This window comes from Sardina pilchardus, chromosome 19 (assembly GCF_963854185.1).
Source record: "Sardina pilchardus chromosome 19, fSarPil1.1, whole genome shotgun sequence".
Taxonomy (NCBI): domain Eukaryota; kingdom Metazoa; phylum Chordata; class Actinopteri; order Clupeiformes; family Clupeidae; genus Sardina; species Sardina pilchardus.
Genome location: NC_085012.1, coordinates 28,523,759 through 28,595,590, shown reverse-complemented (window position 1 = coordinate 28,595,590; position 71,832 = coordinate 28,523,759). Strand labels below are relative to the sequence as shown.

Here is a 71,832-nt window from a genome sequence, read left to right as displayed (position 1 = left end):
TTGACGCTGTGTGGGGTTATGGACTTGACAGTTTTGCATGGAATTGCTCATACAGTATATACATATGTGTGTGTGTGTGTGTATGTGTGTGTATGTGTGTGTGTGTGTGTGTGTGTGTGTGTGCCTTGTTGCCGGTGTACAGTATTTCTGAATATGAATGCTGTCTGGACAGGAAATGGCATAGCTTTTATCACATGCAACCAATCCAAAATCGATTTCATATTAGGGATGTTAACCGGTGACTGTTTGACCGATGGTTGACCGTATCCACGTTAACCGACCAAAGTTGTCGCTAGTCGGTTAACAAAAAAAAAAAGAGGCATCTTTAAATTAGCCTAAAGACAGTGGACTAAACGTTACTACAGCTAGCCATCTCATTCCAAGAAGATCTTTTTTTCGTGAAGTTAACAAATTATCCCTCACACTCAATTTTTCATAACTCGCCTGCTTGTAGGCTAGGCTACGTAATAAACCAATAAAAACATTTGGTACGAGGTCACAGCGGTGGCCGGTGCGTCTTTTGCAATCTGGAAGTGAGCTGTTTTATCCATTGGTTTTATCGTGTTGCAGTCTAGGCAACTTTCCGCATAAGATGGGCTTAGATTTGGAAAGACATTACATCTACATTTCAGGAAGGGTCATCAATGGTAACAGATAAGGTAATGATCATCTTTCGTTATTATTGTTAGCACTTCCTCAAACTAAGCTGCGTCTCTTCTGAGCTGTCATTTTCATAAGTGAGCCGCGGCCATTTCAGCTTCAAATGAGCTTCCAACGCTAGACAAACGCCTTTATTTGCAACGCGATCACCTTGTACCCAAACCATTTTCGGAGCGAAGGAACCATTTGTCCTCCACTTACAAGCTCCTTGGTTTGCAGGACTCATGTTTGGCGCTGTAGGGGATTTAAAAAAGTGACGTGAGTGAAAGGGCGGCGCCGGGGCTGTGTGTAGCCTATGAGCGGGGGACAGAGAGATGAGAGTTGGGAAATTGCGTGGCTGTTATTTCAAATAGCATAATTTATTTTAAACAAATCGGTTAACCGGTTTCAACCGGCTAATGAGCCTCGGTGGTTGGTCAAGAAAATTTGTAGTTTTCGCCATCCCTATTTCATATTCAGACACGTTAACCAGTAACAGCGAGGGGCCTATTGCACAAAACTAGGATAAGGGATTAACCCGGGATATCTTGGTTATCCTGGCTCAATTTATCCGTGATCCAGTTGCACAAAAGCGGGATAGGGGGCAGCAGGATATGTTATGGTATAAGTTACCATGGCGATTTATTCTGTGGAGCTAGCCTGCTCCTGACCAGGCTCACAGCCAAGATAAGTTGATTCTAATGGTAATTACATAATCTGATTGGTTCAGCTAGCTGTCATTCAAATGAGACCTCCACGTGATTTTTTTTTTAATGAGCTGTAGATTCCATTTAAATATTATTTGCAACATGCATTTACTTGCAAAACACAGCAGAATGTCTGCCTAATACCACATGGATGTAATTTAAATTATGGTGGCCTTATGATTAATAACATAGCCTACTCGTTGTTTGCTTCTTTTTTGACAGATGTTTGATGAATAGGCTGCTGTAGTAGTTGATTGGAAGTGGAGGGGACATTTTTCGAAGGTGTTTTGAACTAATTCGGCTTTTAAGACAAATTAAGATACTTTGTGCATCTTTGCGGTGGCAAAGCGCTTCCTAATGACGTTGCGTGCCGAGACAAGGAAGCTCTCACACACGTGGGTGCATACGTAAATTTGCATTCAGTTGATCTGCCACACCTACTCCCGCTATGTAACAGAAATAATCATGATCCCCCATCCAAAAAAGTACAACTTTACCTCGTTGTTAGTCTATATCAAAAGCGGTTATTCACTTCGTGTGCAAGACGCTATTTTTCGCGTCTTTTTTATTCCAACCGTGAGTTATTTGGGGGAGAAACGAGAACGCGCACACATACCGGATAACTTACACCTGGCTTGATGAATCCGTGTCTGCTTATCCTGGATTGGTCTCTGTGCAACCAATTAAGCCGGTATGCTCATGTTTTGGATTCAGTGATCGCAGCTCAGTAACTTATCCCGGATATCTTAATTCTGCTATTGTGCAACGGGCCCCTGGTTGCTTTGACATATCAACACCAAATTTGATCTTATTACACCATTTGAACAGGTGAGTCGTCCTATTTATTCTACCATCAATTTGAGGCTATAACACATTGCAACTTACTCAACAGTGAGTAAACAGCAGATGTTCCCGCAATACTCCTAACATTACTCGTATTTGTTCTAGAAACATGCCTAGTTCCTTAGGCTCCTTCCTTCTTTCACTGGTTACGTGTTTCATGCTGGCTACACATGAACAACTCATACATAATTCAACACAAGGTCTACAGACCTTAGAGGTGTACATTTCATTTCCATACATCAAAGCATTCGCCCATGGCAGCCAATCAAATTCGATGGCGAAGCCTCCAAACAGGAAGTGAGGTAAAATCTCGGAAACGCTTTGAGGTGTCAAGACCATATTTGGTGGGATGATTTTGGACACAATCCAAAGTAGCCTTAGTAAATTTGGTGTAATTTGGCCACTAGGGGGCGTCGCAATTAGCAAAAATGCATTTTATCGCATATCTCTTTACATCTTTGGGATGACATCCACATTTTTACATTGGGAGGTGCTCTGGGACATACCACTGATGAACCTAGGCAACCCGTCACGTCAGTGTAAGAATTCGGCAATCGAGGGTAACGCCGCCAAACTCGAAGCAGCTTTGCGTCTTGGCCAAACTTTAGCGTTTTGACCTGAGGGCGAGCGGTCGCGTCTCCTGCCGGAGCGCTTTCGCGGCGCGTCGGAGCAAGCACACTTCGCACTTTCCCACCGGGAAATGCATTCTAGTTTATCTTAACGCCAACTTTTGTCTCCCTAACTTGTCCTAGGGATTTGGAGCTAAAGACACCGTTCCACCTCTCACGCGTGCGTCCTGATGCGACGATGGTGGCTTGTATACAGCTTTTTGATACGCCTTGTCGTTCTCCCGTTATTCCAGTTTTTCCGGTCGATTTTTTCCCATAGGAATGAATGGAAAAGCGACTTTTGAGCGCTGATGCCCACACATTTTTCCACCTGTAGCCCAAACCGTAAGACATAAAGTCATGAAATTTGGTACACTGATAGAGGAGACTACCCTGATTGACACCACCAGGTTTCATGCTCGCCACTCTCACGCCCTAGCGCCACCAACTGGTCAAAGTTGGAAAACACGTTAATGCCTGTAACGTTTGATCCGTATGGCCGATTTTGATAAAACGTATACCATTGGAATCATCTGACTCAGCTGATTCCAACGCACCATGTGATGTAATTTTCCGCCATGATGGATTTTCCACCATTTTGAATTTTGTCCAAAGTCAAAGTAAAGCGACTCTGGCCGCATAGTTCCTCCGATCGTCATGAAATTTGGTACGCGTGATCTACAGACCAAGGCGGATCAACCGCCTTGATTTCGCCTTCATACGTCCAAGCGTTCGCCTGTGATAAGCAATTAAATTCAGCGAGGGAAGCCGCCAAACAGGAAGTGTGCCTATCTTGGAAATACTGTGACGTATGAAAGCCATATTTGGTGGGATGACTTGAGACCCCATCCAAAGCACCCTCAATAAATTTGGTGTTATTCGGTCTGTCGATGGCTCTATAATTAGCAAAAACGTGTGTGTTGACGAATGTATACTATTAAGCAGAATAGCTCATCTTAAATTGCTTAAAGGGATATTCCGCCATTTTTGGAAATACGCTCATTTTCCACCTTCCCTCGAGCAAAACAATCGATATTTACCTTGTTCCCGTTCATCCAGCCATTCTGTGAGTCTGGCGATACAACTTTTAGCTTCAGCCTAGCATAGATCATTGAATCGGATTAGACCATTAGCTTCTCGCCTGCTAGCTTCATGTTTAAAAGTGACTAAGATTTTTGGTAATTTTCCCATTTAAAACGTGTCTCCTCTCAAGTTAGAAAGTGCAATAAGACCAACTGAAAATGAAACCTGCCGTTTTTCTAGGCTGATTTGACATGGAACTACACTCTCATCTGGCGGAATAATCAAGGCAACTTGCAGCTACTGGCACTACTACTGCTTGTTGTCTATGGGGACTATTTTCAGATGCTGCGTAAGATATCACTGCGCCTATGGTACGTTTGCAAGTTGCCTTGATTATTACGCCAGATGAGAGTGTAGTTCCATGTCAAATCAGCCTAGAAAAACGGCAGGTTTCATTTTCAGTTGGTCTTATTGCACTTTCTAACTTGAGAGGAGACACGTTTTAAATGGGAAAATTACCAGAAATCTTAGTCACTTTTAAACATGAAGCTAGCAGGCGAGAAGCTAATGGTCTAATCCGATTCAATGATCTATGCTAGGCTGAAGCTAAAACTTGTATCGCCAGACTCACAGAATGGCTGGATGAACGGGAACAAGGTAAATATCGATTGTTTTGCTCGAGGGGAGGTGGAAAATGAGCGTATTTCCAAAAATGGCGGAATATCCCTTTAAATAATGCCAAAAGGACATTCCAGAGTGATTTAAGATACAATGTTGATATTTTTAAAAAAAAAAATCAAAGTATGCCAATTCTTGCAAAAGTAACTGGGACAGGATCCATCATCTCGTTAGTATCATGACAGCTTAGTTGTATCGCAGCATTGTGCCAACATCTTTGTCAGACAAGCCTGAGATAATCCGCAACGGTGCACTGTAGGTTGTCGGCAGCGTTGTCTCATCCCGAGACTGTGTATATCTTAACGACGCCATGGCCTCGAGAGGCAAGTACGGACTTACTCGTTGTTAATTTCAATCAATGTCCAGGTGGTATATAAGGTTGCAATCACACGAGTTTTCACTGTGACGGTGTTTCGTTTTTGACAATTTGTAATAGTTTCTCTTCGTAATGAATTGCTATTTAGGAGATTGTAATGATTACAGGATATCGTTTGATATATTTGTGATGTTTTGAGAGTAATTCGATTTTATTTCTTGTTATTTACCATAAATGACCGGAGCATTCTGGGTAAATCACTTCCTGTAATGCACCAGTCATTATGTTCGTGCACTTTCTGAGCGAGAGAGACATTGTGCTATCTTTGGCGTGCGTGTGATGATAATTGACCATAAAGTGAGTTTGACACCTCATTCCTACATGTTTATTGTTTAGTCAATAATATTGTCACGGTCTGAGCCGACCAAGATTTCGTTTATGTTATTGCACTAGTATTTACCAGTCATTTGTTATGTTAGAGCGCCATCTACTGGCCTTATCAGAATCTACTTTGGAGTGTAGTAGGCTAGTTAATACTTCCTGCTTAGCGTTAAAACGAGAGAAGTCACTGAGATGATTCACACTGGTTGCTGTCTGGACAATTTATGTTTTTCACCTGCTATAGTTATTTCTTACCCATACGAAGGCAATGCCTGTAAGTATACATTGTTCTGGTGAAATATGTGTTTAGACATAAGTACAGAAAATAAGATATGTTTAAGAGAAAGATTTATTTGTTTTTTGATATAGTGGCAATTCGCTATATGCGTGGTTAGACAAGACAAATGGACTGAAAATAGTTTATTTTTGTATCCACAGTTTTACAGCATAAATGAAGGAGAAAAAAGTGAAGATTTCCTGCATTCTTTGTTCGTCCTAGCCTAGTGATTGTAAACTTGCTGGATAGCTGAGCTAGCTCAGAACTTATGGCTATGGCTATGGCTATGGCTATGGCTATGGCTATGGCTATGGTTATTTAGCAGACGCCTTTGTCCAAAGCGACATACAAATAAATAACAATACAAATTAAATTAACAGTGAACAATTACAAACTAGGGAGAATAGTAATATTATCAGTAAAACAATAATTTTAAGCACTAACCTAATGAGAAATAAAACAGTGAAATGAGAATAGCAATCAAATAAGTCACTCAGTTAATTATATATAATAATAATAACTAAAGCATGGTATTGCTAAATTTAAGGACAATAGCAAAATAAATTTCAAATTCTATCAATAGACAAATTATAACAAAACAATACTATTATACAAACCATAACACATCACAAACTCAAAGGACTTATGAGGCCAGTAGCCTAGCCTACAATATTTACTGTTCAGCATATGTTGTAACGTGCCTGAAACATGTTGTTTAACGTCTTTAGAAGATGTAACGGAGATTAGGCCTATTGTTTACTGTCGCTTTGCATTTTTTTATGTAGGCTACTGCTTTTGTATTCGTTGTGTATCCTTTGAATGTGCACAAGTTTACATATGTAAGGTATTAGCGTGTAGAATTCATTATAGTTTGAGTGATTATGTAGAAAAGGCCGGGACTTTTGTGTGTTCGCTGTGATTTAGCATTTGTCGCGATATTTCATGTGGTAAACTCGTGTGCCTTCCTGTTAAGTTTCTTATTTTTGTTAGCAGGCCTACCTGCAGAGACGTGCAAGTTCGTTGTGCACTAAAACAGAGATAATTAATTTACCTTTTGACAATTCCTGCAGTTATCCTGAGTAATCCAGTCTTTGACATTCAGAGTTGCGAGTCATTGATGAAAAGTAAGTTTGTATGATGTTTACATCGAGTTAATTCACACTGGTATGCAAGAGGTTTGCTTGTTAAACTTGCTCTTGACATTATTTCCATGAAGTAATATAGTGTAAGTGTTCTTTGAAATTATAATACTTCATGTGTTTCGCTTAGGAATCTACCGTTTAGCGTGTTGTAAGGATGTTGCATTTCCAAATAGAGGAAGTTTTTAACGCTATTACACCGTACCATTTTACGCCGCTAGATGGCGTAATTGACCACATAATAACTGTAGTCACGAACAAAAAGGTTCCCTTTCTATCTTGAAGGGGTTAGCGTTGCTGTATGTGTGTCCTGGCTTACAATTCAGTTTATTGAGCTTAGTGTTGATGCATTTCTGTATGCTGCAGATATATTATTTGTAAGACTAGAACCTAAATTGTATTTGTCTTTTTCTTATTTCAGACTATCTATATATATATATATATATATAAATAGCCACACCCATATTTCTCTGTATGGAAATCCTGAATGTCTCTGCTGGAACAATACAAAGTTAAACCCCATCTCTTCTCCGTCCTATATTCTAACCGATATACCATCCAGTATATTGCCACTACCCTACCCGAATCAGTGCAAACCTATAACCTCCCCAGTAATAATAGTAATTATAATTAGGTAAAAATAATAGTTTCCGCTTTAGGGAGAAATCCCAGAATTCCACTACAGCTAAGGAAAGTGGGAGCTACGTTTTTCGACTCGGTAGGCAAGCTTATGTGTGGAGACTTAAACTGGGAAGTTTGGCCCACTTATAGCAGTTAACAATTCTAGGTCCAATTAATTACATCCAACACAAAGTGTTATAGAAAGTATTACTGTGTGTTTCATTTAACTATTGTTCATGGTAAACATTTGATTAATTTAGGCTATGGGTGGTATAGGTGAATTATTACCACACAGTTACTATTTAGAACTACGTAATCCTTAATTGAGATTTAATTGAAAGTGATAGGTTGAACTTTTAAAAAGGGGTTTAAAAACTATTTTTGTACTTTCATTTTATTATGTCATACTGAACTGAATTCTAAGAGTTGAAAACAAAGGATGCAATAAATGTTTTGTGATGGTTGCATTATGCATAGTATTTCATTTAGGATAAGCTATATCAAAGCAGGTAGAAGTAACTGTAGTCACTTGACATTTCTGAGGATTTACATATTTCCACCAGGGCAGTGGTAAAGACATTCTTCAGTGGAGGCACCACACTAGTTAATCACGCTATCAACATCTTCTTTCCTTTTCTTCTGTTATTACTATTCTTTAACTTTATGGTAGACAGCGAGTCCAGCAAATTGAGAACCTAGGATCCTGTTTATGTTTATGAATGTGACTCCAGTATATGTTGAGACATAAGGGTGGAAAAATAGGTTACATTTATATAATGCAAATGATTAAGTTAACAATATCATTGAATATGTTGTACAAACAAGAAGAGCGAAAGGGTAAACTTTTAAGAAATCATCATCCACATCATACTGTAGTTTGACGCTGTGTGGGGTTATGGACTTGACAGTTTTGCATGAAATTGCCCATACAGTATATACATATATATATATTAAGATTTGACACATTGCAGTTTTTTAATGCAGGGATTATTAATAAATCAAAGAATTGTGGGTAGATGTGGGTGAACTGTGCAACATGCAGTTTGTGGACAAGAGGCAGACGTAACAGACAGATATTTGGGTTTGAAAGGGGTGTGTGTGTGTGTGTGTGTGTGTGTGTGTGTGTGTGTGTGTGTGTGTGTGTGTGTGTGTGTGTGTGTGTGTGTGTGTGTGTGTGTGTGTGTGTGTGTGTGTGTGTGTGTGCGCCTTGTTGCCGGTGTACAGTATTTCTGAATATGAATGCTGTCTGGACAGGAAATGGCATAGCTTTTATCACATGCAACCAATCCAAAATCGATTTCATATTCAGAAACGTTAACCAGTAACAGCCTGGTTGCTTTGACATATCAACACCAAATTTGATCCTATTACACCATTTGAACAGGTGAGTCGTCCTGTTTATTCTACCATCAATTTGAGGCTATAACACATTGCAACTTACTCAACAGTGAGTAAACAGTAGATGTTCCCGCAATTCTCCTAACATTACTCGTATTTGTTCTAGAAACATGCCTAGTTCCTTAGGCTCCTTCCTTCTTTCAGTGGTTACGTGTTTCATGCTGGCTACACGTGAACAACTCATACATAATTCAACACAAGGTCTACAGACCTTAGAGGTGTACATTTCATTTCCATACATCAAAGCGTTCGCCCATGGCAGCCAATCAAATTCGATGGCGAAGCCTCCAAACAGGAAGTGAGGTCAAATCTCGGAAACGCTTTGAGGTGTCAAGACCATATTTGGTGGGATGATTTTGGACACCATCCAAAGTAGCCTCAGTAAATTTGGTGTAATTTGGCCACTAGGGGGCGTCGCAATTAGCAAACATGCATTTTGTCTCATATCTCTTTACGTCCTTGGGATGACATCCACATTTTTACATTGAGGTGCTCTGGGACATACCACTGATGAACCTAGGCAACCCTTCACGTCAGTTTAAGAATTCGGCAATCGAGGGCAACGCCGCCAAACTCAAAGCAGCTTCGCGTCTTGGCCAAACTTTGGCGCTTTGACCTGAGGACGAGCGGTCGCGTCTCCTGCCGGGAAGCTGTCGCGGCGCGTCGGAGCAAGCACACTTCGCACTTTCCCATCGGGGAAATGCATTCTAGTTTTATTATGTCATACTGAACTGAATTCTAAGAGTTAAAAACAAAGGATACAATAAATGTTTTGTGATGCTTGCATTGCATAGTATTTCATTTAGGATAAGCTATATCAAAGCAGGTAGAAGTAACTGTAGTCACTTGACATTTCTGAGGATTTACATATTTCCACCAGGGCAGTGGTAAAGACATTCTTCAGTGCTGGCACCACACTAGTTAATCACGCTATCAACATCTTCTTACCTTTTCTTCTGTTATTACTATTCTTTAACTTTATGGTAGACAGTAAGTCCAGCCAATTTAGAACCTAGGATCCTGTTTATGTTTATGAATGTGACTCCAGTATATGTTGAGACATACTGTAAGGGTGGAAAAAGGGGTTACATTTATATAATGCAAATGATTATGTTAACAATGTCATCGAATATGTTGTACAAACAAGAAGAGCGAAATGGTAAACTTTAACGAAATCATCATCCACATCATAGTTTGATGCTGTGTGGGGTTATGGACTTGACCGTTTTGCATGGAATTGCCCATACAGTATATATATATTAATATTTAACACATTGCAGTTTTTTAATGCTCGGGTTATTTATAAATCAAATAATTGTGTGTAGATGCGGGTGGACTGTGCAACATGCAGTTTGTGGACAAGAGGCAGACGTAACAGACAGATATTTGTGTTTGAGGGGGTGGTGTACATGTGTGTGTGTGTGTGTGTGTTTGTGTGAAAGTCTTTGTTGCTAGTGCCGTTGTGGGTCAACTCAGCAACATGCAGTTCGTGGACAAGAGGCAGATGTAACGGACTGACGTTTCTGTTTGAAAGAGGTGTGTGTGTGTGTGTGTGTGTGTGTGTGTGTGTGTGTGTGTGTGTGTGTGTGTGTGTGTGTGTGTGTGTGTGTGTGTGTGTGTCTTCGTTGCCGGTGTACAGTATTTCTGAATATGAATGCTGTCTGGACAGGAAATGGCATAGCTTTTATCACATGCAACCTATCCAAAATCAATTTCATATTCAGACACGCTAACCAGTAACAGCCTGGTTGCTTTGACATATCAAAACCAAATTGTATCCTATTACATCATTTGAACAGGTGAGTCGTCCTTAGGGATGGGCATAAACAATCGACGATCGAGGATTGATCATTAAGAATTTCGTTGATTGCATGCATTTGTAATCGATTAAACTATTGCAGGTAGTGTGAGTCTTGAAACAATTAAATTAATTTCACTGCGTGGCAACAATGAAACATTTTACTAGCCGGGGGAAATGTTTTACGCCATTCTCAGTTACCTGTGACTTTCCATTTTGATTTCATTAGTAATCATGAAGAGGTCACGGTGAAGTGTGGCGTGGGACCATTTTCATTTTAATTTTGCTATGTAGTGACTTAGTTCGCTGCAAACACTAGCCTACAATAACATGTATGGTTATGGTTATGCTATTTAGCAGATGCCTTTGTCCAAAGCGAAGTGCAACACGGCCATAACTCAAACTATGCAGCCTACCACTTGAATAAATATAGCGGTGCAACCTGTATCGTTATTTACTTAACTGGTAGAATGTCACTACGAAGAAAAGAAGCAGGAGCTGTCGGTGAGATTTTACCAGTCTGGTGATACTAGATTATGTCGTGACAGAATGTGATGCTGGTTTCAATAAATGTATAAGGGCAGCCTATCATCTTAATGAACTTGTAGATCCATTGGGTAATTTTCTCAGCTCGTTGAGCATCGCATATCCTCCATGTTAAATTCGAGTTGATGCTAGGTTGAAACTGAGTGAGCGCAATCAAAACGGAAAGTCGCAGGTAACTGAGAATGTCGTAAAATATTGCCCCTGCTTGGCAAAATGTTTATTTGTTGCCACACAGTGAAATTGATTTCATTGCTTCAAGACTCACACTACGCAACAAACACGTTGTAGTTTTGTATTTTCATTGCATTTTAAATGTGATAAACAATAAATTATAATATAAAAATATTAATGATTAATCGATAGTTGATCGTTAATTCTCCCGACGATCGACGAAGAAAATCGAATGCCCATCCCTAGTCGTCCTGTTTATTTTACCATCAATTTGAGGCTATAACACATTGCAACACATTCAACAGTGAGTAAACTGCGGATGTTCCCGCAAAACAGGATAGCTATACTCCTAGCATTACTCGTATTTGTTCTAGAAACATGCCTAGTTCCTTAGGCTCCTTCCTTCCTTCAGTGGTTACGTGTTTCATGCTGGCTACACATGAACAACTCATACATAATTCAACACAAGGTCTACAGACGTTAGAGGTGTACATTTCATTTCCATGCATCAAAGCGTTCGCCTGTGGCAGCCAATCAAATTTGATGGCGAAGCCTCCAAACAGGAAGTGAGGTCAAATCTCAAACACTTTGAGGTGTCAAGACCATATTTGGCGGGATAATTTTGGACACCATTCAAAGTAGCCTCGGTAAATTTGGTGTAATTTGGCCACTAGGGGGTGTCGCAATTAGCAAAAATGCATTTTGGCTCATATCTCTTTACGTGTTTGGGATGACATCTACATTTTAGCATTGGAGGTGCTCTGGGACATACCACTGATGAACCTAGGCAACCTGTCACGTCAGTGTAAGAATTCGGCAATCGAGGGCAACGCCGCTAAACTCAAAGCAGCTTCGCATCTTGGCCAAACTTTGGCGCTTTGACCTGAGGGCGAGTGGTCGCGTCTCCTGCCGGGGCGCTGTCGCGACGCGTCGGAGCAAGCACACTTCGCACTTTCCCGCCGGGGAAATGCGTTCTAGTTTATCTTGCGGAACATTTTTGTCTCCCTATCTTGTCCTAGGGATTTGGAGCTAGAGACGCCGTTCCACTTCTCACGCGTGCGTCCTGATGCGAGGATGGTGGCTTGTATAAAGCTTTTCGATACGCCTTGTCGTTCTCCCGTTATTCCAGTTTTTCCGGTCGATTTTTCCCCATAGGAATGAATGGAAAAGCGACTTTTGAGCGCTGATGCCCACACATTTTTCCACCTGTAGCCCAAACCGTAAGACATAAAGTCATGAAATTTGGTATGCTGATCGAGGAGACTACCCTGATTGACACCACCAGGTTTCATGCTCGCCACTCTCACGCTCTAGCGCCACCAACTGGTCAAAGATGGAAAACACGTTCATGCCTGTAACTTTTGATCCGTATGGCCGATTTTGATAAAACTTATACCATTGGAATCCTCTGACTCAGCCGATTCCAACGCACCATATGACGTCATTTTCCGCCATGATGGATTTTCCGCCATTTTGAATTTTGTCCAAAGTCAAAGTAAAGCTACCCTGGCCGCGTAGTTTATCCGATCGTCATGAATCTTGGCACGCGTGATCTACAGACCAAGGCGGATCAACCGCCTTGATTTCGCCTTCATACGTCCAAGCGTTCGCCTGTGATAACCAATTAAATTCAGCGAGCGAAGCCGCCAAACAGGAAGTGGGCCTATCTTGGAAATGCTGTGACGTATGAAAGCCATATTTGGTGGGATGACTTGAGACCCCATCCAAAGCACCCTCAATAAATTTGGTGTTATTTGGTCTGTCGATGGCTCTATAATTAGCAAAAACGTGTGTGTTGGTGAATGTATACTATTATTCGGAATAGCTCATCTTAAATTGCTTAGGTCATGCAGAAATGACATTTCAGAGTGATTTAAGATACAATGTTGATATTTAAAAAAAAAAATCAAATCAAGGCCATTCTTGTCAAAGATTTTGGTGTAATTATCACAGCTGGAGTAATGCTTTTTCATACTTTCATTGTAGTATGATAGTAGACTTCTACTGTTCAGTCTTTCATTGGATGACAGAGATGTTCCGCAACGGTACAATGTGGGTGTGGTTCTAAGATGGTCCGCATCGGGATGTCTCATCCTGAGACTGGTTATATCTGAGCAATGCCATGGCCCCGAGGGGCAAGTATGGACTTATGCGCTGTTGGATGTTGAATGTGTTCATTTGGTATATACTCGACAATCACACGATGTTTCATACTGACGGTGTGTTTTGGATGATTTGTATTGACCTGAGCATTCTGGGTAAACTTCACTCTCAAAGTGCAAGTGCAAAGCCCTGTCTGCGGTGTGCGTGAGGCAACGAGGATTTTAAGTTTAGTTTTCTGTTGTGATGATGAGCAGACGGCTGTGCACAAAAAAAATAGATAATTAATTTACCCTTAGACAATTCCTGCAGTTATCCTGAGTAATCCAGCCCTTGACATTCAGAGATGCGATCATTGACAAAAAGTAAGTTTGATGTTTACATCGTTAATTCACACTGTTATGCAAGTTTGCTAATACACTTAAACTTGCTCTTGACATGATTTCCATGAAGTAATATACTGTAAGTGTTCTCTGAAATTATAATACTTCATGTGTTTAGCTTAAGAATCTACTGTTTAGCGTTTCTACTATAAGGACGTAGACTAGTCTTGCATCTCTGTACTCTTCTTTTGTTGAGGTGTTGTTTGTTGCCTAGTGACGCCCTCTCGTGCAGCCTCATGTTAGTTCATTAGAGACGTTAGATCTAGTAGTATTACACCACAGTGTTGGTGAAGTTCATGACGTTAGTTTTGAGTGAGTTTGCTGCCAATTACCTTAAGTTGAAGTTGTGTGCGTGTATGACAACAAAAGTAAGTGAACGTAACCTTCGGTCATGTGTATTGGGAGTGGGATGCATCTTTCACGTTGATATGCAAGGACTTAGCATGCTAAGCGGAGCATTAGCATTGAATGAAGGAAGCCTGTGTTACTTGTGTGAGAACGAAGTTGTGCTCATAGAATGAGAGATAGCGATACAGTTTATTTAGTGACCATATTAATGACAGTTTATTTGGTTCTTTACAGACCACTATACATTAAGTTTATTCATGCTGTTGTATGGTGGAAGAAAACTCAATAAAGAAACTAAGGAGAAACTACTGTTTCACAACCAGTGTTCTAACCAAAGATTCTTGCGCTCTATGATCTTTGGTTCTAACTGACGCCACCCAAGCAACACAATCAATCAATCCATACAGTCCTTTAGCCCCATAGACAGTAAAAGATAGCCCTCAAACAATCTCCGACTGGAGGAAGTTTGTACCTGTGCGAGTTAACGCTATTACACAGTACCGTTTACGCCGCTAGATGGCGTAATTGACCACATAATAACTGTTGTCACGAACAAAAAGGTTTCTTTTCTTTCTTGAAGGGGTTAGCGTTGCCGTTGCTGTATGTGTGTCCTGGCTTACAATTCAGTTTAATGAGCTTAGTATTCAATGCATTTCTGTATGCTGCAGATATATTATCTATATAAATAGCCATCTACCTATATTTCTCTGTATGTATGGAATCCTGAATGTCTCTGCTGGAACAATACAAAGTTAAACCCCATCTCTTCTCCGTCCTATATTTTAACCGATATACCATCCAGTATAGTGCCACTACCCTACCCGAATCAGTGCAAACCTATAACCTCCCCAATAATAATAGTAATAATAATTAGGTAAAAATAATAGTTTCTGCTTTAGGGAGAAATCTCAGAATTCCCCTCCAGCTAAGGAAAGTGGGAGCTATGTTTTTAGACTCAGTAGGCAAGCTTATGTGTGGAGACTTAAACTGTGAAGTTTGGCCCACTTATTGTATAGCAGTTAACAATTCTAGGTTCAATTAATTACATCCGACACAAAGTGTTACAGAACGTATTACTGTGTGTTTCATTTAACTATTGTTCATGGTAAACATTTAATTAATTTAGGCTATGGGTGGTATAGGTGAATTATTACCACACAGTTACTATTTAAAACTACGTAATCCTTAATTGAGATTTCATTGAAAGTGATAGGTTGAACTTTTAAAAAGGGGTTTTAAAAACTGTTTTTGTACTTTCATTTTATTATGTCATACTGAACTGAATTCTAAGAGTTAAAAACAAAGGATACAATAAATGTTTTGTGATGCTTGCATTGCATAGTATTTCATTTAGGATAAGCTATACCAAAGCAGGTAGAAGTAACTGTAGTCACTTGACATTTCTGAGGATTTGCATATTTCCATCAGGGCAGTGGTAAAGACATTCTTCAGTGGAGGCACCACACTAGTTAATCACGCTATCAACATCTTCTTACCTTTTCTTCTGTTATTACTATTCTTCAATTTTATGGTAGACAGTCCAGCAAATTGAGAACCTAGGATCCTGTTTATGTATGAATGTGACTCCAGTATATTTTGAGACATAAGGGTGGAAAAAGGGGTTACATTTATATAATGCAAATGATTATGTTAACAATGTCATTGAATATGTTGTACAAACAAGAAGAGTGAAATGGTAAACTTGAATGAAATCATCATCCACATCATAGTTTGATGCTGTGTGGGGTTATGGACTTGACAGTTTTGCATGGAATTGGTATATCCATATATATATGCCGTTTGTGGACAAGAGGCAGATGTAACGGGCTGATGTTTCTGTTTGAAAGAGTTAACACATTGCAACTTCTTCAACAGTGAGTAAACTGCGGATGTTCCCGCACAGCAGAATAGCTATACTCCTCACATTACTCGTATTTGTTCTAGAAACATGTCTAGTTCCTTAGGCTCCCTCCTTCCTTCAGTGGTTATGTGTTTCATGCTGGCTACACGTGAACAACTCATACTTAATTCAACACAAGGTCTACAGACCTTAGAGGTGTACATTTCATTTCCATACATCAAAACGTTCGCCCGTGGCAGCCAATCAAATTCGATGACGAAGCCTCCAAACAGGAAGTGAGGTCAGATCTCGGAAACGCTTTGAGGTACCAAGACCATATTTGGCGGGATGATTTTGGACACCATCCAAAGTAGCCTCAGTAAATTTGTTGTAATTTGGCCACTAGGGGGCGCTGCAATTAGCAAAAATGCATTTTGGCGCATATCTCTTTATGTCTTTGGGATGACATCTACATTTTTACATTGGAGGTGCTCTGGGCCATACCACTGATGAACCTAGGCAACCCGTCAGGTCAGTGTAAGAATTCGGCAATCGAGGGCAACGCCGCCAAACTCAAAGCAGCTTCGCGTCTTGGCCAAACTTTGGCGCTTTGACCTGAGGGCCAGCGGTTGCGTCTCCTGCCGGGTCGCTGTCGCGGCGCGTCGGAGCAAGCACACTTCGCTCTTCCCACCGGGAAAAGCATTCTAGTTGCTAACTAACATAGCAACTAACATAGTTGAAACTATGTAAGTACGACACAACTGTTTCCCAAAACGTTAGTCTGAACTATGGTGGTGGAACATACATAGTACGATGCATCGTTGACCTTCGTGGGTGTTTCCCAAAAGCATAGTAGCAACGAACGTTCGTGACCACCATCGTAAAGTTGTGTAGTTCCAACTACACCTCTCGACCTGTGGTAAGTCGGCCCTTGAGGTTAGTAAGTACATGACATGCAGCGGACAGATGGACATGTAGCCATCATGGTAGCCAACGATCCCACTAATATTTACTGTTGTAGGTTATATTGCCGGAGGCTATACGCACACAACATTACTGGAGGACATTATGGGGTACAGTGGAAAGTGAAATGTTATGGAGTTAGCCTAGGCCTACTACACGACAACAGTGCGTGGTGAGGTACTGCGACCGCAGTTAACTGTGTTGTTATTATTCGTGAATTTGTAGCCTAATGCTAATGTGTTAGCGTGGTTTCTTTCGAACACCTTACGTTATATTTACTGGTGATAGACCTTTTGAATGCTAACGTAAATGTCATGTGAGCCTGTAATTGTTATGAAAAGTTAACGTTACATTGTAATCGTATGTTAACGTTACATTGTAGTCGTGGTATGTTAAGAGTCTTTGGATGGAGCATGACTGTGTAATCTATGGGTGCCTCTCATGCAGCATTTATACGTTGTCCTCCCTCGCTCCCCTGGCCTCTATCCTCACTGATCTACAGAAAGAAAGATAGAAGAAGGGCTAGACTATCCCATTGTTGCCGCTCCATCATTCTTTATGTAGATCAGTGAGGATCGAGGCCCTAGGCCCGAGGAGCGAGGGAGGACGTATAAACGCGGCATGAGAGGCACCTTATGTAATCTATCTCGTTGAGTGAACACCGTGCAGTGGCGTAATGAATAGAGAGTGAGCTTTCACGTTGTCGAAGTTGCAGGTTCAAGACCCATGTGGAAGCTACTGGTGGAGTATGATGGTGGTTTATTGGTGTCTTATTATCCACTTAAAGTGTAGAAGGTAGTCTTTTAATCACTGTACGTTTTTGACATTTGAACATAGGTCAATTATTTTAAATGATTAAATGATGTAGCTACAACATAGGCTATACACAGCTGTCAACTTGAGTCTCTTGCTTGGAGAACTTTAAAGAGCAACTTTCAAGTAATTGTAGCCTATACTTCATTTGAGGCTCGTTGGATAAGTGAGCATATTGTGTATAGTTGTGTGTACAGTAACAGTTGTGCAGTGGTTAGTGTGAAAACATGACATGAATTTCACTAATTTAACTTCTTGCTTTTGCTTTGTGACCTATATTTTGATGTCATGCCTCATGAGGAACATATGAAACAGGGGTCCAAACATGTTAGCAACTTTTTCCCGGCATGCTTCCAGGCCATCAGGAAGGTTTGCACTATAGCTGTTGGAATGACCTCTTACACCATCATCATCTGGCAGTGGGACGTCATCCTGAAGGGCCATGTCGTGCAGTAATGGCATAAACCCCACCACTGACTTGGGTGATGTCGTCTGGTGTAGTCGGGAAGGTCATCCTGTCAGTGAGCTACAGGATATGTTTGACCGCTGTCACAGCTCTACTGACTGATGCCTTGCTTAGCCCAAGGCCATGCCCTAACACCTCCAAAAAGCTGCCAGTAGCGTAATGTACATAATGATCAATATGTATTCCACTGTATTGCAATTACCCTTCATTGATTTCACACACCTGTTCTAAAAAACAAGGCATGACTCGTCATGTCTTATGTATGTAGTCCATACATTAATGTCTCAGGACTGTGAATGACCATTATGAGCTATATGGAGGAGGCAAGGGGACATCAGAGATGTTTCATTACAGGAGTAACATCATCCATTTCTTAAACACTGTTGTGTTGTTTTCTGGGGGCCCATCTCATGTTGTACTACATGGCTTATTCTACTTCAAACAATATGCAGTATCCTAGTTACATGTCTAGGTTTCAGAATTCAGGCCTATTTAGTTAACATGCTTGTGTTATCATAGGAGTTTGATGGAATAAAGTAGGTGTTGAAATGTCAGTGCACCCAGGGAATATACTGTAGATATGCTTTTGAAAACAACAGTATAGACTTTGCTACTATCTCAGCAGCAGAAAGGCAACAACAGTAACATACAGTAACAGTAACAGTGTGTGTGTGTGTGTGTGTGCGCGCGCGCGCGCGCTATGTTGGTACAGCTGACACAGATCCTTCAACGCTTTGAGTAATTGTATGCCTGATATTTGTGATATATGAACAGTCATTTTGTGGTTGTGATCCAACACACAACTTCATAACTGAATGAATAATAAATAATAATCATAGATACAACATTGTATCTGTTCATTTAAAATACTTGTGTGTGATCACATGCTCCACATTTTACTACATTTATTCTGCTCTACTGCTAATACACTGCACATATTGTTTTCTTTTATATTAGTCTAATCCACCTTCTGTAAACCAACTGTATACTGTATACACTGCACTATATTTCTTGTTCTGTCTGCACCACCTACACTTTGTCTATGACACTACACTTTTCTGCTTTCCCCCCCACTTCTGGTTAGATGCAAACTGCATTTGGTTGTCTTTGTACTTGTGCTTTGCTCAACGACAATAAAATTGAATCTAATCTAATCCAACCATCATGGCAGTTTTAATAGAACATAATGGGTTTTTTTTAATTTTATTTAGCCTAGGCCCTGGACAACAGACCTAGGCTCCTGTTGGCCTATAAGGTAGGTAGTAAGCATATGGTTAGGGCTCCAATTATTAGTTAACACCAGGACTATAGTTTGCAATCAATAGACCGTTTTAATTATTGAATGAAAATCAAAATTTCAATAGAATTCTGCCGGGAGCTTTGCCCAGGGTAGAACCCATGACTATTAAGTCCATAGCGGTAGTGTCTATTCCTTCACGCCACCGTACGGAACTTACTTTATTGCAATCGGCTAATCATTAATAGGCCAATGTATTCGGTGTGTTTCAATAAATGCGTAACTTATTTGTTTACATTTCCTCGGTTTGGCGATTTGAAGGCTTCACTGATTAAGTAGCCTAGGCTAGCCTACTTTAAATAAGATAGCCTACACGCTGGTTATTATTATTCATTTTAGCCCATTACTAGGCAATTATTATAATAGCCTAATCATCATCATCAATAATATAATAATGAAAACATAGCACATTAAAAATACTAGCTCTTGTAATAGCCCACAAATTATTTTAATGATTATTACTAATAATAGGCCCATGATATCATAAGGCTGGGCCCAGGAGTAGGCTACAGAAATCATAACACATGTCAGGCAATGTAGACTTCATATGCGTTCGGCTCTAGCCGACAGGACCCGACATACTCCGAAAACATCTGCTACTATTGTAGTCCGAACTATGTTGGTAGCAACCAACTTGGTTCAAACTAACAAAGTACTATGTTGGTAGAGCAGTTTTGGGAAACAGTCGTAACTTGGATGTTGGTTAGTTGAACGATGCATCGTACCATGTTGGTAAAAAGCTAACCTACGTAGTTGTACGGGAAACGCACCCCAGGACGATCACGAAGGCTGGGGAATAGGTCAGTGGCAGGGACCGCACTCCCCACTAACATTGTCCTTGTGTGTCTCTCTCTCACCTCAGACGCCGACCCGAGCCCTCTGACTGCCTCGGTCCAGCACTGCAGATATTTGAGTTGCCTTCTGCTCCCCACCCCCTTTTCCCACGAATTACAAATAAATTCCTAAGTTTGTTTCACTGCAACCTCTGTGTCTTGACTACTTTGTTCCAATTGGTTGACCCACTATCCTGTCTTGCACGGCCAGGCGGCCACAACATTTACAATCTGTTTGGCATTGTTGTGCACCATGGTGAAAATAGTCACCAGAACAAAGATGATGTCCATCTTTATGTGTGGCAGGAGAATGAGGGGGGAAAAAACAGCAACATGATTGCTTCTGCCTTGAGTGACTGCCAAGAGTCAACTCCGTCAGAAAGTCGCCAGTTCCAGGGGGCTTCGGCTCTTTAGCGACTCATGCTATGGGCAAAATAAAAACATGAACATGGTATCCATGCTCATGGAGCTGCGGAATTCTTTTCCAAACGTAAAAATTGAGCACATTTTCCCGGTAAGAGGCCACAGTTTTCTCCCAGCAGACAGGGTCTTTGGGAGAATTGAGCAGAAAGTTAAAGTTGAAACAATTCTGCTACCAGAGGCCTACTATGGCATCCTAAAGCAATTCGGCCATGTCCATGTCAATGGCACAGATTGGGAGGCGTTGGATTTTAAATCAGCCACAGAAGAGCTTCAAAATTAGTGAAGCACGGATTCTGGACCTAAGCACCAACAAGGTTGGTATCAAGACAACATACAGTGGAGAGTACAATCACTACAGTGTGCTGAAGCGGGGAAAGCGATGGGCTGACCTAAAACCTGAGGTCATTGCAAAGCAGACCTCTGTGAAGGCTGCAAAGAAACGTGATGTGCTGGGCCTACTAGGAGCAATAGGTGTGTCTGATGAGGTGAGGGCTTTTTATGAAGAAGCTCTGTATGAGGTTGCTGACAATGACGGCCAGAGTGATGCAAATGCAGAGTGATCTCGCCCTGTCTCTCTCTCTCTCTCTCTCTCTCACACACACACACTCATGCATGCTATCCCCCTCTCTCTCTCACACACACACACTCATTCATGCTATCTCTCTCTTTCTTTCACTCACTCTGGTTCTCTCTCACACACACTCTCACTCATGTTCATTCTCTCTCTCTCCCACACACACTCTCACACACAATCTCTCTCACTCGCTGACTCACACTCTCTCTCTTCTCTCTCTCACACACACTCGGTCTGACACACACTCTCTCTCTTTCACTCACTCTCTCAGACACAAACACTCTCTCACTCGCTCTCTCTCTCTCTCACGGTCTCACTCACACACTCAGTGTCTCTCACTCACTCACAAAGACACATCTCTCTCTAACGCGCGCACACACACACACACCGTATTTGACTTGTTGTATGCAGTCTATTGCGTGGACAGTGATCCTAATTTATACATGTTTGACACTTTTCTGAATGCCAAATGTATTATTGAATGACATTTATTTTTTGTATTACTTAATAACTTTGAATATTGTTATATCATTACTAGCTAGGCCTAACTGTTGCAGCCTAAATGTGTTACTACATTATATTAATATTACATTGTTGTATTTCTATTTAATTAGATGTATTTGTATGTTATTTTAATTATTTGTTTAATGTGGAGGACAATGTTGAAATGTGAAATAGCAAACAGTTATTTTATTTTAATATTTATTGTATTTGGCTGTTATTTATTTATTTATTTAATGCATTTGCACTTATTTTGATTCATATGCATTCATTGTATGAGTCCCTTATATCATATGTTTAAAAAAAAAACTTTAAGAAAGAAATGAATGGAGTTATAGCATTTGGGGAAAAAAACGGATGGATTTATAGCGTTTTGGGAAAAAAATAAAATAAACTTTGAATTTATAATTAAAAATACTGTTGTTTGATTTAATAATCATTGTTCAACATGTTCAGACTGAGCCAATCAATCATTTAAACAGGATACATTTAATATTAACTAAATGTGTGGGTCTAGGTAAAAAAAATAATTTTCCTGGAAACTATCAAAATGGATTTATTGCGTTTTGGAAAAGAGCTCTTCTGACATTTCTTGACTTTTTTTCAGCCCATATTTGACACCACAAGACATCACACTGAATGTATCACCACCACTAGTAAAAGTGAGATGGCTGGTGTCCCGTAGTAGGCTACAATGTGCAATGTATCTGACACAGGTACAAGACGGAGTGGACTCTCCTTCTCTGAGCTGAGGTATCCACACACAGATACCTTAGTCTGCCCTCCTGTGACATATTTGAGTATGTCAGAGGCCTATACAGTACCTATTCAGAGGGATGAGTGTCATTATTTCAGAAACCAAAAAACACCTTCCATTCACCACAATGAGGCAATTAGACAGAGAGAAATGACCCCCAAAAAGACATTTCAGTCTTGCTACAACAATTCCATTTTTTCTTCTTCAAATGATCAGTAGGCCTATAGGCGAAAAAGGTATCAAATGTCTCACTTTTATTAACTCGTTCAGCTCTGTCTTCCGTCTAGTTCACCTGGCAGTAACCTGTGAAACGGACAACTGCTTCTCTATCTGCTCATTGACTGATTGACACTCTCTCTAGGACTGAATCCACTGACATACTGTTTGCACCTTTTACTGTCTGTCCACTGCACTTTACTGCTCACTGCCTGCATAGCATCAGCACTTTCAGCATCTACTGTCACTATTGTCATGTCTATGTCTATTTTATGTCTGTTGCTGTCAACCATATTCACACGTGAATGGCTGTAAAACATTCCTATTGTGTATCTTCACTATATGGCAATAAATCTAACCTTGACCTTGACTCAAATGCATAGGCTTACACCAATTAATTACAATGCCTGAAATGTAATCAATTAATTACAATGCCTGAAATGTAATTTTATTTACTTTCCATAAGACCTAATGCGATCCAGTTCTCCAAAAGAGTAAACATTTTTCAAATACTTTTCTAAATTCATAAATAACAAGGCACATATAATGAAATGCATACATGTTTCAGTAAAATCAGACAACATTCATATTTGCCATGATAGGTGGTTGTGTTTGATCGGTGTAATAACTCATCTTTGGTGCACCAACTCTATTATATAATATGTATGTGACCCTTTAAAGCGAAATCAGTCGCTTTGCGCACAACGTTATTTTGAGAAAATCCACAATAAACAAACTTCTGGGTTAAAATAATGAATTTCACGTTTTCGCATAATTCGACAGTATACAGTCTACAATTTCATATCGTGAACTAATTTCACGGAAAAACATACAGTACGTCTTGACTGTTAAACCCGGCGAAGATTCAACACAATTGCAGTCATTCCAGTTGTCCACGAACTGCTTAAAAAGGTGAGTTCTCCTCTTCTGGCATATCGTGACAGGAGAACCATGTCAACTTTGGATGCGGTTATCTTAGCGATAGTTTGTGTAATAACGTTGGAAAGCTTAGTTCATGGCCAAAATGAATAACTTAATTTTGTAAATTTGACCAAAATGACTGGTTTCGCTTTACATGGTCACATATGTGCATAATTTCATATACAGAGATAAAAAGCTACAGATAAGTGTGGGGCTACACATAAGGCTATGATAATAACAATGTAAATAATAAGAAGAAATAAGTAAACAAAGAGACAATATTGTGAAAAAATATAAACAACCAACATCTATAGTCATTTAACTGCTGTCATTCTTGAGCAAATTAATTCTGAAATGGTCTGAACCTCAATGAACATGTTAAACACATGAAATTGGACCAGAATGTACAACTGAAAATTATATGTTTTAGAGCAGAAGTTTTTCTGTAATCACTTCCCTTAAAAACAATAATAACAAAAAGTCTCAAAATAAGCAGCCTGAAACTCCTCACTGATCTGTGAGATGGTTGGAGAAAGATATGCTTAGTGCTAGGACCTTCTCAGCAGCAGGTGTTCAGGCGATTCTTATCTCTTCTTTAGGTGATGCGCTTCAGAAATCTCTTGAGGAAAATCAGGCTTTTTCAGAGTACACTAACAGGGCCTCTCCACCAAGGCTGCAGAGGATGCTGGGGGACAGAAATTAACATATCAATATTTACAGAAAAGCCTTTTATATGTTCTTTTCATACTATTTTTTTTTTTATTTAATTACTGGCTCGCCTCTCTCCTTCCACATGCTACAGAGTATCAGAAGCTTCTTGATAAACAGTGGGAGATCTATGTTTGGAAAAGGAGTTCTATGCTCACCAGCAGAGAGTTTCAGGATTAACCTCTATCTGGAACACAAGGGGTGACAGTCCTGTTGTAAGCACCTATATTTCCAAGAGGGTTGAGACAAAATAGAAAATGTTAGCAGCAAGCAAATCTATGGGAGATTTACTAATTGTATGAAGCCTCTTTAATTCCCTCTCTGTCTGGTCAGGGCAGCATCTTTCATATGAGATGGTATTTTGCAGAGATTAATACTAGAACAATTATTTATTTATCTATCTATCTATCAATTTAAGAGCACATGTCTCAAATGTAATATGATAAGCATGTCAACTGCTGCCAGCTAAATGCTTCAATTATTTCTTTGCAGGCTTCTACTTCATTTTACCCTTTCTCACCTCTACTACAGTATTAGGCCTCTTATTGTAGAATATGTGATGTGATCTGGGACCAACTTATGATTCTGATAGCATCCTAGCAACAGCCAAGATTTTTGGAGGATGGTATCCAGGATTTTTTAGGATGATCACAATCTTTAGTTGGTAAAATTTCAACAGGGAGGGTTGAAATGGAGCAAAACAACTTAAGGATTTCTGATAGCAACAAGTGATGGGTTTTCATAGATCACATCACATACAATATGTCCCTATGCTATACAGTTGTGTAAAGACGTGTAAAGTAGCGTGGCCCTTATACCTTGGCCAAGAAGACCCAAGCTCCACAGTGCTCCAGAGGCAAGGCAGTCCTCAGTTTAACTGTAGCCAGCAGAAGGAAGAAGCCAAGCAAGGCACTACAGGGGATTATTAAATATAGATTAGACTTTATACTGCTGCTTAGACTTTTTTTTAGTGTTGTGTCATGTAAGGAATTGCAATCATATAACACAACTAACACTGTGTCCTAACAGGATCTGAGCGAGCGACTGTCAATGTTATCGGTCTACAATGAATCTGTTAAATATGCCCTTTCATTGCGTTATATTTCTCATTCAAAATAGCAGAGCAACGCAAGCGACAGAAACATTTATGTTAAAAACTGTACATGGTCCCTTACAAATAAAATGACAAATGACAAAAAGAAAATAGACAAAAGTTCTCTCAAAACGCTGCGTTGCATTGTGTTGCATCGCACTGCTAGCGTTGATGCAGTCAGGGCACTCCAATTGAAAACAATGTAATTAAATGGATTTGGTCGCTAATGTTTGCTCGCATCGCATCCGGTTAGGGCATAGTGTATGAGAGCCTACAACACAAATCCTGATGCTGACTCACCTGGCACAGCACCCACTGTGGAACTGATAAGACATAAGGAAAGGGAAGTCCAGAGCACCAAAAAGGTCACCTGGAAGTCCATCAAAATGCAACTTTACCAAGCGGTATATAAAACTTCACACTAAGCCAACTGTTTTCGCTTTTATATTGGAACACATCAGAGAATAATGCTCTGTGAGACTAACAGTTAATTACCTGTAGGATGTGCAGCAAAGGTTAACAACAGAACACTGGGGGAAATCAATTACAAATATAAAACCGGATCATTGGCAGTAACATAAAAACATATTGAAAGAATAATTATACTTATATATTGTATTAAGTGCACATCATCAATACCAGGGGACAGGCTACAGTTTCCAAGATATTACAAATAACATCTAAAAGTAAGATCACTTACCTGAACACATAGTTGATATACTGTTGTTCCAGGTCACTGAAATGTAAATACAAATTCAGAAATACTTCTCATTGGACAACAAACAATTTGACTGAGACTTGAGAGGGAGGATTTCATGACAAGAGGGGCAAAGTTCCAGTAGAAAGGAGAGCTGAAAGAAAAGTTGCTTATCCTTTACTTAAAACGTAACATCAATTTAACTCACTTCCCTCTAAATTAAACAGCTACCTTAGGTGGCTGGTCTTCTTCTGGAATACTCTGTAAGCTCCTGGGACAAGATAAAAATACGAGTACAAGTGTTAAGATGTGTTTACTTATCTACTCAAACACAAGCAAACTAGAACTTGGCAGCCACATTTGTCATTAATACAAGATGGTAATTCATTGTACACAAGGTGAGTGCAAACAATTTATGAGTTAATTTTCAAAATGAAAAAGACTTACCAACACAGAAAATGTGAATTAAAGCCCAAACATATCCACCAGGATCAAACTGAGAATGAGAATTAATACATTCACTGAGAAATTCCCAAGTAAATACCTTTAGCAAGGAAGCAGACTTTTGCCCATCAACAGCCCCTCTCCCCCGAACAATTGCCCATGTCCATGTTTGTCAATCTTGACAGGGACAAACATTTTTGCCCCTCAACAGATTACTGTAAACCACCTTCTGTAGACCAGCTGTATACTCCTGTCTACATTGCACTATATATCCTGCTCTGTATATGCACCACCTATACTTTGTACATCACATTGCACTTTTCTGTTTTTTTGCACTTCTACTTAGACACAAGCTGCATTTTGTTGTACTGCACAATCACAATAAAGTTCAACCTAATCTAAACTAATTTATCAACTCAGCTGCCATGTATGTATGGTAGGTACAGACTATGGGACAGAGCCGTATAGGAGGACATACATCGCCACCTTGTGGCTACACAGAATACTGCCACAACGCAGGTTAACATCATGATATGGCTGCTGTCCAAAAGTTTGTGTGTGTGTGTGTGTATTTGCACTGACCTGCGGATCGTGGATGGGAAGGTTGATTGCAGATGCAAGCAACAGATTCACACTGAAAATGCAAACAGTTCAACTTAGTAACAGGTCTTGTCCCAGTCCCGCCCTACTGAAACATTGTGAAACAGGCAACCAAGGGGGAAAACTAAAGATCACTAAAATTAAAAACAGGCATAACCAAGCACATTGGTCATTTCATCAAGTGGCCATACCTGAATATTTTCATCCAAGACATCCGCTATAAAAAGAATAAAGAACAGGTGGATGAGAAGAATGTAACAACATGGTTCATCTTTTCATAAAATCCTGATTAAAAAAAGTCAATTCACTTGTTGTTAGACTCTGTTCAGAGTTTCTGAGACACCATAATCTAGAGTGAGTAATAGATGTGGCAAACATGCTGCTAGTGAGTGCTTCGCTTGTGACACACTGTCTTATCTAGTCTGCGTTGTTGGCGTGAAGATAAGATTATATTAAAGTACTGTGCTCTACTGATAGTTGCTGGGCTCTACCAGCTCTAAGGAGCACTACATGTGATTGTAATAATCCCAAATTATTACCAAATCCCAAAAGCATGCATTACAAAAACGAGTGTGAGAAATCTTGTTAGACCAGTGCAGGCAGCTCAACAGCTTCAAAGGTCAAGAAGCAGAACCACAATGCCCAACAATTGCCCAACTAAGTATCTAATCATCAGTAGGAAAACCATCATCATCATTCAATCATTACATGGGACTGGTTATGTGGTTGTCCAGCAACACTGCTCAAAAAGTAATCACCGTTACATGGACGGCTACATACCTCTCTTTGAGTCACTTTCAGAATCAAGAATGAGATGACCTCAGAGGCATTGTGGAGTGTGAAGAAAAAAGGTATGGGCTGTACAGATGGATAGAAACACAGCATCATCATCACATTCAATGTAGGCTACACAGTGCTTTGGGGACGTGTTGCTGTACCCTTAAATGCTAAGAAATGTCATTACCAGGCAAGACAGGGCTCTGGAGCCAGCATAGATGTTGCCGACAAACAATGCTGAACCAGGGAGCCAGGCCAAAGCTGCTGCCCTGTTGACAAAGAGAACCTACTGTTTTGATGGCATTTCTGACAAGGAATTGTCATACAGTAGTGTCCCTTCTTCATGCAAACCTCTACCCTGCTCTAACACTGCAAATGTGATGATGTGTGGATGGATTACCTGGGGATGCTGCTGATTTCTACCCATCCTAGTTTTCCTGACACCAAGAGCAAAAGAGCTCCAATGAAGGTCTGCCACCTACAGCCCCCACACAGGAGAGCGCGCTGTTAGGCTTATTCTGATGGCATTTGACGACATAGGCTACATAATGACATTTTAGTTAACATGAACCATTACTCACCCCTGAAATAAGGTTGGATATGTGAATTTCAGGACAGACAACACATACTGTAAGACAAACAACACCAACGTTAGGCATATTTACAGACAAGACGACACATGTTAATGAGGGCTGAAACGAATGGCACTAAAATGGTTCGTTTCGAAATAAAGCGAGCCAATCTAAATGCACAATTGAGTAACGCAAAAGAAACACGGAAGTCCTCACAGGATCTGTCTGTAGGCTACACGCAAACGGGAAATCCTGATGTCGCACACAAGCAGACAGCATTTACCTACCGTTGATTAGTTACAATTTATTAGGAACAATAACAAGTATTACAATTAACGTTACCTTATTTATGAAATATGACACCACAAAAAACGAGCAGAATACTGAACCGAGACCAAATTTAGACAGATTCATTTGTTTACACGCCTTTCCGTAACATTCGTTTTAATGATGAAATAATCAATCATGGTGGTGTCTCTCATCGATGCAAATCCTGTGATAACTGATAACGTTTTTGAATTGTAAGAAAACCTCTGTTGTGACGGGCATGACACGTTGCCAGCTTTTTCACCCAATGGGCGAGTTTGCATGTTTGAGGAAACGGTGCTTTCTTAAAGGTGTAGTAGGCTAACAAACTTAGACCTACTAAAATTGTTCTTTTTTCATGTTCAAGGTTCAAAGTTCAAGGTTAGTTTATTATGTCTTCCAAGGGGGACATAAAATGTAAATATTTTATCTATATCTTTATCCAAAATAAACATTTTGTGTAACTGACAGTAAATGCATTTTGGATGAATGGATAAGGTCCAGTATAGCACTGATGTTTTACCACTCCTTTATGACCTTTATGAGAGCTGTTTCAGTGCTGTGATTTGTCCGAAAACCAGACTGAAAGTAATCAAAATACCCATTTGATGTTAGGAGGGTGGTTAGTTGATTAAAGACTACTTTTCAATAATTTTGCCAATAAAAGGTAGATTGAATATGGGCCTGTAATTGTTTAACATGGAGGCATCCAGGTTATTCTTCTGGCTTTACAACAGCTGTTTTTAGTGACTTAGGAAAAGTGCCAGACAGCAGTGATGTGTTTACAATGTGAAGGACATCTGAGGCTATAAGGTGAAAAACAGTTTTGAAGAAATTTGTAGGCAGAGTGTCTAAGCCACATGTGGAGGAGCTGAGATTCTGTACCGTTTTTTCAAGTGTTTCGTGGTCATCAAGTTGAACTCAGCTTCCCTCTATTTGAAGCTGGAAGTTCCAGGTGTTGACTTTAGCAGATATGTTGAGTCTGATTTGGTCAATCTTACCTTTAAAAAAAGATGAAAACTCATTGCATTTATTAGTTGAGAGAAGTTCATGCGCTAATTGTGAGGGAGGATTTTTTTAAACTTATATCGACAGTGGAAAATAAGAGACATTGAGACCCTTTGTAATAACAAGGTCGAGGGTATGGCCTGTATGAGAAAGTGTCTATTAGTGCAATGAATTCCTTGGCATATTTTTTTTCCAGGACTATCCACATGTAGGTTTAGATCCCCTGATATAATAAGACAGTCAACTATGCAAATGACTGATATCAGTTCACCTCCTGGGGGGTTTGTTGCTTTGCTTTTAGCAAGTATTCCAGTGTATTCCATGTTGTTATGGCTTTGTGGTGGCAAGGAGTCAACGGAGGTGGGGAGGGGCACTGCCTCCAGCAGCTTTGATAGGTACTATCTCCTCCTGCTCATGACATCCATTTGTTTGTTGAGATTTCGTAGAGTTTGACGCCACGCAGTACCCATCTTATCATGTCCAGTGGACGTGTATTGTTGCTCTGGTTGTTTATGTTTCTCCAAGGTCTGTTGATGTCCTCAGTGTCCAAAGTGCTCCTATTCATGAGTTTCATCAGGTCCCTTTCCACAGGTGTACTAATCAAGCACCATGTCTGCATTGATAATCAAGGTGCTTGGTTTTATACACCTGTGGAAAGGGACCAGATGAAACCCATGAATAACAAACAGCATAAGTAAGTATTTTGATCCTGTGAGGGAAAATTTATCTCTGCATATATCCCAATCCATGAATTAGTGAAACACACACAGCACACAGTGAGGTGAGGCACACACTAACCTGGAGCAGTGCGCTGCCTGCTACAGCAATGCTCAGGGAGCTGTGAGGGGTTAGTAGGGCTCAAGGGTACTTCAGCTGTGTGGGCATGGGAGCGCAGTCCTCAACCACTTCTCCCCCCCACATTTTCCTACCATAAAACACACATATAAAACACAAACACACACACAGTTGAGTAGTTTAAGACTTTTACCATTTTTACCACTTTTAACAGCACAAAACAGATAACTTCAAAATATTGAAACTGTCAGATTAGCATTTTCACGTGATGTCAGCAGCTGGGTATCCGTTCATCCGGTAGCATAATATGCAGTCATACTCTCAAATCAAGGCAGCTATGAGAGCAATGATTGCAAACGATAACTGAACATAGTCCTAACGTTAGGAGACCCCTGCTATACATAGCAGCAACTTCAGCTATAGCTAACATGTTAGCACCGAAGTGTCATTCATGTAATCTGCAAGTCTCTGCGTACATTCAGCCAATTTGCCTTCAACAGGCTGACTGGCGAGTTGATTACAACCCCCACCACCTATGTGACATGCAATATAATAGGCTAAGGACAATGATTTACTGTTTTTGAGGTATGATTGTAAAATCTGACCAGTCAGTTAGATCTTATATGGGAATGACTGAAAGTAAAATTAAGTAAAAAGAACATAGAAAATTAGCTATTACGGTAGCTTTGTATAATAGTGTGATACAATGGTTTCTCTATGTAAATATCGGCACACTTACAATATAGCAGAGAATTGCAGAGGCAATGTTGAGTAGGCCTATTGATACACATTTAAATGTAACAGACCTGGGACAATGTCCCCATATCATCTCTGTTTGGAATTTATTGGAAATTAGATGATTGGACAAAGAAATGTGTCAAAAAAAGAGAAAATCCCCAAAATCTGACTCTGTAGTTTTGGTCACAATTGTGAACGTCTTCAGGTTCACTCATGCTATGAGAACGCTGAACAAAGTTCACATATTTACATTTGCATCCCTCCATACTAGACACCTTAAAGATTATGTAGCCAAACTCTTTGCCCTATTTTTACATAAACATACTTTTCTAAGCTTTAGTTTGGGAGCTTTTGGGTGGAAATTATCTGGTCAGGGTGCAAGCAAAACATAAGCAGCTCTGACCATGTGACAAATTAGGGGAGACCGGGTATGATTGTAACACTTTTTTTTCGAGCACCTGTAACTCACTCATTTTTGTAGCTACAATCCTAAAACCTTTTTTTTTCCAAATACCCACATTTGTCTACTTCAGAGAGAACCAACTCAAATTTCTGCAAGAAAATTACAGACCTTGTAATTTTATGTAAAATAAAAGGTGATCCTTTGTTACAACGACCCCACCACGGGGTGGGTTGTAACACTGGGGTAAGTTGTAACAGTGAGATAAAAGACAGAAAAAGAGAGGTCAAACCATGCAATATGTTTCAAAAACATGTTTGGGGCATTGAAATAGGTCTATGAACACAAGAAAACAGTTTATTTAATTTAGTTTCTCTTTGAATGACCATAACCAGAGTAGCCGTGGTATATGTGGTTGTGTGTATGTGCATTTTTGTGTGTGAGATGTGTGTAGGGGTGTGTTTGTGAGTCTGAGTGTGTTTCTCTGTGTAAATTTGACTGGATAGTATAAAACATTGCACAAAACTTGTACTACAGATGTCCCAGAGTTGATAAGCTACAGCTGACAAAAACAATGGCAGAGAAATTACATGATATGATTAAAAATTACACAATTTTAGGCCATCTGGAAGGGAGAGGATGTAGTTTCCAAGTGAGGTGTAGGACAGGTCAACCCCCACCCCTCAATACTGAAGCTGTATTTTTTTTTTTTTTTAAATCTAGCAATTGTTCTAATTTGAATGCATGTTGAGTGTAACAACCTACCCCGATCCCTGACAGCCATATGTATCTTGCTGTATAGGCCTAGTGCTTTGGTTTATGCTTGGATGAAATGCATCATGTTTTGCGTCAGAGACTACAGTTTAATATAATATGAGGCATGTGATTGTATCATCAATGGTAAAAGTACTAAGAAAAATATAGCCGTGGTGAAAAATTGGACTTTCTTATGTCAAAATCACTTTTTCCTTTGCTAAATTAGAACGGGTGACATAGGCTTAAAAATCATGTGGTATAGTGGAGTGGTGAACATGCTGATGTGATCATTATGTCCAATATCTTATTCCTGTTCTGTGGAAATGGTGATGTTACAACTATCCCTGTTACAACTATCCCCGGTCTCCCCTACACTACACATTTGGCACTTCACATATTTAACTGAGACCCTTGACATCTTTAAAGGCACAGGAGCAAAATTTTATTTTCAGTCACAATTGTGACTGTTGGGATTAAACGGGCTAAATGCAGAGACCAGAGACATGGCTGCCTCTGCATACAGATTGGAACACTGCCATCCTCACACCACAAGACTTTTATAAGATTTGGGATAGATTCTTGAAAGATTTAGTCTTTTGAGTCAAGAATCTTTCCTGGCCAATCTTGCCAGCAGTTAGACTAGAGATTCCTATTCCATACCATGAGATGGCGGTACAAACACAGTAGCCTATGTTTCAAAATCACTGATATCCTGCTTCTTCGGTCCTCCCCTTCCATATTACGACTTCAGCCACTGGAGATAGCTACTCGCTCGACCGTATCGGTGGTATTTTAATATCGTTTATACTGTTTTTAACAGTGACATTGAGATATACATATTATATCACGTGTCGTGATTCTTTTGTCGTATTTCTCCTATCAAAGGAATTATTCAGCCTTTTATTACAGCTAACGTTACCTATTTTCAGCTAACGATAGTCCTTAGCACTTATTTTGCTATTAGCAATCAACTTGACGCTTCCGAGAACGTGCCAAGTTACGAACTTATTTTCTGTTACTTGATAAACTGCAATTACCTCATAAACAACCCGTCTGCTGACTGCAAATATGGATCAAGTTGAAGTTTCTCCTAAAGAAGTAAAGGTAAGTCATCTGACTAGTGTACTAGCCAACATGTACGTTATACATGAACGTATGAACATATAGCGTTAGCCTGCAAGCTAACAAGATGACACTCCGAGATAAGGTTGGGCTTCTTCGGCTTGCGTCGAACTAACACTAGTCCTAAAACAATTATGTGTTGTCGTCACCAGAAGTCGGTGAAAGGTAAGGCTGGCTAGACAACTGTACACTCAATAAATACTGCTGTCTGTTTTTAATCGACAATAAGACACGGTAGTTCTGTCCGCTAACCCCATCACTGAAAGCTTCAGCCCGTTTAGCAAAGAGGGTTGCATTTACTAGCGCGTGACTTGACAGAGTTGTTCAGGGAACTCTTGTTTGGAAGTAATATTCTCCTGACACGTTTCTCTTTTATTTTAGAGTCCTTGGGGGGCTGTGAGACCTGTTCAGACCCCCTGCTCCCTGTCCGACGTTATGAGTGAACAGCTGGCCAAGCAACTGGATGACGAAAACAACGCCTTCCCAATGTGTCCAGAGTGAGTCACTCAGCAGTTCTGTAAGGGTTCAAATGTCACAATTTGTCATGGTGCCATTAGTCATCAGAGGCCAGGAACTCGGTACAAAGAAAGTTATACAGGCTAGGTTATATATAGAGGGTCATTCCACCTCAATTCAATGGATTTTAGAGAACATTTCTGCTTGACCATCTCAGATTTGCTTCAAACGTTTACCATCTAAAGAGTAACCATTTAAACTAACTTAGCCAAAATATTAGATTGGTATACCTAATACATCCAGAGAAAAACATTTTTTAACATGGCACCCCCCTTCTGATTTTTGGCACATTGGCGCCCTCATCTAAATCTGCAGCAAAGTTCAGATGTCATTATCTCAAAAAGTCTTCAAGCTAAAGACTTCACATTTTCTGTGAATAATGATCGCTACCTATAGCTTCCACATATTCATTCGTAGGCTGTATGTGTTGACACTGACTGTGTTTCAATCTTGTGAAATCAGAAGTAAAATAGCAGATTTCTTTCACACCCCCACATTGGGTGCCCCATTACACAATTTATGAACAAAATGTTTGGCAAATGCTTATGTCTCTCTACAGAAGTGTTTAAGCTGTCTTTGAAAAAGTAATTAAGAGGTGTCTATACTGCTTTTTTGTTGGAAGTATTGTAACACAAAACTGATCAAATGATCAATTTGGATGATATTGTATCTCCCCATTACAGAGGTATGACAAGCTATACCAATGAATTGAACACATCTCCAGAAAGAGTATGGAATGGGCTTTCAGACGGTGACATTTCAAGATGGTATTATGGCTATGGTTATTGACATTTTATTTTTTAAATATTGGTCTACTTATAACAGCAAATTGCTGATATCACTAAATGGTGACATCTAGTGGCATTAAATAGTGACAGCAGCAATTTATTGAGGAAATACAGGAAATATTTTATTTGTTCATCACCCAGCAAGTAAACGAAAAAAAAAAAATGTTCAACAGTATGAGATAAACATCTGATACTTAGGAATAAGACAAGGATTATGAAATAATGGCACAAAAAACAGCGCTAATTGTTGTAATAGACCAATATTTAAAAAATAAGATTCTGTCTGAAAGCCCATTTCATACTCTTTCTGGAGATGTGTTCAATTCATTGGTATAGCTTGGCATACCTCTGTAATTGATTATTTTTCTGTTTTGTGTTACAATACTTCCAACAAAAAAGCAATATAGACACCTCTTAATTACTTTTTCAAAGACAGCTTAAACACTTCTGTAGAGAGACATAACCATTTGCCAAACATTTTGTTCATAAATTGTGTAATGGGGCACCCAATGTGGGGGGTTGAAAAAAATCTGCAAATTTTCTTCTGATTTCACAAGATTGAAACACAGTCAGTGTCAACACATACGGCCTACAAATGAATATGTGGAAGCTATAGGTAGCAATCATTATTCACAGAAAATTTGAAGTCTTTAGCTTGAAAACGTTTTGAGATAATGACATCTGAACTTTCCTGCAGATTTAGATGAGGGCGCCAATGTGCCAAAAATCAGAAGAGGGGTACCATGTTCAAAAAAAATTTTCTCTGGATGTATTAGGTATACCAATCTAATATTTTGGCTAAGTTAGTTTAAATGGTTACTCTCTAGGTGGTACATTTTTGAAGGAAATCTGAGATGGTCAAGCAGAAGGCATTTGTTGAATTGAGGTGGAATGACCCTAGAGTGATAAAAAAAAATGTATTAGTAGTTCCTTCCTTACTGGCAGAAAGAAAGAACATTAAACATACACCATCATATACACGCCGTATTATCAGTGCATCGATGGATTAAAAACAAAAAAACAATGACAGGGCGGTATGTGATAAGCGGACGTTCAGTGACCTCAGGGGGTATGCAATTTATGACCACTCCAGAGACTAATGTCACACGTTTTCATGGTCCCATTTTAGCAATCAGAAGCCAGGAACTTGATACAAAAAAGCTACAGACTAGGTTGTACACTCTCATACACACACTCAGTATGATAGTTGCATTGATTGATTGATTAAAAAAAATAAAACAAGTATAGCATGTGATGAGGCGAGCAGAGGTGGGACAAGCCACTGTCAAAAGTCAAGTCCCAAGGCAAGACCGAGAGGTCCCAGTCAAGTCAAGTCATTTCATTTTCATACACAGAGGTCATTCAATGTGCTTTACATTAACAAAAACCAAACAGTAAAGCAGATAAAAGCATAGATGTGCAAAGCATAATAATAATAATATGATAATAATAATAGAAAGATCATAATAGAAAAATAAAAACAAAGCATAAATCAAGATAAAATCAATAAAGACTAATTAACATAAAAGACTCAAGGTGGAATAATTAAGACAGTTAGCAGAAAGCATCTGAGAACAATTTGGTCTTAAGTCTAGATTTAAAACAGGCTGCAGTTGGGGCCTTTTTAATGTCATCCGAAAGTTGGTTCCAGAGCTGAGCCGCATAGCAGCTAAAAGCTGCTTCGCCATGTTTAGTTCTAACAGCAGGTTTTACAAAGAGGTTTTTCTCCTGAGACCTGAGAGGACGAGAGGGTGTGTAGTGTACTGCTGAAACATGTCTGATAGGTATTTAGGTCCTGCTCCATTTACTGATTTATAAACAAGCAGAAGTGTTTTAAAGTCAATTCTGTGACTTACTGGAAGCCAGTGCAGAGATTTAAGAATTGGAGTAATGTGCTCAGTTCTTTTTGTTTTTGTGAGAACCCTAGCTGCTGCATTTTGAATAATCTGAAGCTGTTTGATAGTCTTTTTAGGAAGGCCTGTGAAAAGTCCATTGCAATAATCCTATTATAATAAGCCAAGTTGACTCAAGTCCTCATTTTTTTCGACTCCGAAACAAGTCACTGTTGTATTATGCAACTGCATATTAATCCTTAGAGCTCCAGACATTTTTTGCAAGTTTTTGCATTTCTGTGTTTTAATTACTTTATAGAGGTCCCAAAAAGTGCAACAATTACTATCTTATATGTTGTATCCTTTTTCTTATTCAATTATTTTGAAATAAATACCAATGTGTTGTTGTTGCTACAACTACGGATTATGGTCTACGGATAGATGGCGCTGATGTTGTTAATCTAAGCATCCATGGACAGGAAATGACTTCCATCAAAGATTGTTAAGGCGGAGCAAGATATAGCCACTTCCATGAATCTGGAAAGCACTTAATCATAAGCCCAAAGACCAACAAAGTAGGTTTTGTTCTCTTACAAAGGATAGTGAATACTGGTTTTGAATTAAACAAGTTTATTAACTGGCAATGAAATGTCCAGTCATGCTAATAAATCAACTTTAATTGAGTGAGGGATGAGGTACACGTGTGAGATATGTATGAGAGAGATAGAGTTAGGGAGTAAATGTGTGAATGGCCATTTGGATGGCAGGGTGAATTGCTTTTACAGTGTTTCATGTTTCCATTCATCATATTAAGAGTTTATATTTCAGTTAAAAAAAACATGTTTAATGTTGGCTTATTAGGCATTGGCAAACTAGAAGGGCAGTGGCAGACTAGTCTGCAGTAGGCACACACTACAAAAACATGAGCAGGAATAGGAGATAGGAGTAATAGGGGAACTGTCATTTTAGATTTCCCTTCATGGAGATGAAAAAGGAACAGTAATTCTTCCTGCTCTAAATGTATATTGTCTAAAAATGTAAAAACATATAGGCCTAGTATGCATGTCTCTCTGGTGTGTGGCTGTGTGAGTGCATAAATAACATGTATGTGAAATTACAGGGCTCATTAATTTCATATTATGAATGAAATGTGCTTTTAAGAGGTAATTTGTGGTGTGATCGACTTAAGCCCACTAATTGCATTAGTTGTGTGCTATTTCCTGCTCCCCAGCTCCATTAGGGAGACCTGAGGTTCGGAGGTGCAGCTATCCCCTGCCTCCTCCTCCTCCTCCTCCTAACCTCTGTGTGTGAGACATGCAAATGAGTGATAGAAATCTGGTTGGTGCAAATGAAAGCTAAATGGGATTCTTTTTTTTTGGGAAGCACTACTATTGCCCATATCAGGATCAGCCACCATAGTTATCTCTGAATCCTAGTAGCCTACAGATAACCTACATGTTTTGCAGTAGTTTGATAGTTGAGCTACTTCAATTGACTGGAACATGCCCGAAGGAGTTCCAATAGGCTTCAAACACATAACTACGCTGCCATTATAGACATTTGTAATGTTATCAAGGCCTTAGGCTATGCAGTACCTAGTGAGTAAACATTTATTTACCCTCACATTTCTTTCTATGTATTTTGCAAAACACGGCTAATATCGAGGTTGAAATGCAATCATTGAAATGTCATTGATGATGACGCAATAGTTTCGATTAGCTCCTGTGGAGCAAATTAAATTGTTTAGGCTACTCATATTGCCCTCTGGACAATTGACCTATGGCTAAACCATGCCCCTGAACGCGATGACCAATCACAGTGCGCATATAATACACTCTGACATTTTCGGCTTCCACGTCCATTGAAATGCTAGTCAGTTTTCATTCGTTTTTATATGTTTTTTCTTGACATTAAGTTTTAAATGGTCAAACGGTGTGCATGGGGTACATGCAACTCCGACACACTATATCCCAAGAAGCTGCGCTACCGTGTGTATTTTTTACCCTTTTCCCAGCCACATTTCAACCGAGATAAGCGTCTGCTCGGGATAAAGTTAGACGATAGACCTCAACACCAACTAAAGAGGATAAAATGAATAAGGTTTTCCAAGTCAATGACGTGTTTGAAGGCTATGTTCAACATCTCTCTAACCAAGGTTAAGCCAATGTTAACTAACATGAGGCAACATTAACGAAAACGTTAGCATTAGGTGCATTGTACATGTCGCTTTAGGTGCTTTCACACTACAGCACTCGAGCAATTTGCCCGTCTTTTTTGGGGTTTGGTATGAGGTTTCATACTGGAGCTGCACATCGGCAGATGTTTTCATCGGGGACCGGGGTTTGTCTGTTTGTTTGTTTGTCTGTCTGTCTGTCTCTGTTTGTTAGCAAGATAACTCAAAAAGTAATGGATGGATTGCATTGCATTGCCCTATCTCACCCATCTCACCCGTGTCTATTTATTTTTTACCTCCGCCAAGGAGGTATATGTTTTCATCGGGGACTGCCGTTTGTCTGTTTTTTAGCAAGATAACTCAAAAAGTGATGGATGGATTTCGATGAGCCAAGGAAGAAACGATTACATTTTGGGAGTGATCCGTAATTCCGTCTGGATTCCGGAGCCGTTTATGTGGTTCGCTTAGTGGTGTAATGGCATGGTATGGCCACGTGGTGGCGATCTGAATAGTTTAGGTTCAAATGTATGACAACCTAGGAAGAACAATACAGGCGGAGGTCTGCGCTCTCCGAGTGCTTTTCAAGTTCTTTATATATTTTATTTGTTTGAGTGTAGTACTTTGAGAGCAAAGATTAACCAGAGTCAAATTCCTTGTTTGTTAACGCAAACCTGGCCAGTATAGCTGATTCTGATAATGAACTACATCACAGGATTCATCACAAGATCACAGGATCCACTCAGATGACAAACGCGAGCACGGTTAATGATTATCAACCCATTTCCTTTCGCATAGATAAGAAACCCCAGGTGTAATGTTGATGATGTACTTGACGCTGCTGAAGTTGGCATGGGCAACACCTCTGCGTCCACGCCTCTGGTATTAAACTTGTTCAGGAACAAAGGTCAGAGGATTGCTGTATTGTCAGGATGACTTGATCATTTTATGTTGTTTCCTTAGGGTGGATGTGGAACTTATGACCTCCCCAGAGGCTGAAACAGACAGTGACTTGATGCTGGCCCAGATGCTGCAGATGCAGTTTGACAAGGAGTTTGACTCACAGCTACGTAGAGAGGAGAAGAAGTTCAATGGAGACAGCAAAGGTGAGCGTGCAGGCCCTAAAGATCCACAATAGCACCTGGGATGCTGGATGGCTAGTCAGCTATTACGTCAGACAAAGGCGCCTGCCAAATCCCATAACCATAACCATAACGTCAACCGTGCCAGAGCCATGACTGGGCTACATGTTTCTTTGACAGTCCAAGGCCAGCATTACAGTTCAGCCAAAACTTCAACCACTGTCATTTGCATGTAAATGTTTTGGAAAATGGTCACAGTCACATTTCCAGTCATCCGATGAGATGGCAGCACAACATATGCACCATAGTGTTTTTGAAAGTGAGCCCAAACATTGTATTTTTTGTTTGTCTTGTGTCTACAGTGTCCATATCCTTTGAAAACTACCGCATGGTTCATCCTTATGAGGAGACTGACAGCTCTGAGGATGAAGTTGATTGGCAGGACACCCGTAATGACCCCTATCGAGCTGGTATAAATGCTTACCTTCCATTACAATCCTACGTCTACAATCAATTTTAACAAGTGAAACATTGACGGTATCCCTCTATGGATTCTTTTCCCCTTTAGATAAACCAACCACCACCCCTAAAAAGGGCTTCACTGGGAAGGGCAAGAACATCACCACTAAACATGATGAGGTGGTTTGTGGAAGGAAGAACACAGCACGCATGGAACATGTGAGTTTTTGTCCCCCCTCCTTCTAATCTCCTGTTTGTGTTCTGAATGCTCCATTGTATACCCTAGGAGATCCAGGTATTCTTGTATGAGATTAAGCACAGTACTTTCCAACTGCCAGGACTTGTTTTGCTCATTGAAAAATAAATATTTAAGCAATAAGCTCCCGAGAGGCTGTACGTTTCACTGATTTTAGAACAGCTAAGGGGCGTTGTTAGGCACGATGCACATGTGGAGTGCCTAAAACCTGTTATAAAATCAGTGTAACCTGTAATGGACTCCAGTGGCTTATAGTTTTTCTAAAATAGTTACTACATATCTGGCAAAATTTCATAAAATAAAGACACAGCAAGGAGAAATGTAACGACTTATTCATAGATATTCATTCTTCCGCCAAGAAATAGAATAGAATGGTTGCTAAGCAATGTTGAGACACAGCAACTCTGACTTTTGTTTTTGTGGCGGTGGATAAGTATAGAATGAAATGCGGTCAAGCCGTAGGGTTATGATGCCTCGAACACGATTCAGGCAGTCGTAATCAAGGATCGGAACTATCTGTTCTAGAAATGGACATGTGTTATAAACAATCCTCCTCCTTTTAGTTTGCCCCAGAGGTGCAGGTGGGTGACGGGCTCGGCATGGACCTGAAGCTCTCTAACCAGGTGTACAACGCTCTGAAGCAGCACTGTTACAGTGAGCAGCGTCGCAGCGCTCGGCTGCACGAGAAGAAGGAGCATTCCACTGCTGTGAGTGCCTGCTGCTCGTCCTCCAGCAAACTGTTACTTCAGTGTTGAATATCCGCCACAGCCATTTTGTTTTGTTTTGTTTTTGGTGTGTGCTCGGGGAATATGTTGCCCATATTTTCTTCTTACTCAGTGAGAATTTTCATTTAAATCAAGAGAGGTCATTCGTTTGGGAAGTTAATTTCCTTTTTTCACTGAGGTCAGCCTCTAAACACAAGTTACATTTGTTGAAGCTTCTGTAACTGCTGTATGACTAGAGCAGAGAATTAGAGCTATGGTTTTTTGATGCTATTGTCAGTTCTGTGGTAAAGAATGTAAATAACACAGCCAACATGGCCTTGAAGTATCACCACATTCCACTTGTGTAATCAATCGGTAATGCTATTTTTCCAGGAGCAAGCAGTGGACCCAAAGACTAGACTGCTGATGTATAAGATGGTGAATGCTGGGATCCTGGAGAACATTAATGGCTGCATCAGCACTGGGAAGGAGTCTGTGGTGTTCCATGCTGATGGTGGAAGGTGAGATCATTTCAGATGTTCCCACAATACAGATGTCCTTACATAACCTAAGCCTACCAGATGTCTTTACAAAGCCTAAGCCTACCAACAAAACACACTGCTAAAGACTTTTGTTCTGCTGGTATGTCTTTGTGCCATTTGATCTAGTCAATCATTTAAGGTTCATATTGTTGGGCTCTTTGAAGACATTGTTACCTTTATTCTTGATTGGAACAGGACTGACGGACCGCTCGCTAGCTTGTAAACGCTCTGTGTATTGAGCATGTGCATCTCTTTCTACAGGCTATGGTAGTTCATAAACATGATTTTTTTCTTGTCGTCTTTTAGTAAGGTGGACAGAGGGTGAAGTTTGATTAGAAGTTTGTCGCATTTTACACGCAGGCTACGGAATCATACATCTCCTCACAATTCTGCCATAAAGCAAAACGACTCCCTTCTTGTGACCACCTGCTCTGTCCTTAACGGTGCAACCCACCCTTTATTAGCAAAAGTGCCATCACAAGAACTTCAGTCATTAAATTGTTTTCATATTTTTTCCTGTTTTTCAATTCACATCCATGCTTTTGCTGTGGAGGTGAATGACAACAGGCAAACATGATCTCCCAAGAGCTATTTCTATTGACAAAGTAATATAATGTAATGTAATGTAAGGATTCTTGCAAGATGTCCTCGGGTTGACTATTCTTGAAGTTCCATGGCTGGTTCTCTCGTTAGTGACTTGTTACTGCCATGCTGTGTGGCTATGCAAGGTGAACAATTCCCCCATTCCAAGTCCATTTACCATAAAATGTGCTTCTTATTAAGGTGAAACTCTTTCATAGTGTACCTTTTAATGTAGAAAGCTGTACTTATTATTATACTTAACTTGTATTATTGCTTTGCCATTGTTTGATCTCAGCATGGAGGAGAAAACAGTCCCAGGGGAGGTTGTGCTGAAGGTCTTCAAGACCACACTCAATGAGTTCAAGAACCGGGACAAATACATTAAGGATGACTACCGCTTCAAGGACCGCTTCAGCAAGCTGAACCCTCGCAAGGTCATTCGCCTGTGGGCAGAGAAGGAGATGCACAACTTGGCCAGGTATGTTACAAATGGGTCTTGTCTTATGTACATTGGCTTTTCTTAAACCAGAACTGGATATTGTGGACAACATTGTAGTTGAGTCTCTGATATTCATAATAGGACAATATATTTTATTCATAGCTAATGAGTAATTTAAAAGCCTTCAGCTGGGGTGGGGTGGGTTTTGGGGGGCGATTGATCTAGATCAGTAGTTCTCAACTGTGTCTGTGTCTGTGTATGTGGATTTCTGAAGAACTTCATGTACTAGCTCATGGACTGAGGGGAATGAGGGATCTTTTTACATGCAACAATTACACAACTTCTGAATCACAACGTCAGATGCTTACAACTTCTTCCTTTAACTCATTGAGTGCCAAAAACGCAATATTGCGTTTTTCGCTTTTTTTTTTACATTATGAAACTAGACACTCTAACTCGCCTTATGTGGGATTTTTTGAAGTCTATCATGAAGAGAACTGAAGTAGATGATGATCGAAAACTCATGAAATCTCACAATCTGGACATTTTATCTAGACATTATATCACAACGCAGCATTTGATTGATATTGCCGCATTAATTGTGTCTTATCAGGCACGTCAAGTCAATACAAGGTCAACAATGGGATAGTCTATCCAGTGTTTGTTATAGATCAGTGGGATCGAGGAGAGAGTTTGAGAACCACCCACGGGAGAAGCCTAAGCTATGGAAGAGGTAGCCTTGCTGCATTACCTGCAGTGTGTCAGAGAGATCGAACTGTTCATTGACATAGAGCGCTTTAAATACACATAGGCTAACACTTCCCTTGATCATCACTGACAAGTGCAAGTTTCCGCGATTGCATTCACATAGCAGCTGTACATACAACATAGGTCGGCAGCAGGAAAGGTTCCGGTTGTAGATATACGGACATATGAATTCAGACAGCACAACAACAAAAAAGCCCCTTCCGTAAAACGTCTGTGAACATTGCGGAAATGTACGTCTGTCTTAAAGCGGCTTATATCTCCGTTTCTAGAAGAAAAACAGGGATTTTGATGAAAACCAGCCACTGTTTAGCTTGGGATTTCTCAGGAATGGAGACACGTAGAAATAAACGGTTTTCACCCACTGAGAGCTCAGAGTCTCACGTTTCAAATGATCCATAGTATGTGTCCATAACTATAACATAGAATACGCTGTGGCTCTATAAAAAAAGTCAAAAATGATCTAGCTTGCCGGCACTCTGGGACATAGCTTGCAAAAACAGTGCGGCATTCAAAGAGTTAAGGCAAAACTCGCAACAATGCAACAAATATTCGTTTACCACCCATAAGCATGGTCGTTAAGGTTGTAGTTGCTAGATTTAACCACTTTTGTCACCTGCCTGCTCTAGCAAAAAGCAAACAAAGAAACAGACTCTTACTACGTTGACGGCACCCATTCCTGTGTTGAGAGTAAAATCACCTTCTGTGAATGTCAAAAATTTGCCTATCATTTGTGTTCAGCTCATGGACACTGTTACACCTGCCATAGTTAAATGCCAAGGGGCATGCAGAGACATACATTCCCAATGGGAGAGAGAAGTTAACAAAAAAGGAAAATAAACACACATGCCAACGGTCTACTAAAAAAGCGACACAAGAATACAACTTACAGCACACCACAATCTCAAGTCCACAAAACCACGCTTCCCAAGTTGCCCAATCACAACCCTCATGCAGCAATCAGGAGCAGGCAGGACCTGGCCAGAAAGGAGAGCACAACGCACACACAAACAAGCAGTTACACCCCTGGCCTATAATAATGCATCTGGCATCAGCAACCATACTGTAGGTTGGTGTGCCTTGGTGTTTTCATTTGACTTTTGGTGTGCCTTAGCTCCAAAAAGGATGAGAACCTCTCATCTAGATTATGATTTTCAGATAATAGGCTCTCAACTCAAGTAGAGGCAACCTGATCTTGAGACTTGTTCTGTGCTTCAGTCATTTTTCAGGAAGAAGTATCAAAAACAGAACCCTAATGGCGTGTTGCCAAAGCAGTTAGTTGCATGTCCCTCGGAATTGAAGGCGAAATTACTCCAGCTGTGTTGCTCCTTTTTAGAATGAAGAAGGTCGGCATCCAGTGCCCAGAGGTTGTGATCCTGAGGAAGCACATCCTGGTGATGTCTTTCATTGGCCAGGACCATGTGCCTGCGCCCAAGCTGAAGGATGCCCTGCTGAGCAGCGACGACATGAAGCTCGCCTACTACCAAGTGCTGGACGTGAGTAGCTGGAGGCAGGAACTCGTTCTACTTATACTGCGTATTAACATTAACATAGGGTGCCTATACTAATGTCAAGCAGCGAAATAACTTGCGGTTCTGAATGTGGTGTTTTTTTTCTTTTTTTCTTTTTTTTTTTTTTTTCTTTTCTATATATAGTCAGGACTGGTTAACATCTGTTAGAGAGCAGATTTAAAGAGAAACTACTGCTTTGGCGTGTATATTTCTACATATATAGGCTATATACAGTATATATATTTATAAATTGCAAGCGTGGTTCTTCTTGTTCCCTACGCGTCTCAGACTTCCAGATGTAAACAATGAGCGATCGCCTCCTGCAGAAACGGCAAGGTTGCAATAGCGGATAGGGACCCTGGGGGCGGGAGGAAATATTACTATTTTCGATGAAACTGGTCAGTCAAGGAAAACAACAATTTCTAAGCGATTTTATGACTATGAAAAAGTTGCATAGGGTCTCTTTAAAGGAACCGTAGGTCGGATTCTGGCCAAAACTGGTACAGCAATCACTTTCAAAATACTGTAGAGTGGTGTACACCGCAGCTGTGGTACCTAGAGCAGAGCTGGCAACCCGGATACCAAAACACTACTGACTTTGTGATTAGAAAATGTTGTCAGTGATATAAGTATTTGATTTCTTAATATCTAGTAACATCAGGACCATTTTATGATTAATTGAAATACATTTCTTACATACGGTTTCTTTAACTTTTTTACTATGGTATGGTTTCACTGTTCATGATCGTTTTACAAGAACAGCTGTGTGGTGTTCTTTAGCATTGTTTCAGCACATTGTTTTTTCCCCTGATGTCCCAGATGATGCAGCAGCTGTATCGGGAGTGCAACCTTGTCCATGCTGACCTGAGTGAATACAACATGCTATGGCATGAACGCAAGGTGAGGATTTACTATTAGCCAACGGATTGTCCTTGTTCCTGGTGTGATTATTTAAATGTTGCTGTAGGAAAAGGATTTTTGTCCAGACAGGGTATTAGGTATTTTCATTGAATTTATCCTCAAGCTTTTTTTTTTAAGAATTTGCTGAATTTGGAGTATGCAAATAAGCTGTAAAGACACCCAGCATGTGTTGAATGTCTTATCTGAATGTGTGTTGTGTGGCAGGTGTGGCTGATTGATGTGAGCCAGTCCGTGGAGCCTACTCATCCCCATGGCCTGGAGTTCCTGTTCCGTGATTGTAGGAACGTTTCCACTGTAAGTGATGGATTCAAAATGTTCCAATTCCTTTAGACCATTTTGTCTTTCTCTGTGGAATGAAGTATGGATTTGAATGAATCAATCAGGAGCGTTGTGAGTGAGTGGTGTGGTATATCAGCTTGAAATGGATGGTTCCTCACAGTGTCTCCCTGTTTCGTTCCGCAGTTCTTTGAGAAGGCAGGGGTGGCAGATGTCATGAATGTGTATGAACTCTTCAATGCCGTTTCTGGGCTCCAGATTAATGGTGACAACGAGGCAGACTTCTTGGCTCAGGTCAGAATTCAGTTTTTGTTCATTGTTGTTTATGTGATTAAGACAATGTAATTACAAACATCACTATTAGCAGCCAAAATGGGTGCAGCCAAAGGTGGTGCAATTATGTCTAGAGGTCGCACCTTGAAGTCAACAGTAAAACACTAGGAATATTTCCCTGCTTAATTAAAATGCTACTTAAATTGCCCATAGATTGAAGCCCTGGAGAAGAGGAATGAGGACCATGTGCAAAAGCGCACCAAGAAGACTTTCCCTACCAGTGACGATGGGCCTCCCCTCTTAAAGATGAACAATGAGGATATCTAGCAACAAGGCAACCTTGGTGCTGAATGGAGCAGCGACCCTCTGTGGTCACTTGTCATGTTGAAGTGCCGGATGAGTCCGTAAGCTGGCCAGATGTGAGAGGCCATCATCCATCTCTGCCACTTTCCGCCGCTGTTATTGAGTGGCAGGAAGAAGTCAGAAAGACCGCAAACACACAAATGTACGCACATCAGTCTAGCACATGATTATGTTATAATTGTGCACTTGTATGTAATAAACCATTGTTTCTGCATAACTCTGGTTGGGTGAAGTCAAAATGACAGCTTTTGGTGTGAACTAGAAAATTCCAAAAACCAAAAAAAAAAATTAAATATGTTCAGTAATTGTTAGTCATCATAGAGTGTCCTTTTCGTGAATGATGTGTTTTACCAAGTGGTCTGGCTACTATTGAATGCAATTTTGCCTGTAAGCATTTAATATGTGATTTCTGTGAGTATAGCATAGCTGAAACTGATTCCAGAATGGAAACTAGATGCCATACTCACCCAGGTAGGATTTGCTGTCCTGTCTCATCTTGGTATGTGGGAATAACAGTCAAAGGCTTTTACTACAGGACAACTGAGACCTTACTTTGCATATGTGCCGTCCTGTCAAAATCTGTGTGAAGAAAATAAATATTTGAACTTCATGCAATTGCATATGTCATTCTTTATGGTTTGTATTATCTGATCTGCTGATGACCTCTACAATACAAAAAATACATATACTAGGTGAAAAATATAACTACTGAATGCTATGATTTGCAAATCAGTATATTATAGAACAAAGACAAAATACCAATAGTTTTTTTCATGTAAGTGATTTTACCATTGTTTGTGGGTGGAGCATCAAACTGCTCATAGACGATGGTTATCAGAAAGTTCTGAGTCAACGCAATGACAAACGGGTCTGTTTTTAATGCCCTGTTACAGCCCTGTCTTCTGTTTACAAAGACATTTCTCTGGGTTCTCTGAATATTTTTGTAGTTTAATAGTTTGCTTAAATCCTTTGCAAGTTTACATTGAGGAGCATTCTCAAGATTAGCACACAGATTTTCCTATTTCATCCATGTACCATTTAATCTAATTTCCAGTAGTCGTGAATGTTCCTCCTTGTGCTTACTTTAGCATTGCACAACTTTTCCAGTCTTGTGTTGCCCGGTCCCAACTTTTTAAAGGTGCGTTGCTGGCATCAAATTCAAAATGATATTTTTTTATGAAACCTTATGATCTATATATTTTCTCTTGAAATAATCAAAGGTTTCAGTTCCAACATTTGATCCTGATCCTTTTACAGCTAAGTATGTTTTTACAAGATTCGCAGATTATCACATTCTGTTTTTATTAAAGTTTTACAAGCACCACAACTATCGGGAAACAGGATTATATTAAGTTCTGGTCACTTCTCTTTTCCATCAGTGTGTATCTGCAGTATAATGAAATGCGGTCACTAATGTTAGCCGGCCATAGCTTGTTTTTTATACTTGAAAAATGCTGTGTCAGTTGTTTTATTGGAACTCACACTAACATTTTGCTAATAGCTGCTCACTCAGTGAATGAAAGCTGCTTAACTTGGTCCTTGTTGTTATGGTAAAACTCTTCAATTCCTTAGTGGGTCTTTTATTGTGTGGATGCTTGGGAATTTTGAATGGTCTTCATTCATAGATAAGTCTGGTCTTGTTTATATCTGCCTATTTTACGGTACAGTCTCTGTGACATTTGGCTGACGCTTTTTCAGCCAAAGCCCCTTAGAACACGGTAAAGTTTAAGTTTTTAAAAGGAATTCTCACAACAATTTTAGTTACAACGTTTTTGTTCCCTGAAATCCAGAAAACCTCCTGTGGATTAATTCCTTCTCATTCTAAAGGAACAGGTGTGGCAGGTGGGAGGAGAGTTGCAGACCATGAGACAAAAACAAGCAGGTAACATAAGCTCTGTTGTCACATTATGCTGGATCTCCATGGTAATACCATATTGGCCTCAAGCAGGATTACTGTCAAATTCCCAAGAAGCCGTAACTGCCTTCGCATATAGAGCAATGCCAGCCTTGAGTGGCATGTGTTGGTCATGGTTTGTCAGACAAAGGTGTCACAAACATCATGTTTCTTATGTTATTTTTCATAGCCAATGTCAACATGCCATACTCATGGACAAATTCCCAGGTAACAATAGTACAACTGCCCTTGTAGAGAGTAATGGTAGCCTTGAATGGCCTGTGTTGGTCATGCTATGTCAGACAAAGGGGTCACAAACGTGTCATATTTCTGATGTGTGTTTAGTTTTAGGCAATGTCAACATTTGAAGACATAGCCTAGTCATGCTGTATGATGTTTTTTTTCCCCCTTTAAATCAAAACACTATATTTGTGTGTGATGTCTCATTCTGGTTGTTGGACGTTTACTCCATTTTCAGAGTGTAATAATAATAATAACAACAATATTAATAATCTTTGGTGACTGGAGATGTGGGCTACTTAGCTGCTGCCTGCTCAGAACCACAGCTCATTTGAATATCATGCCATCATGACAACTGAGCTCTTCCAATTTGGTGGCCATTTGTCGCCCTCCAGGACAACTTGGCAGCTTTGTAAATGAGTCTGACATTCTGTCTGCTATTCCAATGGATACACGTCCATTTAGTGGCCTGGCCAGAACTACATTTAAATGTCTCACCTTGGCCTATAGAAAACAGGGTCTGCTCCCTGCTATCTCAATTCAAGCATCTCCAACTGCTCACTGTTTCGCCCATGCAGCCATAAGCCACATTCAAGACTCTTTTCCTCAGTGGGTCCTTGTTGGTGGAATGAGTTGCCCAGTGCTCTCCGTTCCTGTGATAGTTTTATTCAATAGAGGTCTAAAGGCATATCTGTTCAGCATGCACTAGCCTACTAGGCCTGTTAATTAAGTGTTTCTGATTAATTATGGTTTATATCATTATCATTACCTATTATTTATTCTCATTAGGCTATTGATTACATTGACATTAGCCTTATTATTAGGCTATTCTCCTTAATAGTCTTAATAACTTTTTAAAACTGTTAACTTTTAATTTAACTATTGTATTGTAGACTGGGTGCGTTGTTGTTTGTGAGTCGTTTTGGACAAAAACGTCTGCCGAATTCATAATCATTAGCCTACCTAACCATAATAACTTTACGGGGTGTATGAAACCTTCAGAGGATTTGTGTTTTCAAGTAGGTATGTGTGGAGTAGGTTATTCGTGTTTTGTTCACTGCTCATAGTACTATAAACCATTACCACCTGACCATTTACTGGTTGAAACATGTTTCCTTCCGTTTTGCTTTTTTAAATAATGCTGCGTCATTTTAATCACAGGCCGTCTGATTGTAGGGGCTATTTCATTCATAATTGCTCTTAGAAGTGAACCATGATGCGCAATTGCCCAGGATGATGCACCTTTACTGTAAACCACCTGCCTCCCCTGAGATTCCCTGAGTCACCTGCGGGTATGCATTTTGTTTGCTCCGCCCACAACAAGCTCAAGAAAGGCTCGTGCTTTTTTTGCAGGTAGCCTAGTCTTATTTCGCTGGAACGGCATTAAGGTACATATATTTGTTTACCAAGTGATACTTGTTTCGGCTACCAGGCGACCTAGAGTAGCCTATTACACAGGTATACTATATTGTCTAGAATAGGTCTGTAGCTCTGGAATAAGAACATAGCTTATAACGTAATGCAAAACAGTCCAGTTAGAAACTTTCCCGTGGTTGACATGACGTCTATTTTTCAGATGCGCATCCCTCCGTTGTTGCTCCTCCTGGCCTGTGCGCGAGTGCACGGCTACAATTCGGGTTTAGTGACTGCCAGCTGCGATGACATGACGCCAAACCATCAAGGATCAAGCCCATCATCAAATCCGCCACCATTCACAATCACAGTCGATCGATCCGACTACAGCGAAGGAGATGAAATTACAGGTTGTGATTTAAGTTTTGATATTGTGGAAAGCCTGCTGTAGACCTATTTTCAAATAACTGGCAGGCCTACTTGAATTATCTCAAGTAGTTTATGAATCAATATTAAGCTATTTTACGATTTTGGCTGGCCAAATTGTTTACTGGGTCTTCAAAGAAACAAAATCATAGACGGATTTGTGTGTCCAGTCTCTCTCAGGGCAAACTCAACGCCATTCCAGGGTTTTCTGTTACAAGCAAGAGAAGTAGGAGGAAGCAGTCCTGTTGGGTCTTTCTCTGCGTTGGGAGCTGAAAGTAGACTCTTGGAATGCGGCGGATTGTCTGTATGTGTCTTGGCATCACAGGCCCAAGATATAATTAATGAATTATAGGCCTACAAATTATTGTGTTTTTGCATTATACATATTGCACATTATACAAAGTTGTATGTCACCTCGTCCTTTTAGTCTGTTAATCCTTTCATCTCAAGTCTGAAGTCATCACAACAAGCAATTCAGTTGGAGGGAGCCACTGTGTTGTTATTTTACAAGGTGCTTCTTCCTTGCAGAACTCATCTGTTTCTCAGTCATCGGGTGGCCAGAAAACCTCAGTTCAGAGCAAATGGATGGCTCCTCAGTCGGGACAGCTCAAAGACATAGAGTTCAGGTGATCCAGCTGCTTCACTGTGTCTGATGCCATCGAATTTGGCCTGTCAGAGTCAATCAAATTCTGCCCAAAGACTGTAGGCTACAAATATTCTGTAACTCAAGGCCCTGTATGTCATTTTATGTGGCTCGAGAGCTTGCTTTTTAAAGCCTTTGTTCGTTTTTGATGGATGAGTGATGATGAGGGTTTCTATAGGCTATCACACTTAAATGATTAGGCCTATATTTATGCTCAAGCATGTTTTCTTTGTCAAACCATTTAAAATAATAATAAAAAAAGTAAAATAGTTGCACACATAATGTCTACTTGCTGTAATGGTTATGGTAATTATACATTAATTTGATCAATACTAGTATAATGCAGAGGCAACTTTGCAGAATAGGCCTTATAACGCATAGTCTTAGTTACAGCTGACCCTTTGAGGGCAACCATAATGAAGTTGTGGCCCGGGATTAAAATGAATTTGACCTCTGTATTTAGAACAACCTCTTCAGATCCTATGAATCAATCTACTATGAAGCATATTAACTCTGACTAACAACATTGTTTCTAATCCCCCCAAAAACTAGGCAATTAAATTCAATTGTTACCATAAAGCCACAGATTCAGGGTCCCACAATTTAATTTGGTCGGAAGCTTTCCTTTGTGCTCAAATAGGGATGTGTAGGCTACGTTTTGTCTATTGTGATTAATGTGGTTAGTTGTATTAATTGTATTGTGCGATCAATTGTATTGTGTGTGGTTCATAGAAATGTTTATTTCTATGTGTGTGGTTAATGTGTGTAGTATTTATGTACTAAGCCTATAATCTATAATCAGTGATGACATCCCACTTATTTTTCAGAGTCACATTTGTACAAAATTATCCTAACTATTGGGTTGGGATCAAAAGCCCAGTGGTAGTGTACAACAGCAGGTCGCCAGTGGGGAGCACATTCTCAAATGTAAGTCATCTACACCTGAATGGATGTGATTTAATGACGCACTCATTAGCTGATCTTAGGTTGTTAAGTCGTGATGCAATAACATTCCCGATAATAGCCTACTTTTTCCGGGTACAACTGCTCCCTGAGCCGCTCCTTTTCCCCTTAAGCCCCTTAGATACTATACACATTCACTCAATCTCACTAAATGTGAAATTACTGGAACTAATTGGCTTGACCACTGTTGATTTAGGTCAGTCACCAAGGAGAGGTGAATATGTATGCAATCGCTTATGTCTCAGTATATGTTTTCAATTAATTAACATTAGATTTTGTAGAAATCTGCTTTCACGTTGACATTAGACATTTACAAAATCCCTTTTGTAAATTATTGTAAAAAAAAAAATAAATTAAATTGATCAACATTCAATTTAAAATTATTAAAAGGGGAAATATCTAAGGGGGGTGAATACTTTTTATAGGCGCTGTATGAACTCCGGACAATGCCTGGGTAATTGGACCCGGATATCAAACAGTCTCGAGTGTTCAAAGATCACCGGCGTCACGCACAGACATTGCGCAGGTGGGACTTGTACTCCATACTCCAGGTGGTTTAAGTGAGGGGAGGAGCCAAGGTTGACGTACAATAACACGCCTAATGTTGTGGTGGAGCACAATCTGAAAGCATTTTATTTTCCCGTAAAAAAGCAATATGTCTCCGTCAGTTCCACTTGCCTCAAGATACACTCGCAGTAAGAAGATCCTGGAGCTGTAGCACCCATAACATAAGATAAGAGGGAAGATTGTCTTAGGCAAGTAAAGTCGCATGTTGCATAACATAGAACGCACAAGAGACTTGACACAGACATACACTACAAAAGCATGACATTACATTCTATTCCATAACATAACAGAAAAGGAACACTGAAATCAGACAAACTAGAAGCAAGAAACACAGTAAGCTATGTACAAGATACAACAGCATACCAGATAAATAAATATATAAATAAATAAGGGGGGGGGGAAGATAAAAAAAAATAAATAAAATAAAATAGAATAGCTGGCAAGCACCCAAATCTATTTAGTTTTGATTTGTTGTTCATCTTATTATTTAAGAGAGTTATTGAAGTTGGGAGAAACGAAAGTTTGAAGCAGTTGGATTTGTGTGCCAACACTCTATATCTTCTCCCAGAATGTAATGACTCATATTCAGAATGCAGGATATGGGACGGGTCATCTAGATTGTAATAGCCTGATTCACAACAGCGCTCTCGAAAATGGTCTGCAGAGTTGGGTAGGCCTTCCTACTCATCACTTTCATTGCTACTTTTACTATTTTGTTTACTGATGCTTTTAGTTGAGCAGAGAGTGGACCAAACCAGACTACCATTCCATACCTTATCAGACTCTCCATCACCGCATTACAAAATGATGACATGATCTTGCTGCTTACACCAAACAGCCTAAAGCCCAACGCCCACCAGAAGCGACGTTCAGCGGTGTTCGACGGTCTGGGCTTGCCGCGCAGGATTTTAGAATAGTTTTCTATCTCTGCGGCTGCTGCGCGGCAGACATTTCCAGTGGGCTTTGCTCCATTGAAAACAATGGAATTCTATTTTTTTTCGTGGCGCGGCGCGCCGCGTACGTGTCTGGTGGGCGATGGCCTTAAGTCTTCTAAGAAAATGTAAACGCTGGTTCAGTTTGGCACGCAGATAATCTACATGTCCGCTCCATTTTAGCAAGTTATCTATATGAATACCCAGATACTTAAAGGATGTTACTTGCTCAATATTGCAGTCGCTGATTATCACCTGATCATGGGAGGCCACTTTTTTGGGATCAAAAATCATTTCTTTTGTTTTAGATGTATTAAGTGTCCTTCACACCACTCTCAGAAATATTTGATGCCGCTAAAATAGGGAGAAGGACAGACACCTGTTTTAAGAAGACTTAGAATGATTGTGTCGTCTGAATTTTTTATAATGTATAGAACTATATACTAATACCAGAGACGGTTGAAAAAGGTTCTTAGGATCTTTGCTAATACTACTCTTCTATATATCCAGTCTATTATCATTCTCAACCAAGTGCCATTTAGCCAAGTGGTTAACGGAACATTTCACCATATTGACAAATGTGTATACTTGACCATATTGAAAAAATCAACAAACACTAGCCTACATTACAAAAGAGAAAGTTAAAGGAATTTACTTGTGCTGTGCTCAGTAGTGTTAAATATCTGAATGTGTTCTGTCTGTATGTTTTCACTCTCTAGGTACCTGTCTCCAGTGCTGGCTGTGGAGAAAGTAAGGTCTGCTTTAGCAAACCCAATGACTGTGATCCTGCCAGTAGCTCTGACTGTCACTTCATGTCTGCCATGGCATCACCTGCTGATTCATCAGTGAAGTTTGAGATATACGGTAGATCAACAGGGTACATCGCGTTTGGATTCTCTGATGATCAGCTGATGGTATGATCATAACCCATACTGTGTGCGTCTCTCCATATGTCTGAATAGATGTTTGCTGTACTGTTCATGCCAGTGTTTGCTGTACACTTCTGTTCAAACACAATTTACTGTCGACATCATTGTGTAAGATTTTAATTAAAGGTAGACTATACCTGGGACTCAGTTTAGATTTACTGTCGTATCACCCTATTATACATTAGCATTAAGTGCTAAATTATACCCTCCTGTTGAGAAAATGTTTAATGACAGAAGGTGACGGTAACAGTTCCTGTTGACCATTAATACAGCCTACAAACTCATGTGTTAGTGCCCATACATAAAATTGTTGCTGTTACTCCCATTTTTCTTCTTCATAGGGAAATGATGACATTTACATATGCGGAATGGATAGCAACAGTACTATTCAAGTACAGCATGCCTATTCTACAGGAAGAAGGGCTCCACAAATCCTACCACTGGTACTTCTCTTAATTTTTCAGACTTCTCCGTAACTGTGTTGAATGTTTTTTTAGCAAACTGTGCAAACCAGGGAGGATGACCTATCTGGACTGAAGTCTTGTATGCTTACTTCCTGAAAGGGAAATGTTTCTGACATTAAAACATCATTTGTGGACGGAGTTATCAGCTGTAGCTTTGTATCCAAGAATGCCATCAGTACCCAGAGGAGTACAGTTGGATCTGTCTACTACATTTTGTTTGCCTATGGCAGCACAAATAATGGTATGGGATCCGACCTTAAGCATTGTAACACTACAGTAGAGTTAACTTCAGGCTTCTTTAACTTAACAGTTCTCTCCAACACTTTCAACAGGTGCACTCATGTATCATGGAACGTCTACATTTATTAGCGATCAAAAAATAAACATCACCAGACCTCAAGTCGTCACCAAGGCACAGCGACCTCAAATTATGAAAGCACACGGTGAGCAGTGGTTAAGTATGTAATGCTCTTGAACCTTAGAGGGATTACTTGCTTACATACAGTATTTTCCTCTCATTCAGGTGCTCTGATGTTGATTGCTTGGATGACTACGGGAAGCCTTGGCATGCTAATAGCACGCTATCTCAAGGCTGTCACCAAGGGAAGAGGGTTCTTTGGTAAAGATCTGTGGTTTCTGGTGAGCTTCTTAAGCAAAACAATTGTTGCACCTGCTACAGTAATTTCTTGTGTTTTAGCCGCATTGTATATAAGCCGCAGGACAGTGTTTTATGCAAGTTATAAGAAACAAAACCATATTAACTGTATTAACATGTATTAACCTCATCAATTAAGAAATTTTGCAAAATCAATATATAAGCTGCGGCTAATAGTTGGGAAATTACGGTAAAGAGAGATTGCAGCAGTGACTTACACTGATTCAACCAGATGACCTTCTTACTGGAGCATTTAAGTAAAACTGTCTCAGTGTATACTGGTGTTGATGACTTATTACTTGTTTTTGAATGTATTGTTGCATCTATTTATTGAAAATCAGAGGGGTGTTTTATGAGTCTGCCCTCCGTATCTGTTTCCGCTCAGGCTCATGTATCTCTGATGGGCCTCTCTGTGATTGCCACCATCATTGCGTTCATTTTGGCTTTCTCTTTTGTCAAAGGTTGGAGTGGGGTGAGTGTGACCTCTGTTGAGTTAATTTGTAGTTCAAATATTTGCTCGAAGAAATTAAAGCAGATAAAAATTTGGATGAGAGACCTGTAATAATGGTGTGTGTGTGTGTGTGTGTGTGTGTGTGTGTGTGTGTGTGTGTGTGTGTGTGTGTGTGTGTGTGTGTGTGTGTGTGTGTGTGTGTGTGTGTGTGTGTGTGTGTGTGTGTGTGTGTGTGTGTGTGTGTGTGTGTGTGTGTGTGTGTGTGTGTGTGTGTGTGTGTGTATGTATGTGTGTGTGGTCATGCATGTTGGGGTTGTTTGTGTTTTCACAGGGGTCACACCCAGTACTTGGCTGTTTGGTTATGATCTTGTCCTTTATTCAGCCTTTTGCAGCTCTTTTTCGCTGTGGGCCACAACACTATTGGTAAGCAAATATTTCAATATTTAGAGTATATACAAAACAAATGTTTTTTAAATTTTGTTTCTTAAATTAAATATCATGTGATTTGGAGGCCATCTGCCTGTGGATTACATCATGGTTACATCAACCTTTGTTTTTTTGTTCTGTTTTCCCCTCCAGGAGATTTGTTTTCAACTGGTTTCACTTTTTGAACGCTTTAGCAATCAAAGGCCTGGCAGGTAATATATCTTAGCTTTGTGTTTGAATTGCTTTGGAATTTTCTGACAAAATCAATATCTTTGCAGTGGCAGTACAAGTGCAATTATATCATGGATGAGCAACTGGAAAAATATCATGTATGAACATAAAGGTCTAAAAAATGTTCCACCTCTCCTTCCTTCCCTCTTCCCCAGTGGCAGCCATATTTACAGGCTTGTATATGATGGACAGTTCCCAGGAGAAGTGGATGCAGAAGGTGATGGGAGGGTTTGTGGCCTGGGAGGCACTGTTATTTGCCTTGCAAGATCTTCATATGAGGTGGAAACAAAAAGGTAAGGTGGCACAGCTCGTTTTGTAGTTGGAGAGGGGGTTTGGGTATTCTATTACTGTTGTAGCTTACTTGTGCTTTTGCATCCTTACAGATGAAGATGGAGATGGAAATGTCTTTGGATCTGTAAGTAGGCCTACTCACTGAAATATGTGCAGGCTTATCTTATCTTGAATTTCCCCTTGGGGATCAATAAAGTATCTATCTATCTATCTATCTATCTTATCAGTTGCTGAGGTCTCTGTGTAGACTAGCCTACTTGTGTGGATATTTATTGCATGTGTTTTGTGATCAAAGGTCATATCAGATTGAGCTCCAAATTTCTTCTGTCCTGCAGGTACACACCGAGGTGATTCTCCTGGTAGTGTTTTTCCTGGGAAACCTGGCGTTTCTTATTGCCCTGCTGGTTGGTATTGGAATTGCATAGGCATTCAAAGCAGCAGAGAAGACCACACACACAACTTTATCCTACCGACTTGTCAATTTATTAGTGTGCTTGCTGCAAGCAAAGCACACTATTGTTATCCGTGCGTTTCATATTATTATTACATAATGTCATCCAGCCAAATTTATTTTCAAATATATGATTAATAAACTCTGTTATTGTTGGTGTTATATCATAATGTCTGGACATTTTTCATTTGTGATCCTTAACATGGTCTATAAATCTATCAAGGCCTAGGCCTACATTTAATTGTTATGTGATTGTTACAGTTTTTTTTCAATCGCTAACAAGCGTTTGTCCATTCATTTGACACATTTTCAAAACTCTAAACACAGTTAGCACAGCATCGGTCTTTTATGGCCATACCATTCACACATTTCATGTTGTTTTCACACAGTATGCAGTCTGTGAATACATTTCCACAATGCTTACATTTTCTTAAGAGACAAGCTGTACCTGTTAACAAAATGATGGATCCTTTTTCTATTATTTACGAATGTTAACACACAACATCCCACAATAGCAAACACAATGTCCCAAACCTTAGATACAGTATAAAAACCTCTGCTTCTGCAATGATATCAGTTCAAAAACAATGTATCGCAGCTGATAATAAACAAACAATTGAATAAATTACACACATGATGTTGGGTAAATTGGACCAACCACAGCCAATTCCAGTCTGGCTTAGACTCAGTGGCAGGGTTTTTTTTTTCATATGACATTGACACAGTAAAAGGAGGACTTTGAGGAGTGATGTTTTTGGAAACAAAAACAGAAAGACCACACACACAACTTTTACACACAACCTCTCCAAGATAAACACTGTTATGTCTGGACGAGGAAGAGTAAGAGCAAGGGGCCCAGGAAGAAGGGCAGGCCAGTGAGAGGTGCAGGAGCAGTGAGAGGAGCAGGGCCAGGGAGAACAGTAGGGCCAAGGAGAGGGCAAGGTAGAGGTGTAAGAATGTGTAGTGGTGGCATTCCAAGGGCTGCAAGAACAGTAGTCAGTGATAAGATTTGTGCCACTATCATTGCCCATGTAATCAACCTAGGCCTTTCACTAGCCTACATGTAAGAAAGGCGTGTGAGAATACATGTAAATATCAGATGCAATGTTGATGACAGTAATTTTGTGGGGTTTTTTTTGTTCCCCCCTTTTTATCTGGCATTTTTGCTGTTGTTTTTTGTTCAGAATGCTCTTGTGTGTTTCATGGATATTTTGTTCACTGTAAGCAATATGGTACAACTTTTTCTTTTTCTGTGTAAACAGTAGCCTAAAAGAAAAAAAATATTTGCTTTTTATTGGAATGCTTTTGAATGTGAACATTACATGTGGATATACAGTTCCCAACCAAGAAATTTAGTGTAAAAACGGTGGATTGCATGTTTTGCATCCAAATACCTGTAAAACTGAAACATAAAAGTCTATGCCGTTTTTGTAATGTCAACAATAGCCAGTATTTTGAAACCTGACTGCATGTATCTTGTGAAGTGAAAACAAGTTTTATTCTTTGACAGAATGATTTAATGAGTCAGATTTCCAGTGTTTTGTTAAAGTTAGTGTGTGCAGAGAAATGACGAGTTAGTGTAGGCTATAACAAAATGTGGTGTAGCAACATGGAATGAGTTTTTGAGACTAAATTTATCCATTTGGCCAATTGTGTTTTGTAGGAGTCTGTGTTTAGAGTTTTGAAAATGTGTCAAATGAATGGACAAACAAACGCTTGTTAGCGATTGAAAAAAACTGTAATTATTATAGGCTATTGAACATCTCTTGTCAGATTCATTCAAAATGAATTCTGTCCGCTAGATGGCGGTGTATAGGCAGGGCGCTAATATCGTCGTGACCGGGTGCTGCAAAATAATGCAGCAGCCTAGCGATAAATGGCTCCACAAAAACGTCTGAAAATATAACCATATAGCCTAATAGACTATTATAGTTGCCCCGGGTCATATCAATGAGTCTTCAGTGTGTAGGCTAATTTAGTAGAAACGTCAAGCACTCACACAGCAATATTATCATGGAGTCTTAAAATAGGCCTACATGATAAATAGTCTTTTGAAATGTTTATGATTCTTGAGACAAATATATAGTTATGCTATTTTATATTTTATTTTTTTAAATGTTATTTCTATTTTATAGACTCTCGTTCCACTCCGCTGTTGTAGGGGGCAGTAACGTTACTGCAAACCAGTATTGTTTTCAAGCAATCGATCATTCTATCCGAGTACTCCGGCCTGGTTGGACGCAAGAGCACTGTCTCTGCTGTTTCCACTCATATTACATTTATTTTCAAGCCAAGCAGCTCTTGAAAACGCCAAGAAAGCGGCCCAGATCGCCGAGACTTTCATCTCCACAAAGTAATCGTCCTAATATCGCATGTCCTCTATTCAGAACCTCCAAACTTTCGGTAAGTATGTCCTCATTAGCCACCCAGCTAAATGGCTAACCGTTGATGTCGTCTAGAAAGCCCCTTGTTTTGTTTTGGAGAGAACGAGCTGTGTTAGCCAGACTAAAAGCTAGTTAGCGATAGCTAGCTTATTGTGTAAGTTAAATCGGCACATTTGCCGAAGTTCAGACCAATAGTTTTTTACTTGAAAGGTTAAATATCTAATTGAATTTGGCCAGTCTGTGTTAATAGTACGTCTAATGTAACGTTTCATTCGGCTGTTGTGTGAATAGTCAATTTACGTTTAACGTTACCATGTCGTTCGGAAACGTTAGCTAGCCTGTGGGCTTCGTGTGGTGCAAGTGGTGCAAGTCATCCAGTTATCCTTCAGCCAGTCATACGAAGATGTTTTGTTGTTTGCTCGCTAGCTAGCCGAGACGCTAACGTTATCTGGATCATTTGCTATGCAAACTTTTCCATTGATTGTGTTTATTTGACAGTATTAATTTCGATAGTTTGCTTGGTAGATTCGTCTGTTAGTGAACGTTAGTAATCAGTTGAATTTGCACCTTAATTTACTTGATGAAACCTTTACTCACTAGTTCCGTTATTTTATTTCAATCTTAAAGACCAGATTAATCTTGAAGTAGCATCATCAATAACAACTAATGTGATTGCAATGTCCAGCTGTTGCAGTGCCAGTTTATGCCATTAGCCACGTTTGTCCATGTAAACGTGGCTATTGTCTACTACGATACCGTTCAGAGAAAGGGCTGAATCGAAGTCGGAACTTGAACAAATGCAATTAGCAAATCCCAAAGGTTTCGATTAATAGTGCAGCTTGTGAATGACACAATGATCAATAATGTCATGTAGGCTGTCACATTCTTTATGAATTCATGTCCTTGTGAGATAGCGATGCTTATCAATCAGGAGCACTTTGCTCCCCATGCAACTACTCAGATGTGGCCCACAACAATGACCAATTTGGTAGTAATTTGAATATTTTAATTTTCATCACATGTTATCAGTATATTGAACAGTTCCTATATCGATATCATATAATTACATATTCTAAGTATATTATATAGCCTAGTGAATCTTGAATTGAACCTCAAATCGCAATATCTGTCAGAGAAATAGTTTAAGATACTCTCACCAAATCCCCTATTCTGCCATAAGTTTCATGTGTGAGAGAGTTGCTTTCTATTTGGCTGCTATTATTTCTTTCTCTTCAGCCCGAATATTGCTTGGATGTAGAGTTTCTTGGATAGAGAGTTTTCTTCCCTAGGCTGTGATAGCTTATTGATACGGGTGAGAATGTAATGTTAGTCACACATTCCACATTCAACCATAAACTGTTCGATTGACCAATCGTTTAATTGAACACAAACAAGAGCTAAATTGAAGACAGAATGCTTAGAGCTTGTGTGTGTGTGTTGTTTATTCAGCTATGAATTTGGCTGAGTGGAACAGAACACCACTCCCTAATCCTCTTTGACATTTCACCTCTGAAACCGTTTTATTATGACTTTCGCACAGCCCTGTAATTACCCTGGAAGCTCATCTTGATAATCTGGCATGTGTCTGTTTCACCCTCTCTCCCCACTCTAGATCCCTTTGCTGATGCAACCAAGGGTGACGACTTACTCCCGGCAGGGACTGAAGATAAAATCCACATAAGGATTCAGCAGCGGAACGGGCGGAAAACGCTTACCACTGTGCAGGGCATCGCCAATGATTACGACAAGAAGAAACTGGTGAAAGCCTTCAAAAAGGTAGCACTTCTTCGCCCCCAAGGCTCTGAATTGACTGCGTCCACTGCCATAATCCTGTCTGTCTCCCTAGTAGGGTTTATTTAAAGCTTACAAGGGAGATACACCAGGCGTGTAACTGAAGCGTTCTGTTCACAATGTATACTGCAGCAGTTCATAATCACTATGATCAATGGAAGTAGCTACACCAGACGCGACAGTGGGCGCGTACGTTCGAAAAAATAGACCAGTTTTCTAAAATGGATTTTACGAGTCGCAAATGGAACGTTAAACTTACGTGCCTGGTGTAGCTCCCCTCTTACTGTCATAAAACGAAGCAGACATGCCTGAGCTTACTGGCTGCCATTGGCCTGCTCATCATACTAAGCAGGTTAAGGGTCAGTCTGACCTGTCTGGTGTTTGCCCATTATTTAGTCTGTGCACAGCTTGCACAAATTAGCAAGAATAGTACTTAATTAATCTTTGGACTTGAACTAACAAATTAGTGAGGTTTAGCTATGTTGATTGTGGACCTGAGGAATGACTTGCATGAGGAAGCTAATTGTGTGTGTGTGTGTGTGTGTGTGTGTGTGTGTGTGTGTGTGTGTGTGTGTGTGTGTGTGTGTGTGTGTCTTCGTCTTCCTCCCTCTATAGAAATTTGCCTGCAATGGCACTGTGATTGAGCACCCGGAGTACGGGGAGGTCATCCAGCTGCAGGGGGACCAGAGGAAAAACATCTGCCAGTTCCTTCTGGAGGTGAGCTGTTACAGCTAGTCCAACATGTGTGCACCAGTATCTACCTTGCACAAAGTGTTATGACAAAAGAGACATTAAATAGTAGGAACAGTAATAGTAATCATGAAGTTTTGTCAGTCTGCCTTTTCTACAGTATTATTATTGTTGTTTTTGCATGTAAATACAACTTTTCCTTGCTTGTTGCAGATCAACATTGTGAAGGAGGAACAGCTGAAGGTGCACGGCTTCTAGAGTGATGCCATGGGGTTCAGGACCCAGGGCTCTGCCACACATCCTACCATTATCCCCCTCCCCTCCCCTCGCTTTCACGCTGACAATGCGTTGACAACTTAAGTTTAGCAACATGTCTGATGCACCACTCCTAACGGCAATAAATGTGCAATGGCGTGCAATGTTTTAATGCAAAAACAACAACAACAACTCCAATCTCTGGCTCTCATTCCCCCAGTCCATCCCCTCTCCTCTCCTCCACTCTGAGCTGAAACAGGAGAGGGGATGGCACTTTGGGTATGGCGCTAGTCTCCAGCTGCTCCACCATGGTGGCTTGAAACCCTAGTCATATTTCATAGTGAATCCACTCACCGTAAGCACCCACAGTGATTGCGGTGAGGTCTTTTTAATTTATTAGTCTTCAGTGGGAGCAACAGCTCATCGTTCATGACAAATTCTGCTGCTGTGCATATGGACACAAGTGTCTGCCACTTGTTAAGCCAGGCATTTTAAGAGGATGAAAATCCACTTTTAGTCTGTGGGTGAATGTGATTTGGTTTGGTTTGGTTTTTCGACGAAAAGGGCGCAACCTTAATCGGCAATTTGATACAAGTGGGTGTAATGACTCCTCTTATCTATGCAATATATGGTGCATCATATTTTGCTGGCTGCTTTTTCTATTCCATCATTGATGTTGGTTACAACCAGAGACCTCTTGGAAATGCTTGATCAGGTGTCTGTGGCTCTGCGGCTCTCTCCTCTGGACTGCCTGCACTTGTTTGCGAACACTGTGAGGCCACGTTCATTGAGCAGGAGTCCCAGGGTAATGAGATTATGCCAGCGGTCGGCCTGCGCCCAGGAGAAAGTGAGGGCAAGCTTCCAGGGATCTTGTAACACCAACTCGCATGTGCTGCGCTCCATTCTGCACCTGTCAGGTTTTTTGTAGGATCAGAGGTAGTGGACACGCCGACGTGGCCATAGCTGTTCATATCCCATTCTGAGCAGACAAACAAAACAAACCATCACTTACGGTAAATTGGTTGGGGAGGAGCAGTGGTTGAAGAGTACTGTATTTTGCAACCCGTGTGGCATGATTGTGGATAGGAAAACCACATGAAAATACACTGCTCTTTCCTATCCAGGGAACGATGCAATGAATCGTAACCGTACCATGGACCAAATTGTGCAATATTGTTGCCGTTGTGGACGTGACCTTACAGTTGTGCAATAACTAAAACCGATTCCTTGCAAAAGATACACTTATGAAAATGATCCAGCTGCCTCATTGAAAATGGAAGGTGATCTGTTTTCTTAGGTTCTGTCTAAGTTGACGGTGATATTCCAGGGGAAGTATCAGGGCATTCCAGGACCTTGTTGACCTTCATGTTGTGCCTAATCTGCATCAGTCAGCCATGTCACCCTCTCTGGTGGTTAGATTCTTACTGAGGACTGTTACATGAGGGGGAAAGTAGTGCAAGTTTCATACAGACTGTGTTCAATTGTCAAATGTTTTCAGGTCATCATTTTTATTCGCCCTCTGCAGAATTGGATTTAATCGAGACTTTATCTGAATTATTAATAATGGAACACTGTCTATGAACCAAATTATAGATAGTTTTTTTTCTTCAGGTTTTTTGTGGCATTTTTACCTTCAATGCTAATGTTATACTGTTTAAGCCTAGCAATAACTTGGATTATGTTCCAACATCCGTAACGGTTTCTCTCTCAGACAGTGGTTGCTAAACTTTTGCGTCATGCTTTGTTTTCTGACTTTCAAATGACGAAATGATCAATGTGATATTCCTCCTTTGACCTTTTCAAGTGCATGAGAGTGCTTTTTTTTGTTTTGTTTTATGCCACAACAGTTTAATACTTGAGCATCATGTTGTTAAACGTTAGTGCTGAATAAATAAACCAGGTAACTGAGTTCTCTGTTTTAGCTCTCTGTGTTCATTTTTGGATTCAGCCAAAGACAAAAAAACCCAGTTGTGCCGTGCTGTGTCCTCAGGCCATTGTCTGATTAGAGTTTAACTGGATGCAGGTGGTTCTGGTGCCCTCTATATGCTGCTCCCAGACCTGCGTGCCTTGGCTGGACTCCTGCCGGTACACCTCTCCTCGGTTGTCTGGCGCTGTCGGCCACCTGTGTCCTGTGTTTCCCTGTACTAATCCCCTTAGCCCTGGCCTCATCCTCCTGGCACAAACGTGCCCAGAAATCCGCTTAGCAGCGCAGAATGAGTGGAGGCAGGAGGGGTGGCATTTAGCGGAGACTGAGAGAGACTCGGTGTGACTGTGTCTGTTCCTCACCTCTGGTCTCTATGACCTCATCAGCCTAGTACAAAACATGGTGATGCAAGTGACTGAAGAAATACATTTGTGGTGAAAAACAAAAATGGAATGAAAATGATAAAACCTAGTACTTAATTGTGCTTGCTATCTACTGTATATGACCAGATTTAACCAGACTTTAATAATACGAGTATGACCTAATCTAATGTTTGGAAGTGGACATGGTATATAAGCAGACTGCATATATGTCTGACCCACAAACAAAGTCCTCAACACAACCTCATGCTAAGGTGCAATTGCGTTTTAATGCTGCTGTGTCATGGTGATCGTGGTTTGTCATCATTCTGTGTTTACCCATGTGGGTCTGATTAATACTCTCAGGGGATGTTAGAGAGGATCAGAACACTTCCTCACCTGCCTCTTAACCAGCGCTCACATGAAGGATCTCTCCCTTAAGTCGCTGTGCTATATTTAGGTTGTGTCAGGATGTGTAAACACAGAAGGCCACATAGTCTGCCTCACCTGTGAGTTGACAAACAACCTGTCAAAGTCTGCATCAAGCAACTTGAATGAGTAAAAGTTGGGAATCTTGATCTCTGCATCTGTAGAAGAGCATAAAACCTGCAGGGAAGGGGTAAATTGTAATTTTATTGCAAGGCCATATGTCGCCCCTCTTAATTTAGCATCCTTTGTCTTTGGGCATGCCACTGAATATTGATGTGGCTGACTTATTAGGCCCTAGGATCAGAACACAAGTGTGTCTATTACTTGTCTAAACCCTTTTTATGTAGAAAATATTTGAAGAAAATTAAACACATCTGTCAAACCAACAGCTTGTCTTCCTAACAGTGTCTGACAATGTCCCAGCACTGACAGGTAATCCGAGTGCTTTGCGCCAGGCGTGGTGTGGTAGGCTATGTGCTGCTACTCCAGACACAGTCTGGCCGGCTGTGTGGGTGTTTTTGTGTCAGCAAATTTCCTGCCCGTATCTCTCCGAGATTTCAGGAACAGACGGTGGAGTGAGAGGAGCCCGAGGCTAGCCGGCGTCCTCTCCGTGCCACTCAATTAATTCAGTCAAGGAGGCGCGCAAGAAAGGAAGACTGAAGCTGTAGCAGAGTTAATGATGGATACCTCCGATGCATCGCCAGACTTCCTCCCTCTGTTTACGTTCACGTAAGCCTATGTGTGTTTGTTGTGTAGGCTGCGTTTTAATGACAACAACTTTAGGTTGGTTTGGTTGGTGTTTTGAATGTATATATTAGGCCTGCATTTACATGGAGAAAAACTTCTTCCCCAATCCTATGTGAAGTAAAAATGGACATGACTGAGCAGGCCTATGCTCAGATATATTAGCCTATATACAAATGTAAAGGTGGTAACAAAAAGAAAAGTTCATGCATATGCATGCTTCCTATTTGTAAAACATCAGAATGGAGTGCTAGACTTGGCAGTCCGTGAATTCTGTTATTTTGTTCAATTTTTGCCAGAGGCCAACCAGCTGCTGCTGTTTTTTTTTTCAGTTGATTGCTTTGTAGCCTACCCTTCTTACTTATTACTCACAAATCTCCACTCAGTGCTCCACTGCTATCACAAACCTTCCAAACATTTGCATTTTGCTGTTTTAATGGCCTATAAATGTCAGGCTGCATGTGACTTCCCATGGCCTTTACTGTGGTTTGTCCTCGACCAGCAGAGGGAGCGAGATGGCTTCTTCAAAATCTTATCCTTCTCAGTAAGCTCAAGGTTTGTGACACCACTGATGTATTTTTCAGATTAGGCTATTATGAAACCATTGCATCCGTTTATTGAAAGGCGTTATATGAATTGAGTAAGGATTTACAATCAATTTGTGGACAGCTGCCCCCTATATCATTTCCGTAAAGTAAAGTAACCTATAGCCTAGTGATTAGTTTTGTAAAAACATGGATTCACTCCCCACCTTCATCCATTCTTATCATGATGTGATAATTTACACTCAAACCAAATTAGTGTTTTGATGCGTGGCACATTCTTTCAAACAGTTACTTTGGTAGAGGACAACATACCCAAACAATCTCAGGCTTGTTAATTGATGTGCTTACCAGGTGCAGGTCTGGAGCTCATTGAGATTCGCACATCTGGAGCTCTCTTCCTTGTTACTCTTTGATCAGCTCTGTGCAATATTTTCCTGTCACTTTCTCACCAACTTGTTTATCTCTCTACTCGTCAGTTATTCAGACATCCGCATCCTTCCTTTTGATTTATTATGAAATAGTTTTAACACGCCTCCTTCACTCTCTGGCTTGCATCACGCACACAGCCCTTCAGAAACTGCAGACGAAAGAAATTTGCGCGGAGGGCTGTGGTCCAAGTTTTGCCAGTGTTAATTAGAAAGTGATTGAAGGATTATAGTAAACTCTCGCCAAAACAGTAGGAAAGTAATAGAGATTGCAGAGACGTGTGGAGAGATCTTGACTACAGGTGTCCAGCACTGAAAGCTAGCGAGACTGCCAGCCACAAGAACGCAAAGCCTAGGCTGCTGTCCTCGTCATCCAATAACACGCCCATCATGTGTTTTCGTGACATGGTAGGCCTATGTGGAGAACCATGAATGAAATAAGGAGTTTTTTTGTGTGTGAGTGTTAGCACCTAATATGGCTGGCACAGTCCCATCCCTGGGTATTGCTATGAGGATGGCTCGGGTAGGAGGGGACTGTCCTGTGGTGAGTGTTTGGCTGAGTATCAAATATGGGATGCCTGTTTAGATTAACTCACCTGCCTTTCCTCTGGATCCCAGCAGATGGCACTGTGCTGTTGATTGCCAATTATGATGGCCAACAGACAACAGTGTGTGCAAGATTTTGGAGTTGACGTTTTACTGCAATGTTCTTTTTACACTATATCTCAGTGTGTAACATGCTTTTAAGAGAAATACGTGAATAATAAAAAAAAAAGTCCCCAGAGATGCAGAATCTTCTCAATAAATAATCCATTTTTTTTACCCACTGTAGCCTACCAAACTCACTGAAATAGTTGGACTTTGATGCTGAATAGCCCACCTGACAGTTTGAGGTGATAGTCAGTGGTATGAGCGAATAACAATTCTTTAATGTCAATTATTTTGTGTATATTTGTTCAGAGAGTAGGAGAAGCATGGAGAGAAAGTGAAAGCAGAGTGAGTCCAGGGCCTGCCGGAATCCATGTCGGCACGCCGCCTCCACCACTAATAGTGTTAAAATCTCCCCAATTAAAAGTGGAGCCAGGGGACTGTGTGTTTTCATTGGCCCAAACTGGCTGCCGTGGCCTGTGCCAGGGAGAGAGCCTGGATTTGGTTCTGTTGCAATATGTTCCTTTGAGTGTTCCATTTTTAGATGAGAGGTGGGTACCATGCCGCCTGTGCAAGTGTGTGAGTGAATGCCATATGTGATTTCTTACACATAGCCACACGTACGTTGTGTCAGGATGTTATCCTCACAGTTTCAATCAGTGTCTGACATGTTTTAAGGTTAATTGACAAGAGAGGTAAAAAAGGGAAGTAATGGCATAAAATGAATCTTGTGTTTTAGTTCCCCTCTCTCTCATTTCATTAAGAGCTTGTGTAGTTGTGTTGCTGCATGCTTAACTGAATGGCTTAAGAATCTCAGAGGTGAATATGGTCACTGGTGTTTTAATAGAGACAAACTCTGAATGCCATCCCCTCCAGTTACAGCTATGGTGTTTTGCTCAGGTTTTAATTAGCACTAAACCCATTAATCAGGCAGGAAGGTAAGTGTGGGTTCCAGCAATAAATAACACACAGAAATGCCAATGCCCTTCAGTAGTCCAAATAGATCCAAAAAGGAGTGGGTTAAGTTTTCATCAAATATGTACTGCACAATTTAAGACAAATTGAGCTACACTATATTGCAAGTAGGGCAAATGTCAACATGTTTTTGAATGGTTTGTTATTAGTTGGTTAGTGAATGGTTATTACAATGTTATGACCATGTGTAACACACACTGTACAACAACAAACCTGTTTATAGACTGAAAGAATTGGACAGGATTCAATCTGAAATATACAAATCCATTGTTGTGCAGTGTGTGAGATAGTATTCTACAAAGACAGAATATAGTTATTTCAATGTATCAAATGAATTATATAACTTAATAGCTTAGCGGTGTATGTATACATTGCTTTCTTGTGGATGGTTTTCAGCAACATATATACCACTATGCACAGAAAAACCCTGTGCGTTGTAGGCTTAGTTTTACTAGTTGGGTAGAGTCTTGGAGAAAACAAGGAGTTTGACAGGCAGGGAAATGGAGAGAGACAGACAGTGGTGGTGTAGGAAGAGAGGGAGGAGAGAGGAAGGAAGAGAGGGAGAGGAGAGGAGAGGAGGGGTAGAGGGGAGCGCTGGACCCCCTGTGGAGCAGCACCAGCACTGTGACAGGTGCTGGCGAGAAAATCAGCAGTGATTTACTGCTGAACATCATCTGTCCACTCTGACACTGTCAGCCACTGACGACCAGATCCATCTGATACCCACTTAACACACACACATACCCACACAAGTACATACCCATATGCATATGCATACACATGCATAGGCACATCACACACATTCAGACATAACAACATATGCTCACTTACTTGAGCAAATCTAAATGAAATGCTTTGTATGTGGCAGGTGGTGTCATTGGTGATCAGTAATCATAACAGAGACTCCGAAACTAAATGTGTACAAAACTCATATTCAAACATAACATAAAAATATATATTTTCATTCCACATATACCATATATGTTGTACATATACTGTAAATGTATAAGGCCTTCATCATTTGTGATTGCACTGAAATCCGAAAAGTGTCTCAAGATGAGTCAAAGGAATATATTAATATATTAAATAATAGGAATATATTTAATTTTCTTCACAATGAGATTCAAATTAGGGAAAGAATGCAAACATTACAAGGACCGAAATAAGAGTGTCAGCACAGATATGTGAGAGGAAATATATCCAATTATTGCATGTAGCAAGTCAGAGAATTAGTTAAGGTATTTTACAACTGTTGGACCATCCTATTAAAACTGATAGAGTACAGAGCTAAATCCTGATTGTTTCTGTTACAGTAGGTGCATTTTCAGAAACTCACTGTTGCATGGCTATGATACAGCGAGGCCATGCTGGAGTCCCAGGGAGCTGGTCACGGATGACACCGGCCAAGGACAGAGCGCCCGCTGAGAGAATGGCTACAGCACACTCAGCAGTACAGATATGGGTTTTTAGGACAGCAAGAGTGATTGGTTCACAGACAGAGGGGAAAACAAGACAAGGTATATTACATGATATAGTATACTCAATATACAGCTCTGGAAATAATTAAAAGGCCACTGCACATTTGTTTGATGTCATCATGGTGGCTGAGTAGAATGAGTTTTTAGGGTCATATATTCAAATTTGCAGTGATCTCTTAATTTTGAATATGACGGTCAACTCATTAGAATGTAACTCACTCAGCAACTGCAGAATGACATTAAAAAACTGTGCAGTGGTCTCTCTTTTTTTCCAGAGCTGTGTACTGTATGTAATGCATTATTATCATTGGTCTTCCTTCTTGTGTAGGGAGACCATTTCAGTATGCACTGTGCAGAATACAGTGGCACTGGGTCTTTAATCAAAGAAGCCAAAGAAGACATATGGAACTCCTTTGTTATACTTTTCATTTCTTTCTGTTGCAACTTCTTATAGCAGCCAGAATTCAATTACATTCAGTTCAATTCAGTTGACTGTGGCCTATAGAACACTTGTGCACCTTGCTATGACACATGCAGGTGTATCTTCCGTCTTGCCCTCTGCGCTCCTGTAACGAGCCTCTGCAATGTGGAACTTCCATCAACACTAACAGGTCAGACAAGACTTACAGCGCCCTCCACAATTATTGGCACCCCTGGTTAAGATGTGTTCTTTAGCTTCTGATAAATTCATTTTTTTTCCAAATAATATAGGACCACAATGAAAAAAAGTGTAAAATCCAACCTTTAATACAAGTGCATTTATTTAGAAGGAAAAAAAATCCCACATTAAGAAATAATTATTTTACATCAAATCATGTGTGCCACAATTATTGGCACCCCTGATGTAAATGCTTTGTACAACCCCCTTTTGCTAATAAAACAGCACCCAATCTTGTCCTATAATGTTTCACAAGTTTAGAGAAAACAGAAAGAGGGATCTTCGACCATTTCTCTTTGCACAAAATCTCCAAATCATCCAACGACCTGGGTTCTCTCCTCTGCACTCTCCTCTTCAACTCACCACACAGGTTTTCAATGGGGTTGAGGTCTGGGAACTGAGATGGCAATGGTAGGAGCTTGATACGGTGTCTGGTGAACCATTTCTGTGTAGACTTGGCCATATGTTTAGGGTCATTATCTTGCTGAAAGACCCAGTGACGATCCATCTTCAGCTTTCGGGCAGAGGCCACCAGA

At 40.2% G+C, this 71,832-nt stretch overlaps 4 protein-coding genes across 5 annotated transcripts; 3 read left to right on the top strand and 1 right to left on the bottom strand.

Annotated features, from left to right (window-relative positions):
* Positions 1–23,100: 23,100 nt before the first annotated feature.
* On the bottom strand, positions 23,101–29,012 carry LOC134065904 (transmembrane protein 241). Of its 2 annotated transcripts, XM_062521021.1 has the most exons (15): positions 28,814–29,012; positions 28,481–28,527; positions 28,300–28,377; positions 28,087–28,168; positions 27,903–27,980; positions 27,314–27,339; positions 27,105–27,156; positions 26,526–26,574; positions 26,310–26,349; positions 26,082–26,117; positions 25,877–25,911; positions 25,682–25,751; positions 25,107–25,200; positions 24,447–24,511; positions 23,101–24,265 (listed from the first exon to the last, which is right to left on the bottom strand). In XM_062521021.1, exons 1-15 carry the CDS (start codon positions 28,883–28,885, stop codon positions 24,211–24,213), a joined length of 879 nt encoding a protein of 292 aa, XP_062377005.1. In that variant the 5' UTR covers positions 28,886–29,012; the 3' UTR covers positions 23,101–24,210. The 2 variants fall into 2 exon arrangements, 1 of the variants encoding a protein (XP_062377005.1); XR_009936341.1 differs by lacking the exon at positions 23,101–24,265 and having other exon boundaries at positions 25,107–25,165.
* Positions 29,013–33,219: 4,207 nt separating this feature from the next.
* riok3 (RIO kinase 3 (yeast)) lies at positions 33,220–47,685 on the top strand. Its single transcript, XM_062521196.1, has 13 exons — positions 33,220–33,578; positions 33,978–34,093; positions 39,866–40,008; positions 40,347–40,454; positions 40,553–40,662; positions 41,263–41,406; positions 41,797–41,924; positions 42,823–43,005; positions 45,068–45,227; positions 46,062–46,142; positions 46,368–46,457; positions 46,626–46,733; positions 46,926–47,685. The coding sequence occupies exons 1-13, from the start codon at positions 33,543–33,545 to the stop codon at positions 47,037–47,039; spliced, it is 1,521 nt and encodes a 506-aa protein (XP_062377180.1). The 5' UTR covers positions 33,220–33,542; the 3' UTR covers positions 47,040–47,685.
* Positions 47,686–50,786: 3,101 nt separating this feature from the next.
* Positions 50,787–58,140, top strand: zgc:163022 (putative ferric-chelate reductase 1). The gene is made up of 15 exons (XM_062521394.1): positions 50,787–50,972; positions 51,159–51,292; positions 51,517–51,614; positions 52,459–52,558; positions 54,813–55,007; positions 55,364–55,465; positions 55,586–55,727; positions 55,819–55,929; positions 56,010–56,125; positions 56,527–56,613; positions 56,924–57,015; positions 57,172–57,230; positions 57,405–57,542; positions 57,633–57,664; positions 57,876–58,140. The coding sequence occupies exons 1-15, from the start codon at positions 50,873–50,875 to the stop codon at positions 57,963–57,965; spliced, it is 1,596 nt and encodes a 531-aa protein (XP_062377378.1). The 5' UTR covers positions 50,787–50,872; the 3' UTR covers positions 57,966–58,140.
* Positions 58,141–60,213: 2,073 nt separating this feature from the next.
* On the top strand, positions 60,214–65,020 carry eif1b (eukaryotic translation initiation factor 1B). Its single transcript, XM_062521004.1, has 4 exons — positions 60,214–60,394; positions 61,988–62,151; positions 62,782–62,883; positions 63,070–65,020. Exons 1-4 carry the CDS (start codon positions 60,364–60,366, stop codon positions 63,112–63,114), a joined length of 342 nt encoding a protein of 113 aa, XP_062376988.1. The 5' UTR covers positions 60,214–60,363; the 3' UTR covers positions 63,115–65,020.
* Positions 65,021–71,832: the final 6,812 nt, after the last annotated feature.

Excerpts from the sequence above, each read along its gene's own strand:
- LOC134065904 (XM_062521021.1), bottom strand. The coding sequence starts at position 28,885 with ATGAATCTGTCTAAATTTGGTCTCGGTTCAGTATTCTGCTCGTTTTTT. Across the intron at positions 25,912-26,081 it reads TATATCAACTATGTGTTCAG|TGTTCTGTTGTTAACCTTTG; the intron begins GTAAGTGATCTT and ends GATTTCCCCCAG. Across the intron at positions 24,512-25,106 it reads CTTGGGTCTTCTTGGCCAAG|GTGCTTACAACAGGACTGTC; the intron begins GTATAAGGGCCA and ends TTGGAAATATAG.
- riok3 (XM_062521196.1), top strand. The coding sequence starts at position 33,543 with ATGGATCAAGTTGAAGTTTCTCCTAAAGAAGTAAAG. Across the intron at positions 40,455-40,552 it reads TAATGACCCCTATCGAGCTG|ATAAACCAACCACCACCCCT; the intron begins GTATAAATGCTT and ends TTTCCCCTTTAG. Across the intron at positions 46,458-46,625 it reads ATTGTAGGAACGTTTCCACT|TTCTTTGAGAAGGCAGGGGT; the intron begins GTAAGTGATGGA and ends TTCGTTCCGCAG.
- zgc:163022 (XM_062521394.1), top strand. The coding sequence starts at position 50,873 with ATGACGCCAAACCATCAAGGATCAAGCCCATCATCAAATCCGCCACCA. Across the intron at positions 51,615-52,458 it reads CTCAAAGACATAGAGTTCAG|AGTCACATTTGTACAAAATT; the intron begins GTGATCCAGCTG and ends CTTATTTTTCAG. Across the intron at positions 57,016-57,171 it reads TGTGGGCCACAACACTATTG|GAGATTTGTTTTCAACTGGT; the intron begins GTAAGCAAATAT and ends TTTCCCCTCCAG.
- eif1b (XM_062521004.1), top strand. The coding sequence starts at position 60,364 with ATGTCCTCTATTCAGAACCTCCAAACTTTCG. Across the intron at positions 60,395-61,987 it reads TCAGAACCTCCAAACTTTCG|ATCCCTTTGCTGATGCAACC; the intron begins GTAAGTATGTCC and ends TCCCCACTCTAG. Across the intron at positions 62,884-63,069 it reads TCTGCCAGTTCCTTCTGGAG|ATCAACATTGTGAAGGAGGA; the intron begins GTGAGCTGTTAC and ends TGCTTGTTGCAG.